The sequence below is a fragment of the Triticum aestivum genome, chromosome 5D (assembly GCF_018294505.1).
Source record: "Triticum aestivum cultivar Chinese Spring chromosome 5D, IWGSC CS RefSeq v2.1, whole genome shotgun sequence".
NCBI lineage: Eukaryota > Viridiplantae > Streptophyta > Magnoliopsida > Poales > Poaceae > Triticum > Triticum aestivum.
Window position 1 is genome coordinate 28,138,378 of NC_057808.1, and position 72,089 is coordinate 28,210,466.

The window sequence follows — 72,089 nt, forward strand, 5'->3', positions numbered from 1 at the left end:
ATAAAATCATAATTAGGCCATCCATGAAGTTAAATAGGCAAATAGAGTATATAGCAATAATCTTGGTAAAAGAAGTTACCTCTGAAACTTCTTAGCATCCGCAAGCTCATAGGCCAAACTGCACATCTGAAAAGGTACTTGCTTCAATAGCATAGTAGACATAGACAAAAGAACCACATAAACAAATACTCCCATCAAGTATTCATACTTTCCAATCATCATTTATTGGAGCTAAATTTCAGAAAAAAGAAATTACCTGAAATGCATAAAGCTGTCTTTCCTTGTTAGCCTGCTTATATTATCGTTGAAAACCCTGTAGGCATAGACAAAAGAACCACTTAAGCAAGCATGTGAATGCCTGGGGATTAAATTACGCAAACCACTATAGCCCAGAATAAGAAGAAATAAAAATACTATCCATCTCCTTGTCTGCCTCTACTTAATAACAAAAAAAGGTGGCATCAGATCCAAAGAAACTACACGGCATTCTTTGTTCTTTCCAAATCCATCTTCCTGTCCGCCTCATCTTCCTCCCCTCTCTCAGCGGCAGTGGCACACCACAGATGACCAGCGGCTAAGCACCACCAAGGGGGGCACCATGGGAAGGTGCGGGAAAGGGGTCTTACCTCGGCTCGACGCCCTCGCCGGTCGCTTTTGAATCGTCTTTCGGTGCTGCCTGCCACTCCTGCGGACGATGGAGATGGTGACGACGAGCTTCGCCGGGCAGAGCAGCTACGTGAGCGGCAGCCTCAACTCCTCCCGGGATGGTGACGCGTGAGCTCGCACGGGGAGCAGCGACATGAGCGGCAGCTGCAGCCCTCCGAGTGATGCAGGACAAGAAGGAAAGACAGGGGCGGCGTGAGAGATCTAACGGGGAGGAGCAGATGCGGCGGCGGCGGCGCGGGAGGGCGAGGGGCACGGCTGAGTGTGGCGGAGGAGATGTGGCGGCGGCGCGGGGGGCGAGGGGAGATGTAGCGGCGGCGCGGGATGGCGATGGGCACGGCGAGGAGTGGCGTCTAGGGTTCTAACCCAATCGGGCACCCTCCTCGCCCCTATGCGAAACGCAACCACCCACAGGACGTCATGCACGGACGCGCACGTGAATTATCACAAATGCCCTCGGCGGGATAAGGAAATTCCGGGCAGTGGCACGGCGTTTTGACCGTAGAAAGACTGCACCGGGCACACCCCCATTACATGTCAATGAATAAGCGGCCCACCCCGGCCAGGCCCCGCCTGTCATAGAGATTGAGGGTGGTAGAATAGGGGCAAAATTTCTGACACTATTCATTGCTACACTACCAGGAGAAGACCTACTAGTGGCGTACCAGTTTTGCCTTAATGGCGCACTACTGGTGCGCCACTAGTACCACGCCACTAGTATTAAATACTAATGGCGCACCACTGGTGCGCCATTAGTATCTGGTATATTAATGACGCATCACGCCGTGCGCCATTAGTATAGCCCATCGTGCGCCATTAGTATGCCTTCCTGGGGCCATATTTACCCATGTGCTTTGGCATACTAATGGCGCACTGCAGGGTGATGCGCCATTAGTATCCTTTGGCATACTAATAGCGCACGTTGGGGTGATGTGCCATTAGTATGTATATTAGGGATTATTTTTTTTTTCTTTTCTGATATTTGCACAGATTACAAAATATATTATTGGACAGAATATAGACAGCACCACACAGCAACAGCAGATTTATCGAATACAATAGAAGATTAGTCTCCGAATACAATTCATCATATTAGTCTCCGAATTTCAAATACCGAACAAAGTTATAACATTACAAGTCTCGCAACCGCGAGTAGCGAGTTTGTCGAAAGTAATACTAATCCTAACAAGTCCTACTAATCATCATCATACAACTTCTACTCGTTATTAATAACAAGTCATACGATCATCATCCTGATAGTCATCGAACCAACCCTACTTAATTGTTCTTAGCACATGATCATCAGTATTAGGCAGGACCTAAATACCCTATTTAAGGTAAAATAGCATAAAACAATATAGACCCTGACTCTCCATTATGGAGAATGGAGATCATCCTGTCTCCAATTCTTGCGCGCCGCTTCCTTTTGCTTCGAAGAACCTCCTTACGACTGTCCATACATTTTTTCCATTCTCTGATTAGCATGTCTCCACTTCTTCTAGAATTCTGGTATTGACAGTTGAGATTCGTAGGATGACCTGGATATATGTTCAAAACACGAAGGCTGCCATTCTGATACATCAAATGAGGCACACAATCCTCTAGGATTCTCTGTTGAAAAACATAGTAATAACTTCATAGTTAGCAATGATGTACTAGTTTTAGAAGTATGCAAAAGATGCACTGATGTCGTAATAGTAAAAAATCTTACCAGGGTATCTCCATGGTAGTTACCGTAGTTCAACACGTGCACTAGTGGCACGTATTGACCATAATGTTGAGGAGTTTGATTGTAGATATTGTAATTCTCAATATCAGTACAAAATCCGACCAGATGATTTTTCTCCTGATAAGTTAACTCGGAGCCATCGCTGTAGTGGGTTTTGTCTACCATGTTCCGCACATTTTTTGAACAATCAAAATAAGCTGTCAATGGAAATAAGTTGTCAACTATTTTAAAATAAGCAATATAAATTAGTTAATAATTAACTATGTTTGAGAAACTCACATAGCGGTAGAACTGGAGGCGTATCAACAAGGACCCAAATGTCCATATTGTCTTGGTCGATGTCAGGATCACCAAGATCCATGGTGACAAGCATACCCTCATCAAAACCATACATCTTGCAAAATGCTTCCCAATTTTTGCAACCAAAATGGGTTACGCTCTCAGCATTATACAGATTTACTTCAAAATCCACATCACGATGTGTCCTTAGGTGAATTTTCTTCGTTTCAAAATTTTCATGATCTTCAAAGTCCATCCTCTCCAAGACATAGCGTCTTGCATGGCATGGGATAAACTATACTCGAATTGTAAAAGATGAAATTACACGTTGAAATAGTTGAAGTCATGCTTAATTATGAGAAAAATACTTGTCGTCGTTGCGTACCGTTTCAACTTCGAAGGTCTCCTCGAGCTTAATGTTGAAGCGCCGATCATCGTCCAGGTGAGGCCTGTCGCACAGACCTCGACCGTCGTGGCACCAGTCGCACTCCCCCGGGAGACTTTCGTCGTCCGATGACGACATTTCCTATGTTCATTATCCAAAACTACATCATCTCTGTTGGGTCCAATAAGATAATCCACAGTGTGGTGAAAACACGCCCTTCGAACTGGTTTGAGCAATTGGTGAATGGAGATGATCTAAGATTTTCAGTAGTAAGAAGTGAAGTGGTAATTTTGAGAGCAAATGGTTAGGATGAGTGGTTCCTCTTTCCTGTTTAGCTTTACAATAGAATATTGTTAGTCATGCACACTTGTGCATTTTCAGCCAGGCCCAGTGGAGTTGGCCTAAAAACATTTCTTTCTTTAAGCCTGCTACATCCATCTCAAGTATTTATGGTCAAGGGTTAGCAGGGTCATTCAAATAGAATATGTGGTATGGGCTTTTTTAGTAGGTCATCCTACCAGATTAGGGTTTATCGATGACGAGCAACTGACATTAGTAATAACTATGAGTAGATATCACACTTCTATATGTATAACACAAGAGGCAGTTGATCCTACTTAATTAAGTACTAAGATACCCCGGCCCATGCATTAGTCGCAAGTGCCCCATATGTCCTATTTTTAGCAAAGTCATGCTAAAATTCACGGAAAATTTCAGCATGACATTTGCTGAAAATAGGACATATGGAGTACCCGAATTTGCCGGAACGGAAGTTAATCGACATTTCGGCAAACTCAAGGGCCTCTCGGGGTACAGCAGCAGCATCACAAGTTGACAAAATTCCCAAGTAGTACAGCAGCAGCATCACAAGTAGTACCAATGAACATATAGTCCACCACATTATGAATTTCGATAAATGACAGCAAGTTAACTCATTCTGAACATATAGTACCAATGAACATATAGTCCAGCAGCAGCATCTATTTACATTACTTCTGATATAACCTTACAGTATTCTTACACCTTTGTAAAATGTATAGCGGTGTCACCTACTGTCCATAATACTCCCTCCGACAAACTTGAGACAAGTTTTTTCGGGCGAAGGGAGTATCATATAAAGAAATAGACCCCTCTACCACATCATAATGATCTGCTAGAGCAGAACACTTGCAACACAGTCCACACTGCACGTGGTACATTTCTGCAAGTAGAAACACAAGCACCACTCATGGGCTAGTAGTAAAGCATTGATGTATATAGCAGCAGTAGTAAATTAGATTGTACCACTTATGGTACATTTCTGCAAGTAGAAACACAAGCACCACTCAGAGCAATGGAGAGGAAAATCTGACAATAACTTAACTGAAACCAAAGAAAGACCAAGCAAACTATTGCAAGTACAGTACACTAACTACTTCACTAAACACAACTGCATAATTAAACTTAGTAGCAGAGGTTCAGTACACTGAATTCGGTAAAGAGCACCAACTGTAGTTAACAGCAAGCTTACACAATAACTACAGCATGTACTTTTAGTACACACATGGATTAATTGACCAAACCCCCAGCAAGTAGGTACTTGCCATGTACTACATATGCAACACAACCAGTTAACATCAGTTAACTAACCATAGTAGTAGATGAACATCTACAGTAGTAGGAAACTCTAGAATTGGGGAATTCCCAATTTACACAACATAACACCACATGTACTAGAACATCAACTGCATAGAGCAAACACACAGAGGCCAACAACAGCATGAGATGCATAACACCAAGACCAAGAATACATGGCCAGTTCACAATAATATACTAACTCTTCAGTTACTATCACAGTTAAATCTTCGTGTAAATTACATCAATTTTAAAATCAGCACAACTACAAAACCTACACATTGACAACTACCAGTGAATCACATTGTAAATTCAATAAACTTGCAGTTGAAGAAACCATCAAAAAGCAAGATTCAGACTGGAAAAGAAAACAATCAGAGATGGGGGACAGGGGAGAGGGAGGGCGGACGCGGCAGCCGGAGGGGCGGGAAGGGGATGAGCATACCTGCGCTGGACGCCGGTGGGTAGGGCTGGAGCTCGCCCCGGTTCTGCTCGATGATGGAGTTCGTCCGATCCTGCAGAGAGAAGGGAAGGTGGAGGAGTCCGTCAAACGGAGCCATAAAGAGATGTGGGGCGGCGAGAATGGAGGGGAGGAGGGAGGTCGAGGTGGACGCCGGCGGGTCAGGAGAGATTTACCTGGCCGCCGCTCGATTTGGCGCGTGGAAGACGAGGTGGGGCGGCGGGTAGACGGGCACCTTGGCGTGCAGGCGCTCGTAGTCGAAGAGGAAGACGGCGACGGTCCTCCTGGGCGCCTCGGTTGGTCGTGGGGAGGCCGGTGGCCACGTGCTTCGCGGGTCGGCGCGGGGGCGGCGGCGCGGGGAAGTTGTAGTGGTGGGGGCGCGGGGGCGGCGGCGCGGGGGAGCTGCAGTGGTGGGGGGCGCGGGGGCGGCGGGGGTGGAGTCCGGCGGGGGTCGGGGCGGCGGCGTCGTGGGTCAGGTGAGCGCGCGGGTGGACTGGCGAGGGAGAGGGACGAAGGGGATCTGGCGAGGGAGAGGGAGGAATTAGCTAAGGGGGGAAACTTACTAATGGCGCACCCCGAAGCGGTGCGCCATTAGAATATTTTTTTTACATAGCAATGGCGCACCCACGATCGGTGCGCCATTAGTAATCTTTTTTTTATATAGCAATGGCGCACCAGCCAGAGGTGCGCCATTAGTAATCTTTTTTTTATATAGCAATGGCGCACCAGCCAGAGGTGCGCCATAAGTAATTTTATTATTATTATTTTTTGTTGCATCTAATAATTTTTGAGAAAATGAATATGAATATGAAACAATAATAATTTTTTTAAAAATATCATCAAATTTGTTATTTGAAAATATTTATGAATATGAAAAAATATCATCAAATTTATTATTTGAAAATATCATCAAATTTGTTATTTGAAAATATAATCAAATTTGTTTTTTTGCAATTTTAGTTGCATTCATTTGTGACAGTGGAGCGGGCCGGGGAGGGTGCGGGGGGTCGGCGGCGGCGATGGAGCGGGCCGGGGAGGGTGCGGTGGGTCGTCGGCGGCGGTGGAGCAGGGGAGGGTGCGGTGGGTCGTCGGCGGCGGTGGAGCGGGGGAGGGTGCGGGGGGTCGGCAGCGGCCGGTGGAGCGGGGTAGAGGGTGCGGGGGGTGCTCGGCGGCGAGGGGGACCGGATCTGGCGAGGTAGGATAGCGATCGAGATGGAGGGGGATCGAGATCGAGTGTCCATGAAATTTAAAAATATTCATGAGTTCAAAAAGTGCCCATGAAATACAATCGAGAAATGAAGGCTACAATTTAAATACAATCGATCTTAGCTAGCTATCTGTTCACAATCTTCTTGCCCTTATTTTTCGTAAATGTAGTTCTTCTCTTGAACGGATGTCCTTTAGGTAGGGTGGTCCTACTTCTTCTTGTGGTGTATGCTGATACTTCATCGTCGTCGTCATGTTCCATCTTCGGGTCGCCGTACTTGTCGAAGTCTTGCTCATTGGCGACTCCATCCATTCCGATGATCTTCCTTTTGCCTCTCCTCATGACAACACGACTGGGCTTTGACGGGTCGGTAATGAAGAAGTATTGGTCCACTTGGGAAGCCAGTACCCATGGCTCATTTTTCGCGGTGATGTTCGCGCCTGCGGTCTTGGATTTGGCTTCGGGTATAACCATGGTGGTAAAATACCGGTCTTCTTTTATGACGCTCTTGGCCCATCTGACACGGAACATCGGGACCTTCTCTCCAGCGTAGCTCAGCTCCCAGATCTCCTTGATCCTTCCGTAGTATCTGTCCTTGTCGTTACCGGTGTATGATTCCATCGTTACCCCAGAGTTCTGATAACCATCGCTCTTCATGTCCTTGTCCTCAGTGTAGAATGTGTAGCCGTTGATATCGTACGCCTCATACGTCATCAGGTTGTGCTCGGCGCCCTGTGACAAGGTGAATATGAGTTGTTCTTCGGCGGAAGAATCCTCATGTAAAGGGTACGACAGAAGCTTCTGCTTGAACCAACGCGTGAAACATGAGTTGTGCTCTTTGATTATATCTCCGTCCGTCCTCTGTTGGCCTCGGTCATTGTACGTCTTCTCAATAAAGGTTTTGTGCTCTACCACCCAAGGATCGACCACGTCTATGTGTTGTAGCGTGACTAGGTTTGCTCTTTCAAAGTCGGCGAGTCGACCCTCGAAGTCGACATGCATTTCGCGGCGACCCTAACGGTGACCCCATCCAGCGAGCCTGCCGAGGTGCCTGTTGACGGGCAGACCAACGGGGTTCTCGATGCCTACATAATTCGTGCAGTAGGAGATGCACTCTTCGGTCAGAAAGCCCCTGGCTATGCTTCCCTCTGGACGTGACATGTTGCGAACGTATCCTTTGATGACACCATTCATCCTTTTGAACGGCATCATGCTGTGCAGGAACGTCGGCCCGAGTTGGATGATATCCTCCACGATATGGACCAGCAGATGCACCATAACGTCGAAGAATGCGGGCGGGAAGTACAGCTCAAGCTCGCATAGTATCACCATGATCTCTTCCTGTAGCCTTCTGAGTTGCCTCACGCCAACCGACTTCCGAGAGATGACGTCGAAAAAGTTGCATAGGCCAAATAGCGTTTCACAGACGTGCGCGTCCATGATCCCACGGATTGCAACTAGAAGTATCTGCGTCATCAGCACGTGACAGTCGTGAGACTTCATCCCGCTGAACTTCTACTTCGCTGAGTCTAGGTATCTGCTTATCTTCCCCGCGTAACCGTAAGGAAGTTTTACTCCTACGAGGCAGGTGAAAAACTGATCGATCTTCTCCTGACTTAGAGTGAAGCACGCGGGAGGGAAGTCATTTCCGGTCTTTTTGGCCTTTTTGCCTTTGCGACGATTTTCCGTGTCCTGCTTCGCCTCATCATCATCATCATTAGCGTGAAGCTCCTCCCTGATGCCCATTGATTTCATGTCTGCCTTTGCTTTCAAGTCTGCCCTTGCTTTCGGCCCATCTTTCGGCTCATCTTTTTGGCAAATGAGGTGAGGAGGATGAGGCAGCCGAGACAAGCTTGGAGGAGGAGGTGGAGAGAATGAAGTGGAGAAAGTGAGTGGGTAGGTGTGGCTGTCCAAAATATCTAGCTGGTCCCAGGTTACTAATGGCGCACCACCTACAAATGCGCCATTAGTAGTTTTGCAAAAAAATAAAAAATATATATACACTAATGGCGCACCAGGGCACAGTGCGCCATTACTAGTTTAAACTAGTAATGACGCACTATACACTGGTGCGCCATTAGTAGTTTTTGCAAAGAAATAAATAGTAGTGGCGCACTCTGAGGCAGGTACGCCATTACTAGTTAGAACTAGTAATGGCGCACTGTGCCCTGGTGCGCCATTAGTATGTTTGGAAAAAATATTGTTACTAGTGGCGCACCGTGTGTCTGATGCGCCATCACACTAATGGCGCACCAGCACATGGTGCGCCACTGCTATATAGTAGTCGTGCACCACATGTCTGGTGCGTCATTAGTGGCCATTCCATCTATAGCCCTTTTCCTAGTAGTGCTAGGCACACCAGTTCGATCCAACGGCAAGGAGTGATCCATCAAGAAATCCAACGACCGACACTCGTTTGGACAGGGAATCCCACGGCTCAGAGGCCACATGCCCTGAATCATATGAGGCTAGAATGTAACAATGGGATTGTGTGCGAACACACACAACAAAAAATGGTTGGGCCACTATTGCTACATTAACTAGGGTATGGAAGTGATGTGTACGCAGGAATCGTAGAAACCGGTACCGCTAGGTTTTCATTTCGCATTTAGTTTTGCGTCTCTTTGCTGCTGGAGCACGAATGGGAGAGATGGGATCCAAACGCTCCTCCTCCGACTTGGTTTAATCTGGTATATCTCTTCCTCCTCCGACTCCTCTCATCTGTATACAGGTTTGCTGCCCTTTGTTTTGCCAATAGTTGGCCCCTCAATCTCAATTTATTGTTTCTCCCAAACGGGGTTGCCACGCACGCATCGCCTAGACACTTGATGGCACGCACGCATCGATCAATTCCATGCACGACTTGATCGAGTCCGTAAGAGCAACTTCAATGGGGCGACCCATTTTGTCCGTTTGGGTCATTCGGACACAAAACTTGGCCCAACGGGGCGACCCAAACGGACGTCCGTGTCCGCGTGATGTCCGCCCCCGACCCAAACTTAACCCAAATCTGGGAAGAAATGGGTACGAAGCGGATAGAAGCGGACGCTCTGCTCGATCGCTGTCATCCGCTCGTGTCCGCCCTTGGTCCCACTTAGCAGTGAGCGCGCACGAGCTGGCGTCCCCACCCAGTCCTCCTCCCCCGCCTTCTCCGCCGTCCCGCTCACAGGCGCAGGCCGCCGCCATCCCCACCCAGTCCTCCTTCCCACCTCCTCCGCTGTCCTCGAGGCCCGCCGCCGCGCTCAGTGGCGCAAGCTGCATCCCACGCCGTGGTCCAGAACGACGGGGAGATCTCCGCTGCCGCCTCCCGTTCTGAGCCGAGCCGACGGGGCCGGGGAACTGCACGTGGGCGGCGCGGCGCCGGGAAGAGCCGGGGAACTGCAGATCTCGTCGGCGGCGGCGCATGGTGGGACGAGCAGCCTGGGCTCCGCCGGCGAGTCGTGCGGGAGCTGCAGAGCTTCGTGCTGCAACAGATGCAGGAGGCGCTGCTCTGCGACGACCTGCAGGCCGTCCTGGTGCGCGTCCACGGCGAGAAGTAGGGCAGGGGAGGGGGAAGCCGGGGCGGAGCGGTGAGGCGGGCTGAGCAGCGAATGGCGGGAGTGCGTGCCGGCGCGGCAGAAGCCGGACGAGGCCAGAAGCGGCCGGCACTGAGCGGCGTGGGGGCGATGGGAGCGCAGTAGCGCAGCAATGCGAGGGGGAGCGGCGGGGCCCAATGGTGCGAGGGGTAATAGAATGGCACGGCGGCGGGAGGAGGTGCCGACCGGCATGGAGGAGGCGGGGCGCCTGGTGTAGCTGTCGTCCTCTTTTGCGTTTTAGCGTTGGATACTCGCCGTGTCCGCCCCATGTCCGCCAAGCGGACATGAGACCCAAACGGACAAAAAACGAACAAAATCCGTGTCCGTTTGGGTCCCTGCGTTGGAGTTGTTCTAAACCATACGTCCTGGGTTCGCGTCGCCTATACACTTGGAGGAGAGGACAAACCGATCTCGATCCCCAGCATCTATCAACGATGGAAACCAAACCCTCCAATGCGCCTGCGGCCACCGCCGCCGCCGATCCTTGTTGTCGCTGGGTGATCCTCGACCACCACGGCGAATCCAGGGACTCCATCCGCGCCCAGGCCAACACTGTCGCGTACGCCCGCACCTCCACGGGGAAGTGCATCCGAGCCTCTTTCCGGCTCGCAGCGCCACCGGGGAACTCCAACCTCTACGTCGACTATCCGGACTCGCCCGGTCAGCGGGTGTTCCGGCGCCCCGAGCTCATCGCGGCCCACCGAGACGCCATCCTCTTCAAGACCAGGGATGTGTGCGACTCGTACAAGGGTGGCCCGTTGGAGTACTTCATGTAATCCCAGCCGCCGTCGCTGTCGCTGCTCCCGCCTTGCTACCTTCCAACGCAATCCGAATCACTGGGAAGCGAGAGGATCATGAGAATAATGTGTTCCGAGGAGACGGTCGTCCTGCACCGTGGTGACGACGAGCTGGCCGTGGCCGAGCTCGACGCGTGGAGTGTGGAGCACAAGCTCTACGTGCTGCTTCCTGGCCCGGTCAACGCCCTCGAGTGGGAGATCAAGCGGGTGCCGACCGCCGGAGTGCCGCACTCCTGGGGCCAATAGCTCCGGTGCGACGTCTTTGATGTGAATTGGAAAGAGTGCGACGTTGTTGGAATGAATGGCTATGATGCGACACACTTGAGCGTGTAAATAGCCCAGGGCCACATGGGGTGTTAAATGGGGTTAAATTGGTCATCAACCAAGCCCGTTTATGTTAGGACATGTGGGTCCAACTTAATTGGTCCTCAAAACAGCTGACCGTGCCCTGCCGCCCGACCCGGGCCCGCCACTCTGCCCCCTCCCCCTTCTTCTCCGGCGGCAGCGGATCTTGCGTTCTCGGTGGCGGCGGCGGAGCCCTCGTTCTCAACGGCGGCGGAGCCTTCGTCCTCAGAAAATGGTGAGTGAATTTGAACCCTAGTCGCCCTCCCGTTCCTCTCTCGGGCCCGTAGATCTCAGCTCGTTTCCTCTGTTTTCGCTTGTTGAATCGATAGGTTGTGAGGGGACCCCGTGGGCATACTGAGATGGAGCCGCCAGATTCAACTTCGAATAGGTAATGCGCCTCTCTCCGATCCAATTTTGCATGCAATTAGGGCCTCGTCTTCTCTTTCTCACGGGCTCACACTGTCCGCCACTGACAAGGGGGATGCTGCCGCTCGGACCTTCGAATTGACGGTCAATTTCTTTCCATCAAAGGCAAAATTAGTTGATGGTAGCATACAGAACATTGAGAGAGACACAATTGTTAAATGGGAGGTTGAGTTTACAGAGATTGATTCACAAGTTCTACAGAACATGGGAGAGAAGGCAGTGAAGAAATGGGTGGAAAAAATTGGGGAGAATTTGTTTGGGGTCCAGAGCAAGAAGTATCACTGTTGCGGTTTGATAATTGGAAAGGAGAGTATGTGAGAATAGAAGATGGTGAACAGATTGTTGAAGAAATCGATCGGCAAAACGGCTGGACAAGCAAACGGGCTAATTTTTTACTGAGCTCGTTGATCTGAATATTTTTTTCGAAGGTTGGATATGTGTCATCACACTTGGCTGCGCAGATGGTAGATGATGATTGGGCTACATAGAGGCCATTGATTCCCATGTGTACTGAACTTACAGTAATAGCCGAAGAGGGACAGGTGACTGGAACTGAAACTGAAACTGCAGCAACTATTGATTGGAATGTAGTTGAATTAGATGAGCCTACTGATTTGGTCATTGCACCAATGCCTGACATTGAGATGGCCAAACTTTTTGGCATTCCAGTCGATGACAGAGATAAGCAGGAGAGGGGCGAGGCTAGTTTGCCTGCTAATGCTGATGAAGATGTAGATGGACAGTTGATGAAACAAGCTGCAGATGAAGTAGATGATGCACATGATGATGAGCTGGTGCATGTGTATAACAAAGAAAACCCTGTCATTGAAGTAGGCAAGTTGTTCCCAAGCTTTAGGATGTGCTTCAAGACTTATGCAGTGAAACATGAGTTTGATGCTAAGACTGTTTGGACTGATAGAAAGAAGTTTTATGCGAGGTGCAGAGGATTTGATGGTAGTGTCAAGCCTTGCAAGTGGTACATATCTTCTAGACTGCAACCTGATGGAAGTACTGTCAGGGTTAACCAAATCCCCAATCAACATACTTGTATTACAAGTTCACAGAGAGTATCAACCATGACATCACAACTTTGGGTTGCAGAAAAGATCACCCCAATTTTAGCCAAAACACCAAACACTACTGCCAAAAAACTCAAAGTAGACTTGGAAAAGATGTACCCCATTAAACTGAAATATACCACAGTGTGGAAGGCAAAACAAAGGGCAATGAAAAATTTATATGGTGATTGGGCAAATACATTTAGGATGCTTTACAACTTCAAAGCAGAGGTGGAAAAGAGGTCACCTGGCAGTGTTGTGGAGATAGATACTGAGGTATCAGCCGAAGGGTGAAGTAAAGTTCTCCAAGTTTTTTATGGCTTTGAAGCCTTGCATCGATGGCTTCAAAGCAGGGTGCCGTCCATATTTGAGCATAGACTCATCATTTTTGACAGGCAAGTGGAATGGTCAGTTGGCAGCATGCAATGCTCTAGATGGACACAACTGGATGTTTCCTATTGCTGTTGGCTTGTTTCAGTCAGAAACAGAGGCTTCATGGACGTGGTTCATGATCCAGTTGAAAAGATGCCTAGGGCCAGTGTCACCTTTGGCTATACATACAGATGCATGTAAGGGGCTGGAAAATTCAGTGAACAATGTTTTCCCACATGCTGAGCAGAGGGAATGCTTCGGTCATTTGTGGATGAATTTGATCAAAAAATTTAGAGGAGAAGAATTTGGGCGCATGTGGCCAGCAGCAAGATCTTACACTAGACAGACACACAAATATCATCTTGATAAGATAATGGCAGCATGCGATGAGTTTGGTCCATGGCTGATGTAACGCCCACGATGCGGCTATATCTCCCACGTGTCGAGGCACGACTTAGAGGCATAACCGCATTGTGGTATTGTCGCAAGAAGGGTCATCTTCACACAATCCCATGTAATGAACAAGAATGGGATAACGAGAGTTGGCTTACTATCGCCACTTCACACAATACATAAATTAATTCATACATCATCCAAAATCCACACATAGACCGACTACGGTCAAAATTCAAATGAAAATAAGATAACCCCAAATGCTAGATCCCCGATCGTCCCAACTGGGCTCCACTACTGATCATCAGGAAAAGAAACATAGTAACGACCACGTTCCTCATCGAACTCCCACTTGAGCTCGGTTGCGTCATCTGCACTGGCATCGTAGGCACCTGCAACTGTTTTGGTAGAATCTGTGAGTCACGAGGACTCAGCAATCTCACACCCGCGAGATCAAGACTATTTAAGCTTATAGGAAAGGATGGTGTAATGCGGAGGAACTGCAGCAGGCACTAAACATATATGGTGGCTAACATATGCAAATGAGAGCGAGAAGAGAAGCAATGCAACGGTCGCGAAGCTAGAAATGATCAAGAAGTGATCCTGAAACTACTTACGTTCATGCATAACTCAAACCGTGTTCACTTCCCGGACTCCGCCGAGAAGAGACCATCATGGCTACACACACGGTTGATGTATTTTAATTAAGTCAAGTGACAAGTTCTCTACAACCGGACATTAACAAATTCCCATCTGCCTCATAACCGCAGGCACGGTTTTCGAAAGATAATACCCTGCAGGGGTGTCCCAACTTAGCCCATTATAAGCTATCACGGTCAACGAAGGATAAACCTTCTCCCAGGAAGACCCGATCAGTCTCAGAATCCCGGTTTACAAGACATTTCGACAATGGTAAAACAAGACCAGCAAAGCCACCCGAATGTGCCGACAAATCCCGATAGGAGCTGCACATATCTCGTTCTCAGGGCAAACCGGATGGGCAAGACGTCGGGTTGGCATAGACCCTGGTTGCCCAGGGGGCGCCGGACATCGCCCAGTTTGGGCCAGCACTCGAAGGAGCACTGGTCCGGGGGTTTAAATAAAGATGACCCTCGGGCTTGCGAAAACCCAAGGGAAAAAAGGCTTAGGTGGCAAATGGTAAAACCAAGGTTGGGCCTTGCTGGGGGAGTTTTATTCAAGGCGAACTGTCAAGGGGGTCCCATAAATCACCCAACCGCGTAAGGAACGCAAACTCAAGGAACATAATACCGGTATGACGGAAACTAGGGCGGCAAGAGTGGAACAAAACACCAGGCATAAGGCCGAGCCTTCCACCCTTTACCAAATATATAGATGCATTAATTAAATAAGAGATATTGTGATATTCCAAAATATCCCTGTTCCAACATGGAACCAACTTCAACTTCACCTGCAACTAGCAACGCTATCAGAAGGGCTGAGCAAAAGCGGTAACTTAGCGAAACAACGGTTTGCTAGGAAAGGATGGTTAGAGGCTTGACATGGAAATATGGGAGGCATGATATAGCAAGTGATAGGTAGCGCAGCATAGCAATAGAACGAACAACTAGCAAAGCAAAGATAGAAGTGATTTCGAGGGTATGGTCATCTTGCCTGCAAGGTTCTCAGAGTAGACGAAAGCTTGATCCTCGTAAGCGTACTCAACAGGTTCCTCGTTCACGAACTCGTCTCCCGGCTCTACCCAAAACAAGAACACAAGCAACGGAACCACAATCAATCACGGGAAATGCACAAGCAACATGATGCAAAACATGTATGATATGCGAGATGTGGTATGCGATGCATATCCGTGCTCCGGAAGAAAAAGAATTAACAAGGCAGTAACTTGGCAACCAAGTATGCCACTGGAAAGGTGAGATGATTTCGGTTGAAATTGAGATAAAGATCACCGGAAACGGATGCACGGTTTGCAAATGGCAAGCAAAACAAGACTGACACGATTCTGCGATTAACAGCATGATAGCACTTAGAATACATCAAGAAACTATGCTACAGCACCCCAACATAGCAAAAAACATATGGCAGTAATCTACAGGAGATTCTTGACAAACGATGAGCACTGAGCTACGGCTAGATCACACCATAACAGGTTCAAACAAGCATGGCAAAAGTGCAAAAGATATCAGCTTCACAGACTTGGTGAAATTACTAGACATGGCAGAAACAGCATCAGGTAGCAATGTACAGAGCAAGCAAAACACATGCTACAGGAACTTAACATAGCAGAACAAGGCATGGCATGAATTTACTAAATGCATAGAACAAAAGTCCCTTACTGACCATGAGCCAAAAAGGATCAGAAGATATGATGTCAACCATGTAAACATAGCAAGTTTCGTTAACAGGTTCCAGACTTAGCAGAAAACAGAGCATGTCATTCCCAGCATTATGAAGGCATCTTTGTGAGCTTGATGCACTCATCACAAAGCAATGCATGACAAAACAAGCATACCTACAGTAAGATGGCATGCTTATAAAGCTAACCATGGCAAGAGCAAATACATAGCATGTATGGATCAAATACAATAACCTTGGCAACATTGAATATCGTGTTAACAATCTGCCAGGAATATTTTATAGCAAAAGTAGAGCAAGATTAAGACATGCTATGGCACTCCATAATTGCAAACAGGGGCATGGATGGATAGAGCACAACTATATAAACAAAACATCCTTACTGAACATGCCCAGAAGAAGCATGGATCTCTCTGTAGGCGCATGGATACATGACAACAAAATAACAGCAGTCACAGACTTTGCAAAATTCTAAGTCCCTGAAAACAGAAACATCACGAATCCTAGTTTGCATGCTTGTCTAGTCACCACATAGATCACAAAAATACATGGCATACACCCCTGTAAAGATGGCATGGCATAGATCAAAACACCTGTAGAGCTCATGCCCATAAGATGCACACATCAAATGCAACAAAAATAACAAAACATCAAGTTCTGATAAGTAACAGCAGTAAACATCATATAGCACTCTTGCACCAGAGATTTGGGCATCAAGATGGACTCAAACGAGAATGGCACAATGGACCAAAATGAAGAGCATCTCGAGGCGAACATTTCGATATATTGCACACACGAAACGGAGCAGTATGCAAGGAGATATGATGCGATGAACAGAGCAATATTATGCAAAAACTTCGGGACTTAGAGAATTTCGAGGGGGGGAACAAGTCAACCGCGTGCACACGAACCGAGGACCGCCGGGTTCGTCGCCGGAACTAGAGGGAGAGGAAGACGGCGGCGGCCGGAGCAGCTCGGGGGAGACGCGGGGACGCCGGATCCGGCCGGCCCCTCGCCGGATCTGGCGCCGGCAGGGACGGGGAGGCGGCGGCGATCGACGACGGGCGGCGAGGACGCGGGTACGGCGGCGGCGGGGGGGCGCGGGAACGGCGGCGGCGGCGAGGCGCCAGAACAGCGGCGGCGGCGATGCGTGTGGGGAAGGCGCGGGGAAGGAGGCGCGCGCGGGGCGGCGGCGGCTCGGGCCGCGGGGGCCGGATGCGGGCCTCGCGGGCCGGCGGCTTACGGGCGGCGGGGCGCCACGTGTCGGCTCGCGGTTGGTGTTGGCTGCGGCGGTGGGTTCGTCCGGCGCCGGGCGGACGTGTCCGGCGCGCGGAGGGAGCGTGGCTAGGGTTTGGACCCGGATTTCGGAGGGGGAGGTGTTTATATAGGCATAGGGAGCTAGGAGAGTCCAAATGAGGCACGGTTTTCGCCCACACGATCGTGATCGAACGACCGAGAGCATGGAGGGGACCTAGAGGGGTTATTGGACTGTTTGGAGGGGGTTTTGCTGCAACACACAAAAGACCTTTGCGGTTACGCGGTTAACCGTTGGAGCACCAAACGACCTCCAAATGGAACGAAACTTGACAGGTGGTCTACCGGTGGTATACCAAGGGCACTTGGCAAGCCTCGGTCCATTCCGAAAACGTTTAACACCCGCTCACGAAAAGAAACAAGAGGGGTGCGCCGGTGCATGTGGGAGTGTCGGATTGCAAAACGGACAACGGGGAAAATGCTCGGATGCATGAGACGAACACATATGCAAATGAGATGCACATGATGACATGATATGAGATGCATGACATGAACAAAATGCAAAACAAAAACAAAACCCAACCACTGAGGGAATATCATAACACATAGCCGAAAATGGCAAGAGTTGGAGTTACAAATATGGAAAGTTACATCTGGGGTGTTACAGCTGAACACCTACCATTCTTTGTTATGGTACAGGTTAGCATTCAACACTGCCATCAAGTGTGACCACATCAACAAAAATTTGGCAGAGAGTTTCAACAACAAGGTTAAGGAGTTAAAAGATTTGCCTGTGCATGACATGGTTGACCAAATCAGGATCATGCTCATGCGGTTGTCGGAATTGAGAAGAAGGATAGGTGATTGTCTGCAAGGTGATAAGCTTCCAGCAGTGGTACAACAGGTGGTCAATAGGAGCAGAAGTCTTTCACATTTGTTTGTTGAAAAATCTTCACCTTGGGGTGCTGAAGTTAGAGATAACAAAACTGGAAGGAGACATGCTGTTAACACTGAATTGCATGATTGCACTTGCCTCGAGTGGCAACACACTGGTAAACCATGTGAGCATGACATTCTTTTCTTAGCATCCCAACCAAAGATAAACATGCACCCATATTTGCATGAATATTATTCGGTAGCAAGATTCAAAGCTGCATATGCTACTCCAATTCCAGCACTTATAGATCAGTCTCAATGGCCTGAAGTGGAGATTGAATTTTTCATGTGTCCTCCCTTGACGAAAAGAAAGGCTGGCAGGCCTAAATAGAGTAGATTCAAGGCATGGTTCGAGAAAGGTGGGAGTAGTAAGAAGGGAAAGAAAGATGGAAAGCCAAAAAGGGCCCAAAAAGGTAACAAAAACATATGCAAGTTGTGCCAGAAACTTGGGCACAGAGTGGGATCTGTCAAATGCCGTTACACTCCTGATAAGCCAAAGTATGTTCTTGTTTATTTGTCTGTGTTTTGATTTGGTGTTTTTATCCAATTACTCTATCTATAACATTTTCCCAATGGCCAGGAGGAAGCGAGCAAGTCAACCCCTTGTTGTTGAACAATGTTGGCCAACAAAAAAAGCAAGAGTCAATGGATGTAGAAAGAAGAGAAGTGTGCCTGAGCCTGAGCAGACTGAAGAAAATCCTGCTGCAGTCAACATTCAGACTGAAGAAACTGATGTGGAGGTGCACACCGAAGAAACTGAAATTGCAGTCAACATTCAGACTGAAGAAACTGCTCTCGAGGTTGAAACTGAACCTGAGCGTGTCGAGGTTCAGACTGAAGAAACCCATGTTGAGGTACACACCGAAGAAACTGAAACTGCTGTCAACATTCAGACTGAAGACACTAATCTCGAGGGTGTTGGCGAGGTGTTGAAAAGACCAGTGAAGAAAACCAAGATGACCAGTGAACTTGTGTGTGTAGTAGAACCAAAAACAAGAAGTGCTAAGGCGAAGAAGGGCACACGACGTGGTAGGAAGAGGTAGAACAGAGAACAGTTTGAAAATTTGTGTCATGTAATAATACCTGTAACTTGGTGCGTACTGGTAGTCACTATGTATCCCCGTATTTCTATTCGAACTTGTTTGTTGGTACCTTGTCTAAACCAGCCAAATAAAATAATAGATAATATTTGTGTCATTGTTTTAAATTCAAATTTGGATTCAAATTTGGGCTCAAATTTGAATTAGGGATGGGGTATTGATGTTTTAATGCTATCTAAAGTACCTCAACTGAAATATGTTTGCTTGCTGGTCAATCCGAGCCCTTTTGCTAAGTTGAACTCATAGTCATGAAAAGTGTGTTTCAAATGACCTCCAAAGGTAGGGTAAACGACCTCATATTTAACCAATTTTTTTGGCACCTTGTCTAAACCAGCCAAATAATTTTTCTACACATCTATTCTACCTATATAGTGTAAATTTAAAGTCTCACTATTTATTGAATTAATTTTCTCTTATTTTCTTTTATTTTTGAAAAAACAAGGTTTAATAGAAAATTATATATAAAACAAGTTTAAAACATGAAAATGAGAAAAGTAAGTTTAGATCTTTCTTAGTCAATCCAAAATGAAGTTTTGGTGAGGTTTTCACACTTTTCATTTTCAAAACCCCACCTACTCTCGGGTGCCCACTACTCCCTCCCTTGAACTCCATACTACATTGTTCGAGGAATGACAATTCAGTGAAGGATTTTTCGTAAAAATGTATGTAAATCATATTTATATTTTTTTCTCGTTACTATACGACATAATAAGACTATGTGCACAAGTTATATATTTTTTTGATTTTTTTCGAATTAGTTATGCTCAACCCTAATCACTCAAAACCCCTCAAAACCTCTCAAAACCCCTCAAAACCCCGCACACTACCGGGTCGTCGATCGTTGTGCGTGGACGGTTGAGATCAGGCGCTAGGGTTAGCTACAGTGTCCTTCGATCAGCATGAGACGCGCTAATTGGTTGAATCAGTGGGGTTTGGATCAGCCTCTCTCGTTGGGGCATCAGAACCGTTCATTTGAATCCAACGGCATGAGTTGACGCGGTGCATGGACCAAGCCTACGCAGTGCCCTTTCCATCGTTGCATGCGTGCCCGTGCCTACCCGTAGCGCCGGCGCCCGTTGCAGCATGCATGCCCACCCGCAAAACTGCGCCCGTGCGTTGCATGCATGCCCTCGACGTAGCCCTGATCTGCCACCCCTCTCGACGCAGTAAGCTGTCGCATGCCTACCATTAGCGTCGATGCAGCGCCGCATCAAAGCATGCACCCGGCCACAATGCAGCAGCCAGACCCCGATGAAGACAACCAAAAAGCCAACGGTGCATGGCGTGCGGTGCATGGCGTGCTCCTCTTTGAACGACATAATACTGGCATGATGAGTATCGATGCAGTTCAAAAGGCGTGCTGCTCGTTACAAGATGGGCAAATTAAGGCGTCCATTATTGTCACGTCTCCCATCGACCGAACGTTGCCCTCTAGCCAGGCCCTAGCAAGCAGGCTACATTGCGGGCCCCTACATTGCCATGCATTCATGCACGGGCGGCACACGCAGAGAATCCGGGCAGGCGTGTCCCCTTGACCCACGACGGCACAGACGCGTGCGTGAGCCCGTCCCCCTTGACCCGCGACCGGTGAAACAGAAGCGTCGCAGCCCGTTTCCCACACTGGTGTACACACTTTGATGGGGCGCCACCAAACACCGCCCGCCCATTAATTCTACAGGATGAAACCACGTCGCACTTGGGCTATTTAAGCCGGGCACCATCGTCTTCCTCTCCCTCCTCATCCATACCCCATCCTCTGCCTCCTCTGCCCTCCTTCTTCCTTCTTCTCCATCAAACCCGATCGAGCCCTCGAGCCACCATGCAGTACAACGCCCCCACCTACCGCTTCCCCCCAACCGTGCCGGAAAGGCTCTACTCGGCCGGAGTGTATGTAGAGAGAACCCTTAGGGTGTGGGCAATCTCGAGGTGGAGGGGCGCAAGGGAGTTAACGGAGTTCTTCCTTGCGGCCGGCTTCCGCCACCTCCCCCGCGGCTCTCCTCGGATGTACCATCTTGAGGAGGTCAACCACAACTGCGTCGTGGTTGGGCTCCTCGCCACGTTCACTAACCCTTTCAATGCTTTCCACCTCCTCGGGCGAGCGTATTGGGTTGGTTGTGAGTTCATAGCTTTCACCACCTATAATATCTTCACCGACTTCAGTAGCATCTTCCCCAACAATGGCGTTATGCACACGCTCCCGTACCCCATCAACAACGGGGAGGAGTGAAGGGCGGCGCCCGGAGGAGCGAGGTGGCGTTGTTCACCCGGAGGAGAAGGAGAAGAAGAACCCGCGTTTGGTGCCCCCCGATCTATCTAGCTTGCTATATATCTATCGTATTAGTTTTTTTAATTTGTAATCGTTATGCTACTGTTATTAAATTGTATTAGTATTTTAAGTTGTAAGGCTATCGTGGAGTTGTAAGGCTATCGTGGAACTATGGGTTGCAATCGTTATGCTTCTATATAATCATTATGCTACTATATATATTGTGTGTTTCATGCTATTATTCGTAGATTGCTATGACTTGTTCTTGCTATTAGTTGTGTATTGCTATGGGTTGCTACGGGCCCGGGTTGCTACACTCCAATCACCACACACACCATCTTCAAAATATTGGCCAAACCATGGACATGCAACTAGAAAATGCAAACTAATTTACTTCATGCAAGCATGCAACTCATTTAGTTCATGGAACCGTAGACATGCATAAAAACAAGTAACATTTAGTTTTAGTGCATCAAAAAAATAATCCATCACAAAATTTAGTGCAAGAAAAAAGCCAAAGTAAAAACAAGTAACATTTTATTTGCCGAAGTTAGAGGTGGGCTGGTGCCCCTACGCGGGTGGGCTGGTCTCTATTTGGGCATGGTTATTTTCTTACGGCCCAACATCTATTCGGCAGCCCAGTTTTGTTGTTTTACTAGAAACTGAATTTGGGTGTGTACTCTGTTAACTGAAGAACAAAAACAGAAGAAACAGAGCATGAACACTGAATAGGGCCCCTGAGAATATCATTACAATAATTCAAGCAAGTTTTGCTTCACACAAATTCAAATTCATCTAACAAATGATCCCTGGCTAACTCAAACTACTGGGCACTACTAGCTATAGACACAATAACTGAAATTAAGGAACCCCTGAAACTAGCTGACACACTAACTGAAACTCTAACAAATTCTAGCGATTGATGAACATCAAGTAAAATAAACCCATAGCAATGACACAACAATAAAATGCTCCAGCCATCATATTTGCTTGCTGCTTCAAATTGATCAGATGCTTTAGTTGTTTGCCCATTTTCTTCAATTCACAGTTCAGTTCTGCACTCTGCATCATCGGATCGGCTCTGTCCGCCAAATTGGGGGCTTCTTACACGGCAAGCCGCCCCCCAAAATTGAGCTCTTGGGTTGGGGTTGATGCCTCCAATTTCAACCTTTCTACATAGTCATCGAGCCACTCAAAATGCCCACATTTCTTCAGAACCTGAAAAACAGGAGGGCGGCGGCGCATGAATCCTAAATCCACCACCCAGATCCACCGCCCTAATTCGAGGGAAAAAGAAAGAAATCGGAAGAAATTAGACCATACGATTGGTCAAGAACACAGATCTAACCTGCCCCGGCTGTGGCTTGCTCAAGCATTTCACAAACTCGCGCCCACGGTTGCCATTTTCTTCCCTCACACAAGTCAAATGCTTCAGAGGCTCCATGCGCGGGCAATCGGGGCATCTTGTCAACGGCAGTGGACCGCACTGCGTCAATGATTGGCGGGAGGCCGAAGTCGAGCTAGACATCACTCGCCCGCGGCGCGCTTCGTTGCCGGAGCAGAGGAAGAAGAAGGTGGGAAAGAAAAGGGGCAGGGCAAGCAATGGAGGGGGGGGGGGCTGGGTCGGGCTCATGGCTGGCTCGGGTCGGGGCACGCTGATGAGCACGGGCATGCTTGTGTGGATAAGTTGTGGGTCCCACCCGCATGCGAGTAACTGGTGGGTCCCGCGTGTCATAACTCAAATCGCTAACCCCTCGTGTTTTTCATTTCATGGTTAAACAGAGTCATGTCGCATTGGAGCTATTGTTGGCTTCAAAGACGTCGCATCACAACCATTCATTCGAACTACATCGCACTCCTTTCAATTCGCATGAAAAACGTCGCACAGGAGATATTGGCCCGCGCTCATGGGTCGCCGACGCGGTCGCTCCCATCGGCGACAGGTTCCTGTGCTGGGTGGACTACTACGTTGGCTTGGTGCTGTGCGACGTGTTCGACGCGAACCCCGTGCACCGGTACGTGCCGCTGCCCGCGGCAGCTGCCTCGGTGCGGCCGCGCGACTACCTCGATCGTATTTCCATCAAGCGAACCCGGACCCTCGGCATCACAGCCGGCGCGCGGTGAAGCTGGTCAGCATCGACCCACGCTGCTGCTGCGGCGACATCATCACACCCTGGAGCGAGTGCCATCGCTCCCGATTCTCGTTCAGCATCACCACCTGGACCCTCAACGTGGACGACGGCGTGCTCTACTCGGAGGAGCTGTGGGCGCTCCCGGGCTGCGAGCTCCTACCGCGCATCGCGGCGGAGTTCCCTGTCATCAGCATGGACGAGCCCGACTCCCTCTGCCTCATGCTGAGGAGTGATCAGCGGCGTTTCATTGGCGTAGACGACGGCGACAAGCGGATTTGGATGATAAAGGTGGACACGAGGAAGAAGGCATTGCAATCCGTCGTCCGATATGCCAGCCAGGGCAACGAGGACGGCGCTTCTATGACGCCTGACCGGCTTCGTCCCGAGTGAGGTCTCCAAGCAGCTCCACACCTGGTGAATTGGTGGGGCACCTGCTTCCTTCCTCGGGCGGGGCATGACGAAGCCACGCTGGATCCTGCTCGCTCGTTGGCGGCAGCTTATAGCGAATTCGCGCAGGAAGGAGGCCGTACTTACCACTACCAGATCGAACCAAGTGCAAGCTTAAACTGAAAAACAAAACAAGAAGAAGCGGACGAGTACATACACGGACACGCCCAAACCAAATGCCCACTCACATGGAAAAGCCATCGCCGTTGCCCAAGCCATGTCCAAGTCACACGCGTACCCCGCACGCGAACGACTCACCATCTTTTGTATATATAGAGAGATGACGGCAGGGTGGAGAGAAGAAGCTCTAGAGAGGTGCAGCTAGCTAGTTGTATTGTCCATGGCCATGGATCGATGACGTGGCGCAATCTGAACCCTCCCTCCCTCTCCCTGACTGATGCGCACCACCCATCCATAGGCGCATGCAGTGACCGCTATTAATCGCAAAATGGAAGAGGGAGCAGTCAATTTTGCATGGCCCGCCTCCTTAATTCTACTATTAATCACTGAATGGGAGAGGGAGCGTCACTTTTGCATGGCACGCCTACTTCATTACCAAGCATACATGTGACGGCCGGAATTAAAAGTGTGTACCCAACTAGATGTAAGAGTACTACTACTTGCTCGTCTCCATATCGCGTTTGACCAATTTCTTTGCCTCCAAACCCGACATCACTTCGTGCCGCCACCCTCATAATTCGGCGGAATAACGAAGGCCCCAATGAACCAAATCAAATCTCTTGCATTCCTTTCAGCAAAAAAAGGGTGTGGAATCTCTCAGAATCATTGTCATCAAGATACATGCATCTCCTCCTTTACTATGCTCCGTTCCTAAATATAAGTGTTTTTAGAGATTTCAAATGGACTATCGAATACGGATGTATATAGACATATTTTAATGTAGGTTCACTCATTTTGCTCCGTATATAATCACCTTTTGAAATTCCAAAACACATACACCCCTCCTATAAAAACCATGTCAACAAGACAACATCCCCTGGAACTCAAGAGGTCAACCAAAATAAGGCAAATACCACGAAGGATTTCTCAAAGATGACTTCTTTCTTTCTAACTGACAAGTGCAGTTTTACGAAAGATAAATCTTTAGGACTCGAGGCCCCTGCTTTATCATGAAAGCAAAATGCTCTAAACCAAAACAAATTTCACTCCCAGTATACAGGTGGTATCCAAACCCAACACTGAAGGATTAAAAAAAAGTGTAAAAGGGATGCTCCAGCCCTGGCTGCTGCGCCTTGGCGCAGACCAACAGAAACATGATGATCCTCCATTGCTTCCTGCAGTAGCAACATGACATGGCAGGGTACAGGGTCAGTCAGTAGGATGAGATGACTTCATTTCTCTCTGGTAGCCCACGACACAACCAAAATGCCGAACCTCATATTGCTCCCAGAGCACCATACTATTTCACAACAAAATCATGTACACCAACACCTATACAAAAACACTACTCTTTATGAGTTTTAGTTTCTCGGTCCCAGCACATACCACATGACTGATAGCTAACACTGGATTTACAATTTGCCCTTGCAACATGCACTTGATTGATTCGAAGAGAAGCTATCAAAATTCTAGCATGCTAAATCCTACAATACATGTGGCATCACCACACAATCTGCAGCATTTAGTTCTACAGGAATACGGTTCAATGGTCAACAAAAGGATATAATGTCAGCAAGTATGGTGTGAAAACTGAGCAAGACCGCAAGTATGGCTTCCACTCCATCAGGGTTCACACCCTTGTTTGGCTCCTTACCGTCGAAGTAGTCCTTGAGCTACTGGACCTTGGGAATCCTGGTGGTGCCACCAGCAAGAAACAACTCATGGATCTGTCTCTTCTCGAGACCAGTGTCATCCATGGCCTTCTTCATGGGTCCCATGTTCTTGCGGATAAATTCATTATCCAGCTCCGCGAACTTGCCAGGGGTTGGTAGCTTCGAGAAATCAGACCCGTCGAAGAGGGACTCAATCTCAACATGGACTTGGTGATGGTTACTGAGGGCTCTCTTACGGAAGAGGAAGAGGAAAACTGCATACATAAATCGAGTTTCAGCAAACGATTACCTAGTGTGTAGTTACAGAGTACTGCCAGGATTACCTTGTTCAACCAACATGAGACTCCTCGAAGAAACTTCGCTAGCGCGCTGCCGACTGCTGACACGACTGTTGCTTCCCGATCAATCTGCAAGAAGAGATGGATCTGCTTTTTAGCTTACTAGCTCACGGGGAACTCTGTCTAAAAACTTGATTTTGCGACACGAAAAAGGCAGAGCCAGGAGAGATATCCAAGGCAGCAAGATCACTGTTTACAAACTAATTAGCAATAAAGCTCGAATAAGCACTTAGTTTTGATAAAACAAATATGTGGGATTTCATTAACATGAATGAAGTATCTATAGTGTAGTGACCCAACACAACAACAGCTGCAATATAGCTCGAATAAAACAAAGATGTGGGATTTCATTAACATGAATGAAGTATCTATAGTATCTTAGTCACAGGAAACAAAGCTTCTGAAGAGCTTCACTTCATATGAAACAAGGAAATTAAGGAGAAAAGAAATTTTAAAATTCAGCAAGCAATCACAAAGTCCGCCCTACAGATGATAAGCCCACATTATAGGCCAAGAAAGAAACGTCATATGCAGAGGAAAACAGAGAACTTGACAATTTGAGAAGGGGAAAAAATAGAGAAAAAGAACAACAGCAAGAAAGGGAGAGTAAATACACTAAACTCAAAGAAGAGAAGATGCAACTATACAGAAAGAAAGGCAGTAGCTTTGGTGAAGGCCATGTCATCTAAAGTTAAAAAACTGGGCAATATCCCCCCCCCCCCCCCCCCCCCCCCCCCGAGTTTTGCGGAGCAAGGAGCAATCAAGATAACCAACAACTCCCACATGTTCTGGCCTCAATCATTTTTCAAACTATGCAATAAATTAGCCAAGAATTTCAAGAATACTTCGAAACAAACCATATATTGTGTATGATTTTTTTCCTCAAGGAATTCAGCGTGCTTCGAGTTAATTTTCCTTTACTGTCCAAATGACACAGTAAGCACCTGCTCACCCATCTAAGCATTTTCTCTATCATGCACATTTAGGATAAAATCATTATTTCTGGAAGAACATGCTATGTTAAGTATCTGACATTACTAATGTTCTCGTCATAACTCAGTGTTAGTGCATTGCACCCCTCAGACAAATTCACAAACCAGCACACATGCTAGTACCAAGGAAACATGCTAGCGATTAAAACGGCACTAAAAATCGGCTAACTGGCACTGTACCCTGGAGGAAGAGCAAACTATTTGTTAGTTATCATTGCAACATCCCACAAAAATGAAATCTAATTCCATCCAGAATATGTGCAATCAAATTGATTGAGCAGTTAGAATTGGAAATAAATCACCGCTGATTCTTCAGAACTTGGTCTTGAATCCAGCACACCAGCAGTAGGGTAAGTAGGATGCATCACACAAGCAGGAAAAGAGAAGATGCTGGTAAAAAGATCATCATACCTTTGATTTCGTCACCGCCCTCGCCGCTCAAAATGCTTCCCTACAATGCAGCACCAAAGGCAACAGCCTCACCAGGGTTTCACGCCCTTGTTTGAGTCCTTGCGTCGAAGTAGTCCTTGAGGAGCTGGCTGGACCTTGTGAATCCTGGTGCAGCCACCAACAAGAAACAGTTTGGTGGATCTGGCTCTTCTCGAGGCCAACGTCCTCGATGGCCTTCTTCACGGGACCTATGGCCTTGAGGAACAGATTGTGGTTCAGCTCCTCAAACATGGCACGGGTCGGTGGCTCTGAGAAATCAGACCCGTCGAAAAGGGACTCGATCTCAACACAAACCTGGTGCTGGTTATTGAGGGCACTCTTGGCACGCTCAGCTTCCGTCCTCAGCTTTCCAACAGCATGGTTGTCCTTGCCGATGTCTTCATTGTACTTCTTGACCAACATGGATAAAGTAATCCATGATTCTCTGGTCGAAGTCCTCACCTGGAGAGAATATATATATATAGCTCAGTTATATATGGGCCAAAAAAAGAGACTTTTTACGGTGCATCATACTACCCAATATAGTGGGTAGTATTTAGTTAATCCAATGGTCAATATGGATCGATCAAATTTTCGTTTTAGGATATATTGGTAATTCTATGTTAGGATTATATTAGTTCTTTCATAATCCCATCGTATCCATGCCGCTCGATTCGTCCGCCACTATCGATGCCACGCGAACCCAAAATCTCCTGGCAGTTCACCGGCATAAAGACATCGGTGCACTCTGCGAACCCCCTCGCGTGGAGGCACGAGCGGGTCTGCAGCCCACTTCACCGTGGTTCCCTCGGGCCGTGGGCCGCGGCGACGAGGTCGTGGCGGCGTGGTTCGAGTACCAGGCGTGGCCCCGGGCTCGCAGGCAAGAGCGTCAGGCTCCTCCTGTCGAAGGGGCTCGCAGGCAAGAGCGTCAGGCCCCTCCTATCGAAGGTGCTCGTCGTCCCAGAGGCGTCCGGTGCAGACTCGCCGGAGAATCAAAAGTGTGCAAGGAGACCGACGTGGAGGACCTACTGTACCGCATTCCCATCTTTGATCCCGTCCTCCCGGAGCTCTCCTCGCTGTTGTCTCTGGAGGAAGCGACGACGTCCGTCGCGTCGTGCCGCGATGAGGACGACGACATCATGGAGAACCCAACACCAAGCCAAGTGCAACGCCGTCTCCGGCGCCCGTTCAGCCTTGAAAGCTTTGGTCCGACAGATGATGAGCTCATGGAGTTCGCCGCCGACATGTAGGCCCTTCTTGGCCGGCCGGGCAAGGACGACGGCAACGAGGAGGAACCGTTTTGCATGGAGGCATTGGGCGTCATCGAGCCGATGGACGTAGAAGACGGCGGGCGAGTTAAGCTGGAGATCGATGCCATGCGAGCGTGCGGCCTCCAACAGAGCCCAAGGTTTCCGGCGATACATGCTCGAGATCGATTTCGACCTTAGGCAACACCGGACTACAACACGGCAAGCAGCCGTGCAAGTGCCGACGTTCAGTTCCTCCGAGGAGCCTCACGCTCAATCTAATAGGTGGCCATTAAGAGACCTGCCTGCGTGAACCTGGCTTTTTCCGATTGATAATTAAACTACCCAAAATACCCCTAACTACTCAATATACTACTGAAAATCTGTCGTAGTATTGGCTCATCTCAGCCATCCAACCACATAAAATGAACGGCTTAAATAAACCTGATGTACCGTAAAAGGTCTCAGACAACACAAAGCTAATGAATGATAAACTAATCATGACCATATCATTTGAGCTCCTTGTAAGTAAAGCAGTACACCCATGCAATGCATCAGCAGCAGAAGAAGAAAAGGCACAAAAGGCACCAACTCAATCAAGTCAAAAATTCATTCATGACCTTGCAATCAGGGATGATCCATCACTACAACGGATAAGGCTAACCCATTACCAAAATTATCCTACTAAGATGAAAATTCAGATAGAGGGATAAGTGAACCAAGGATAAACATGTGGGTGTTTCAAGCATTGCATAGACTCTACAGAATAATGCCATCTCCTTTTAATCGGGACGTCATATAAATTTATCTTAAAAGGGAAGAAATCAAGCAAATCCCCATATCAATGACGTAAGGGATTGAAAAAAATTCCATTTCTCAGTTTATACTCTGATCCTCTGCGGAACTTCACATTGTCAAGTCCATAAAAAGAAGACTTTCTAGGATTCATAGGCTATTATAAGGAGGACGACTGCTTGGTGCAGCTACTATAAGGAGGACGACTGCTTGGTGCTGGAACAAAAATATGGTGTAAGAACCTAGGATTGTGCGTGTAAATACAACACACCAACATGATTGTTGAAGTTCCCCTTGCCAGTTTGACTTCATATGAAACGAGGAAATTAAGGAGAAAAAAAGAACTTCTACAATTCGGCCAGCAATCACAACAAAGTTCTCCTCTATAGAAGATAGGTTCGGGTTATAGGCGAAGTAAGAAATGTTAGATGATATTGTATAGAGGTAGGAGAGGTGTTTTAAACTTGTATCTTTCTATCCCTTCTTCTGTTGTAACCTCCCTGATCTCCTGTAACGATCGATCACGATCTCTCTCGATCCCTTGTAAGCCACGACACACATGTGATATAAATAGAGATGCGGCCCGAGCAAAGGGTTCAACACTTCCACCAAAGTTTACATGGTAACGGAGCCTCTTCCTCGATAGATTGGATAGAGATCACATCTAGCTACCCAGGCGACCGCAACCATGTCCACCACCACCGCCGCCATGACGGCTAGCACCATGGGTGCGCTCACCACCGACACCTCCTCCACTTTTGCGTCATCGTCCACCTCCACCTCCACCAACTCCTTCCTCGGATCGCCGCCGCAAGAGAAGCTGACGAGGGGCAACTTCCTGCTCTGATAGGCCATCGTCCTACCCCAGATCAAGGGCGCGCAGATGGAACACCATCTCGACGCGAAGAGTCCGGCACCGCCAGCCACCCTCACCATTACCAAGGACGGCAAAGAAGAACAGGTACTGAACTTTGCGCGATCCCTTTGCTTTGCACAGCAGCAACAGCTCCAAGGCTACCTGATGGGCTCCCTCTCCCGCGACATCCTTGCTCAAGTCGCCACGCTCCAGACGCCGGCTGAAGTCTGGCGCGCCATCCACGACATGTTCGCCGCCCAGAGCCAAGCCCAAGCTATCAATACACGCATCGAGCTCACGAATCTCCAAAAAGGTAACATGACTATGGCCAAATACCTTGGAAAGATTAAGAGCCTTACCGATGAAGTTGCCTACACTGCTACCGCGCTCTCCGATCCGGAGATCATGTCCAAAATCTTGGCCGGACTGGACATGGATTACAATCCAGTCGTCTCGGCCCTTGCTGCCCGGGTTCAGCCCATCACCGTTCAGGAGTTGTACAACCAACTCCTCAGCTTTGACGCCCGCCTCAGTCTCCTTCATGGCGCCAGCTTTCGCCAGTCCGCTGCCAACACCGTCTCGCGTGGACGCGGACGTGGGCGCGGTCACCACGCGCAACGCGGCGGTGGGCGCGGGCGCGGCAACGCTCAGGGCGACAGCGGCTACAACAACAACTACAACAACGCCGGCGGCAACAGCTACAACAACACCGGCAATCGATCAGGGGGTGGTGGCTTCAACAACAACAACAACAGCCGCCCCCCTCCTCCTCCCGTGGTCGCCCTCGCTGTCAACTCTGCAAGAAGGCCGGCCATGAGGTGATGGACTGCTGGCACCGCTTCGATGAGAACTATGTGCCCGATGCTCGCCATGTTGCTGCAGCCATGCGTGAGCAAGGAGGAGATGGCATCTGTTATGTTGACTCCGGTGCCACAGATCATGTCACAAGTGAGCTGGAGCAACTTGCCCTCCGTGAGCAGTACCACGGCCATGATCAGATTCACACCGCAAGCGGTGGACGTATGGATATTCAACACATTGGTCAAGCTTATATTAATTCCCCTATGCTTAAACGTGATCTAGTCCTAAAAGATGTCCTTCATGTTCCTCAAGCTGATAAAAACTTTGCCTCTATGTCTCGTTTAGCCACTGATAATAAAATCTTCTTTGAAACTCACCCTGGTTACTTTTTTTATCAAGGATAGGGCAATGAGGGAACTTCTACACCACGGTAGATGCATTGGAGGCCTCTACCCCATCACATCCGGAGCACTTAGTCGCAAGCGTCGTCAGGTCTACTCTGTCATCAAGCCCTCTTTGGCAAGGTGGCATCAACGATTAGGACATCCTTCTTCAGTCATAGTTAAGCAAGTAGTCAATAAAGGCAATCTTTCTTTGTCACATAGCCATGTTAGTGATTCGGTTTGTGAAGCTTGTCAATGTGCCAAGAGTCACCAACTTCCCTATCCTAGGTCAGATAGTATATCTCATGCTCCTTTAGAGCTTATTTTCAATGATGTATGGGGCCATGCCCGAGACTCCTTTGGAAGAAAAAAATACTATGTCAGTTTTATTGATGATTACAGTAAATTCACTTGGATTTATTTACTCAAGCATAAATCTGAAGTTTTCTCTATATTTCAAGAGTTTCAAAAACTTGTCGAACGTCACTTTGACAGAAAATTTTGACAGTCCAAAGTGACTGGGGAGGGGAGTATGAGAAGCTCAACTCCTTTCGTAGCATAGGCATTGCACACCATGTGTCATGTCCTCATGCCCATCAACAGAATGGCTCCGCCGAGCGTAAACATCGCCACATTGTTGAAGTTGGTCTCTCTTTGCTTGCCCATGCTTCCATGCCTCTCAAATATTGGGACGAAGCCTTCATCACTGCCACATATCTTATTAACCGTTTGCCCAGCAAAGTCATTGGCAACTCTACTCCTTTGGAACATCTCTATCATCAAAAACCTGATTACAACTCTCTGAAATTTTTTGGGTGTGCATGCTATCCCAATCTTCGTCCATACAATCGTCATAAACTTGAGGTTCGTTCTACTCAATGTGCTTTTCTTGGCTATAGTAATCTTCACAAAGGCTATAAGTGCCTGGAAATTGCTACTGGACGTATCTATATTTCAAGGGATGTTGTTTTTGACGAAACTTTGTTTCGTTTTGCCAAACTTAATCCCAATGCAGGAGCCCTTCTTCGTGCTGAAATAGCCTTGCTTCAAGATCACGGGGGTGAATTAAATAAAGTTGATCATGTGGAAAATTCCAAAGAAAACTGTAATTCTGCAGATTGTGGTCATCATTTTATGTGTGTAGATCCGGACGAAACAGGCGCGAGATCCCATGCTGATTCGGTTGGCAGCGGCGCTAGATCCCATGCAGATCCTCGCGTCAGCTCGTCTGTCTTTGGTGGCGCGCGATCCCAGGAGGATCTCCCTCCCCTGCATGCGTCCACTGGCGCACGGGTGGCCGACCAGGCGGACCCCGCCTGTCTTGCCTCGCGATTGGGTGAGACCGTCCGCCCAGGGGCGGGCGCAGGTGCGCGCGTGGCCGACAGCCGCCACTAGGTGGAGCCCACCAGCCCAGGTGTGGGCCAAGGCGCGGGCGCCGGTACGCATGTGCCCGACAGCCGCTCCCGGGTGGAGCCCGCCAGCCCAGGCGGGGACGATGCGGCGATTGGCGCGACTAGCGACAGGGGGACACCCGCGTCTGCAACGTCAGGATCAGCTACAGGGGCATAATCTGCCTTGGATCCGGTGCCTGGATTCTCTGTGGAGGTGTCTACTGCTTCTGGATCTCCTGTGGCTACGTCAGCAGCACTACCTCAGCCTCCTCGTCGACACACTCGGTCACAGTTAGGTATTATCAAAGAAAAGGAGTATACTGATGGTACGGTACGGTATGACAGAGTCAAACGTGCTTTTCTTAGTAGTGTTGGAGAACCAAATAATTTGCATGACGCTCTAGCTCATAAAGAATGGAAGGAGGTTATGGATAATGAATATGATGCTCTCATGAAAAATAGAACTTGGCACTTAGTACCTCCAAATAAAGGTAGCAATGTTATAGATTGCAAATGGGTATATAAAATAAAAAGAAAACCTGATGGAAGCATAGACAGATACAAGGCTAGATTAGTTGCCAAAGGTTTTAAGCAGAGATTTGGTATTGATTATGAAGATACATTTAGTCCCGTTGTTAAGGCAGCCACTATTTGACCTGTATTGTCTATTGCTATTTCCAGAGGTTGGAGTTTACGTCAGCTAGATGTTCAGAACGCGTTTCTTCATGGTGTTCTTGAGGAAGAAGTGTTCATGCGGCAGCCACCTGGATATGAAAACCAAAGCACACCTCATCATGTCTGTAAGTTGGATAAAGCCTTATATGGTTTGAAACAGGCCCCTAGAGCCTGGTACTCAAGGTTGAGCATGCAGTTACAACAACTTAGGTTCACATCATCCAAAGCAGATACCTCATTGTTCTTTTATCATAAAGACAATATTACTATATTTGTGCTTGTTTATGTTGATGATATAATTGTTGCAAGCTCAAGTTCAGATGCTACCACTTGTTTGCTTAAAGATTTAAAGTTAGAGTTTGCTCTCAAGGACTTGGGAGATCTTCACTATTTTCTTGGCATAGAAGTGAAGCAGATCAAGGATGGTATACTTCTTACACAGGAAAAATATACAACTGATATACTCAGGAGAGTAGGTTTGTACAATTGTAAACCTGTGAGTACACCAATTTCAACTTCTGAAAAACTTACAATTGAGAGTGGAGAAGCACTTGGACCAGAGGATGCAACTAATTACAGAAGTGTTGTGGGTGCTTTGCAGTATCTGACTCTTACACGTCCTGATATTTCTTATTCTGTGAATAAGGTATGTCAGTATTTACATGCACCTAGAACAACTCACTGGACTGCAGTCAAGAGGATTTTAAGGTATCTAAAATTTCCTGAAGGACTTGGGCTTCAGATTACCAAGTCTCCTTCTCTACTTGTTACTGCCTACTCTGATGCAGACCGGGCAGGGTGTGCTGATGATAGAAGATCTACAGGTGGTTTTGCTATGTTTCTGGGAACTAATCTTGTGTCGTGGAGTGCAAGAAAATAGGCTACTGTCTCAAGGTCAAGTAAGGAGGCTGAATATAAAGCTTTGGCTAATGCTATAGCAGAAGCAATGTGGATACAAACATTGCTCTATGAACTTGGAATCAAGGCTCCACAAGCTGCTAGATTATGGTGTGATAATATTGGTGCAACTTATCTTTCAGCTAATCTTGTTTTTCATGCACGTATCAAGCATATTGAGGTTGATTTCCACTTTGTTAGAGAAAGGGTAGCTCGAAGGCTACTTGACATTCGGTTTATACCTACTGGAGATCAACTTGTTGATGGCTTCAGAAAACCCCTTACTATGAGGAGGTTGGATGAGTTCAAGTACAATCTTAACCTCGCGAAAGTTTCTGGAGGTTTAGATTGAGGGGGGGTGTTAGATGATATTGTATAGAGGTAGGAGAGGTGTTTTAAACTTGTATCTTTCTATCCCTTCTTCTTTTGTAACCTCGCTGATCTCCTGTAACGTTCGATCACGATCTCTCTCGATCCCTTGTAAGTCACGGCACACATGTGATATAAATAGAGATGCGGCCCGAGCAAAGGGTTCAACGCTTCCACCAAAGTTTACAAGAAACATACTACAGAGGAAAAGAAAGAGCTTGGCAATTCAAGAAGGGGCAAAAATGGAGAAAAAGAACAGCAAGACGGGCAGAGTAAATACACCAAACTCATAGAAGGGAAGATGCACCTATACTGATACAGAAAGAAAGGCAGTAGCTTTGGTGAGGCCATGTCACCTAAAGGTAAAAAACAGGGCTATATTTTTCCCGTGAGCTTTCAATTCCCCTGAGTTTTGCAGAGTAAGGAGCAATCAAGATAATCAACCATAAATCATGTATGGTTTTTTCTCTCAAGGAATTCATCGTGCCTCGGATTATTTCCCATTACTGTCCGAATGACACTGTAAGCACCTGCTCAGCTATCCATCTACGCATGTTATCTCTCATATATTTTTGGGATAAAAACATTATTTCTGGAAGAACATGCTATGTTGAGTATCTGACCTTTCTAATCTTCTCATCATAACTCTGTGTTGGTGCATTGCACCCCTCAGACAAATTCACAAATCAGCAGACATACTAGTGCTAAAGAAACATGCTAGTGATTAAAAGGGCACTAAAAATCGGTTAACTGGCACTGTAACTTTGAAGAAGAGCAAACTATTTGTTAGTTATCATTCCTTCTAGTATATGTGCACACAATTTGATTAAGCAATAAGAATTCCAAAGAAATCGCCACTGATTCTTCAAAACTTGGTCTGAAATCCAGCACACCAGCAGTAGGGTCAGTAGGATGTGTCATGCCAACAGGAAACAAAGAGGAGGCTAGTAAAAAGATTCATCATACCATTGGTTTCGTCACCGCCCTCCTCACCACTCAAGGTGCTTCCCTGCGCTGCAGCACCAAAGGCAACAGCCTCATAAGGGTTCAAACCCTTGTTTGGCTCCTTGCCGTCGAAGTAGTCCATGAGGAGCTGCTGGACCTTGGGAATTCTGGTGGGGCCACCAACAAGAAACAATTTTGTGGATTCTTGAGGCTAGAGTCATCCATGGCCTTCTTCACGGGTTCCATGGTCTTGCAGAACAGATCGTTGTTCAGCTCCTCGAACCTGGCACGGGTCGGTAGCTCGGAGAAATAAGACCCGTCGAAGAGGGACTCGATCTCAACACAGACCTAGTGCTGGTTACTGAGGGCTCTATTGGCACGCTCAGCTTCTCTCTTAAGCTTTCCAAAAGCATGGTTGTCCTTGCTGATGTCCTCGTTTTACTTCTTCTTGATCAACATGGATAAAGTAACCCATATGAGGTTACCTGCTGAAGAATAAATCATGCCGTACAAATTATACGAATACAGCAGAATAAGATAGCATATTAAGAGGTTCCTCAAAAAGACAAACATCTTTTAAATTCACCGGGTGCTTGCTAATAAGACCGAAGAAGGGAACAACTTAATACAGTAGGGCAATAGCTGTACAAGAGTATAGGGGACAATTCGACAATATAATAACTTAACAGGAGGTTCATAACTTCGGATACTACTTTAAAAAAAGCAAGACATTGTTTTGGTCTGCCGGAAATCTGGATCGGGCTCTCAGCACAAGCAATCTTGAAGCAGCAGGAACAATAGAAATGAAATGTAATTACACTTTGATTTATAATTTAAGCCAAGGAAAAGAAGACAAGCATGCGACAGTAAAAAGCGAGGCAATACGATAAGAAACACAAACCAAGTTATACAGTTTGCTCCATACTTGACAAAGGCAACATTTGATTGGTTGGATGACCAATATAGTTTTTAAATTTTGAATCTATATAGTTTTTACATTTTGAATCCAATTATGCCCATTGCTGTCCAAAATAACTGGCACTCGGAAATAATGCAGCCGGCCATAAGGACAAAAAAATGCATCTTTTTTAAGACATCGACATCAAATCAGTGCTAGAAGGGAGATAAAGTCCATCCACATCGGCATGTTCAAAACTAATGTCGGAACAAACACAACAAGAAATAGCTAGAGTTAAACCTAAGGTTCATACAGGGACTCCAGCACGGGCTGTGGAAGAGCTTTACATAAGATACAAGAGCCCTAGGAATAAAGCAATCATGCATTTGCGTTCAGATGATTGTTTTACCTTAGAGCATCTCCAGCCGTTGGCCCCCCGGGGCGCCTAAAATCGCCGCCTGAGGGCGAGCCGGCGCAAAAAAAGGGCCTGGGGCGAGTTGGTCCCCAGTCGCGGTCCCAGGGCCGCCCGCAGATGCGTCTAATTTAAAAAAAAAACGTTCCGCGAAGTTCTGTTAAACACGGCTAAATTTCGGCAAACTTTGGCATATATTGACATGTTCGCGACGCGGTACATAGCAAATATAACTAAAAAAAGAAATCGCTGAACGCTGAGTAGTCGCTGCCATCCTCGCCGCCGTCGTCGCCGTCGGCCTTCTCCTCCTTGACGCGGTCGTCCCTGGTGGACCCCTGACCGGCGTCGCCAACGCGGACTGGTGGCCGCGGCGCGTCGTCGTCGTCGCTGTCTTCGATGACGACTCCTCCTCCTTCATCGCGGCCCCGGCGGCGCTGCTCGAACCGCCGCAGGGCAGCGCACTGGCGCTCCCTCGCCATCTTCAGGGAGTCCTTGCGCGCCCATTCCAGGGCCGCGTCGTCGTCGAGATCCACGTCGCCGTGCTCCGTCTTCACCGGCGCGAGCCCCGGCTCTGTCTTTGGCTTGACGAAGCGCGGAGGAGCCGACGAGGAGGCACGCCGGCCGCCCTCGTTGATGACGATGCCGGCGTTGCGAGTGCGCTGGCCGAGCGGCGTCTCCGCCGCGGGCTCGGCCTTGACGCCGAGCAGCGCCGGAGAGCCGGAGGAGTGGGACGAAGAGTGCGAGGAGGAGGACGAGGAGGAGCCTAATCTCCTGGGCATCCATTGCCCAGCGCGTCGGCGGTGGGCCAGGGCGGCCGCCCTCACCGGGGGAGGGTACGCCAGCGGTGGGTTGTTGCCGCCCTCAAGGTGCGTCAGCACGCCCTTGAGCGTGCGGCCGGGGACGCCCCACCACAGGTGGCGCCCCTCGTTGTTCTTCGTGCCGCCCACCACCGGCGCCCCGTTGGTGGACGCCAGCCTCTGCTGCTGACGGCGCTCGAAGTACGCCGTCCACGCCGCGTGGTTGTCGACGGCGTACTGAGGCAGGGCGAGCTGCTCGTCGGTGAGGGAGGAGCGCACGATCTCTACCTCGGCGGCGAAGTAGGGTGCGCGCGCCATGGCGTCGGGCAACGGGGGAATGGGCACTCCCCCGTTGCTGAGCCTCCACCCCGTCGGCCCGGCGCGCATGTCCGGCGGCGCCGGGATGTTGGCCCTTGAACAGGAGCCACGACTCCTGTTCGCGGAGAGAGCGGCGGCCGAAGCCGTTGGCCGCCGCCTCATCGCCGGGGAAACGTTCAGCCATCGGGAGAGGGAGAGGGAGGGCTCGGCGGCAGCACACGGGAGAGGGAGAGGGAGGGCTCGACGGCGGCGCAGGGGAGAGGTAGAGCTTGGCGGCTAGGGCTGGTGTGGCCAGAGGCGAGGGAGGCCACCGGCTTATCTAGTCGCGCCCGTGTGTACGCGTGCGTGGGAGGGGATGCGTCGGCGCGCTGTCCGGCGACGCGCCGCCCGTGAGGAATCAATGGCAAGGCTGACCGGCGGCGGCAGCGCGGCAGCCTTGGCATTGATTACCGCGAGAACCGAGGCGATGAGGGCGACGAAGCGCCCGTCTCACTGACTCGATGGGCCCGCGGCTGCTTCGCGCCCAAACAACTCGCCTCGGCACCCCCGGGCGCCCCAGCGCGCCGGGTTCGGCCTGGGTCCGCCGGCGCTGATTTCGCCGCAGGCCGGCGAAAATCGGGCTCCTGGGCCGTTTTTTCGGCGCCGGCGCGAAAATATCGCCTGAAGAGGCCTTTCTGGGGCGCGGCTGGAGATGCTGCTAGTACTGCGAGAGATGGTATCCTCCCACTTCGCTTGTTGTATCCTCCCACTTCGCTTGTTGTACGCTACTTCGGCGACAGCGTTCGCACCGGCAGGCTGCTCGGCGAGGAGGGGCGCGCCGCCGAGAACGTCTACATACAGGTAACCGCGGACTCAGCTACTAACCTTCTTCAGTATTGTCCATACTCCGATGAAACAGAGGCCGTTGGGACTAAATGAACTAGAGTATGTTCATTATGCAGAAGATGGAGAGGGAGAAACTGGAGAAGCTGAGGAGGAAAGCGGACCAGGAAAAGGCCGACGCCGCAAAGCAGGAGGCTGCTGGCAAAGGCAACCAGGTAACCCAACGATCTTTACCAGTCTAATTACTAGCTCTCCTTTTAGGATGATGATCTGTTCTGATTCTGCTTACGCTCGGCTAACTGCATGCAGAAGCAGAAGTGTGAGGGAGCTCATCCAAGCTGATTACTTCGATCAGTCAATCAGGCCATTCATTACCAAAAAGGGTTTCCCTCCGTTTTGTATTTCAAAGCAAATCACCATTATACACATCGTAATGCTGGGCGAGCAGCACATCAAGCCCAAAGAAATAAATGCTAACAACGGCAGCTCGACAAAGCGTGGCAGACCCGCAACCGCTGCGCCCTCCGGATACAAACCGCCACAGCCCGAGGCTCCGATCTACCACGAACTAAGCAGCACCTCCAAGAAGGGATGCGACGCCGACGACGCTGCTGCCCGGACAAGACCTAGGGTTTCCCCTAGTACGCGGAGGGAGGTGGGAGATAGCTACTCCCGACACCCTCCAAGAAGGGATAGTGGCACCCGCCGGTGTCACCGCATCGGAGCCGGACGAACCGGCAAGGATTTCTCCCACACGCCAAACCCCACCGGCCAGTCGGAGCCGACCAGCCAAACCACCGCCCAACCATGCGCCATCACGGTTGCACCGCCACCAACGACGTCTTGCTGCGAGCACCACCACGAGGCCAAGAAGACCGGAGAGAAGATCCAAGCGACGGGAGCAGCAGCACCGAGGCCGAGCGGGAGGGAACCACCTCCACCGCCGTCGTGCGGGAGGCTCGCGCCTCCGGCACCGTCGCGGTAGCCGTCTGGACACGGCAGCGGGGCATACCAGGCCACCCCTGGCCCGGCCAGGCCCGAAATGGGCCCGCTAAGCCCCGCCGGCCACGCTACAGCAGGCTGGCGTCGACGCCACCAGCCCCCGCCGGTCATCGCCGCTCACCACCGCCTCCTGATGGCCACGCCAACGCAACGCCTGTCGCCGGCCCGCCTAGGCCCAGATGGGGCCCAAAGGGCCCAGATCTGGGTCGGGCGCGCGCCGCCAGCCCGCGCCGCCGCGCAGCCCCGCCACCAACGGCGCCGCCGCTGCCCAGAACTCGCCCCCGCCGCCGCACAGGAAACCCCGCCGCTGCACAGAACTGCCGCCGCCTGAAGACACCGCCCGGATCGCTTCGTCCCGCGCCGGAGAAACCCTAGGCGGGTAAGGGCCGGGGGCCGCCGCCGCCAACGTCGCCCGGGCCAGGCCCGCGGCGGGCGCCGGCGACGGCGGCAGGGAGGAGGAGGAGAGAGGGGGAGGGCTTGCGGGGAAGGAGGGGAGGCGCGGCCGGCAGCCCGCGGTTATTCACCTTGGAAGTGTCTTCTGCAATCATAAATATTGTACCAGTAGTTCTATGATGACTATGATTTAAAAATTCTTTCTTTTTGAACATATATATCCAGAGTACCGCCCTTTGTCTGAAATAGTAATAATTCTGGCTGCCGCACGTGTACGTCCATTGCGACATGGGCCCACAGCATAAACAGCTGCTCCGGTTGTCACTAATACAAGCCGTCGTGTCCTAATTGTCTGATCCCTGAAAGAGGTCATGACCAACTGCAAGTTTGGAACGCGTTGTGCCTGAGCACCAGCATCAGCATCAACATCATCCTTCTAGCTGATGACATGGAAAATGCATCAAAATTAACGGCCAAAAAGTATGTGGGGTCATCAGAAGGAGGAAGCAGTAGAATGATCAGATAAGTTCAGACCAGCATGATCAAGGTTCTACTTGACCAACCATTCATTCAGCTTCAAAAGAGAAAAGGGGAGCTGCCGAGCTGCCATGTGCCCAACTCCACACGAACTTAATCTGCAAAGACAAGAACAAACTTGATCACAGTAACCAATTATTAACCTCCGTGGGTCCTAGTCAAAGACCAATGCTGAAAAAGACATAACAATTGGATGTTCAACCCCGGGTCCTCTAGTTCCATCTCACTCGTCCAGCTCATGACATAAAAATATATATAATGTTTTACTCAGGAGAAAGCAGATGGCAAAAATAGTAAAATTGCACCAGCCGGGAATCGAACCCGGGTATGGCAGGGTACTATTCTACCACTAGACCACTGGTGCGCCACATTTGGTAATTACATAATACTGTATTGCTTCCCATTTTTGGAAATAAATACATAAGTGTTGGTTGTCCGTTTTTGTAAATTTTATACACTAAGGGCATCTTCAACGCCGAACCTCAAACCTTCCGTATCCGTCTGAACCGAGGAAGACATCCAACGCCGAGTTGTATCCATCGCAGCGCGGTTCGGACGCGTTTTCCCCCGCAAACCAGACAAACGTGGGGAGGTTTGTAGGAGTCTGGATCGTTGTAACGCCCGCTTCTGATCGTCCTGGCCCACAAAAACCCCTCCCCCTCTCGCGCACGCTTCTCTCCCAGCGTCAGCTGCCCGCATTCATGCAGATGTAGAGCGCACCGCTCCACATTGAAGGTGGCTCAGGGCGGACGCGACCTCTCATTGCCTTCGTCATTGAAGCGTCGCGCTGGCCGAGGGCGCCGCCCGCTACACGTACGGCTGAACATGCTCCTCGCCGCATTCAAACGCCTTCATTAAACCCGCGTGGAAGCCGAGAAACCTACTCTGGCCACACGTCCGTTCACGAGCGGGGCAACATTAAACTCAACGCCAGGCAGGCTCCTCCCGTCCGCCCTTTATATAAATCAGGCCAGACGCTGGGCAAGAATCGCACCACTCCGCCTAGGGATGGCACCCATAGGGTTTGGGTACGGGTGGAGCCACCCCATACCCTTACCCGTCTCATTTGAGCTTACCCATCACCCATACCTATACCCGTTAGTGGGTACAATTTTTTCTCATACCCGTCACCCGACAGGGTACATGGGTACCCGTGGGTAAAAATACCCATGTTTGAATAACATTAATTTGAGCAACACATAATTATAAATAACAACATACAATCATATTTCATAAACAACAACACATAATGGCATGAATACATAATTAGAAGCAACAACACATCCAAAACAACAACACTTTATTGTAAACAATGACACATCATAACATCAACACATAGTCATAAATAGTAGCACATAGTCATAAATTTTAAGCTGACAAACTCACGACAAAGTGTAGATGTAATTTGTCCGTATTTGTTAGATTTTATAAGGATACATGGGTACGTGGGTATGGGTTATGTGATCCCATACCCGTACCCGCTCTACCCAATGGGTTTGAGATTTTCCTATTTATATACCCATGGGTAACATTTTGTCCCATACCCATACCCTAAGAGGGTTTTTACCCGCAGGGTACGTGGGTAATGGGTACCCATTGCCATCCCTAACTCCGCCGCTTCCCATCTCCTCCTTCCGCCATTTTCTCCAATATTTCGATGGCATCCGACGAGCCGGAAGAGCATTCTCCGGCATAAAAGCCGGCTGGGTGGCTCGCCGAGCCCAGCGTGTACGAGCGAGGCACCTCGCTGCTCCACTTCCCACACCTAGCCCGACGAAGCAAGTTGCCGCCCCAAGCCGGTGCATGGTACAACAACTCGCCGCTCCAAGCCAGCTCATGGAGGAGTGGCGAGCCGGCACGGCGGGGAGAATGGCGGCACAGGCAATGTCGCCTCCAGTGCCTGCGACTGCGCCATCTGTCGTCAACGCGCGCGTAGCCGCGCCATGCAGGCAGAGAAAGAAGCTGGCGACGCGGATGTCGACGAGGTAGCGGCCAGCATGTCCGCGCTCGCCGCCATCATCGGGGAGAAGTAGAACACGGGAGGCCTCCACCGCTTGGGTCCCAGGAAGGCCACCGCCGGTGACCTGGATGGTTCTTCTTTATCTCAGACCATCCTGGCCACCCTGCCTGAGCTTCTTGGAAGCGCCCTTCCCCTCCAGCTTAAGCACCCTCTTTGTCGCTCCGATGAGCGGTGCAGCCAGACATAGGAAAGATACGAGGGAACAATATGCCTCCGGGGCTCCCGGCAGTCCGATTAGCGGGCTGCCGAACATGGGGAAGACAAGCCGCGGCCGGCCGTAGACTAGTGTAGTGTATCCGTGTCGTGGGAGTGGAGCTCCGCGCGACCGTACGTGGACATAGTTTTAGCTTTTTAGTTGAAAATATGTCCAAAATGTAATCGTTTTCGTCTGGTTTGTATCAAATCTGTCATGTTTTTATGAAATCCGGCCTTGTGCGCACGATTTTCATCCGGTTTGTTGAAAAAAGAGTTTAAAATATATGTGGCTACGATTGGATGGCGTCCTACCGCATCCATATTGCGGACTGGTCCCTCCCTGTCCGCGGACGGATGCGGGAGAAAATTTGCGGGTTGCCGCTAGAGATGCCCTAAGAGCATATATATCACACTTGCTTGATGTGACCCCTTATATGTTAGCGAAAGCGTCCGTGGACAGAGGTCAGTGATCCCTATTTGTCCGCCCGGGCAACCACACGCTCATTTTTAAAACCGGATTTCCATGCAAACACATGCACATGGATCATTGGACGATACAAATACACAACAATGAATATAACACGCAACAATACAAAAAAAATAGTTCAGGTTAGAAGGAAAAAATAAATAGCTCAGACATAAGTATTATTCATAAGAGCATCTACAAACCATCATCCTCAAATCCTCTTCAAACGTCCGTGGACGCCCCAGTCAGTGACCGGACAGAAGAGAGAAGGAAAAGACCTAGCTGGACCCCTCATATCATCCTTATACGACAGGGACTGTCCATGACCCCTCATATTGAGGACAAATGTAGGGAGGATATGAGGGCTCGTGCACGCGTCCGGTCAGTCCGCCACGTAGGACGGGACCCACCTCGGACCATATTTTCTCTGTCTTTATTCATTCTTTTCTTTCTCTCTCTTCATCCCCATCAATCACGTGCAAGTGATCGGACTTATGAGGGAGAAAATGAGGAGTGTGGCTGCATTGATGAACAAATAGGGTTTCAAAATGGACACGCCCGGTCTGCGGGTGTTTAGGGGGTCATATTTGGTAAGTCTGGCTGTATATGCTCTAAGGGCATAGTTCATAAAACTTAATGATTTTCGATGTGGATACATATATATGCTCCACAAGATCATTGAGTAGTTGCACGCGCACCTGTTGATCTTGAAGTTTTCAACGCATCTTTTGTAAGTGCGCTGCATCTTGTTCTCGGAGGAGGACTTGTACTCCGGACTTCACAAAATCATGTGTACTAGTACCATCACCCTCATCCACCACAATCTTGTTGTGCAAGATTACATGACAAGTCATCACTAGATCTCACATATTTGCAGTTGCACGAACAATACCCAACGATCTTCGAGCACTACAAATGCCCGCTTCACATATTACTTAGCACCTTCTTACACTTGTGCAAAGAGACACCTTTGTTACTATTGGGGCCAGAGACAGCCTTCCCAAATGTCATCCACGGAGGATACATACCATCAACGAGGTAGTACTCCATGGTGTTCACATACCCGTTGACTGTTTAGTTGCACGCTTGAGCATCCCCATTACAAACTATCTTGAACAACGAATATCACTGATGCATGTTGATTCCCTTGTGATACTATGGCATGCCAAATAAAGTATGTCAAATCCATAAGTCTTTTGATCCCACTGTTTCAAGTGTGATGGTGACCTTTTTGGTGTAACCTTGGTATTTCTCGTGCAAACCTATTGGGCAGTTCTTTCATTGCCAATGAATGCAGTCAACTGAACCGAGCATATCTGGAAAACCTCTTGGTGCTCCAATTGCCAATAACTTTCATGTCCTTGTCATTTGGTTCTCTCAAGTACTCCGGTCCAAACACCTGCACCACAATATATGCAATTTCACTATTGCCTCAGAGCATCTACGCTCACCCATCCAATTGACCTCATCAGCGACATCCCTGGTTTGTCTCACATACAAGGATCTTCAGAGCAGTCATGCATTTCTGCATAGAAGAGAACGACAGTTATCCACAACATTTCTTCCTCGGCATGAAGTAAGTATCATATGCCTTCACACCCTCCACTACACACAAAGAACAAATGTTTGCTCATCCGGAAGTGATGCAAAAAAAATACATTGAATACATATTTGTTGTAGAGATCCTATTTTCCCTTTATCCTATCCCGGGCCACAACTATCCTGCCTGGCATCGAACCCTTGAAGTTGAGAACATGCTCCTCTTGCTTCTCGATGTCTTCAAGGATGCTCATCATCACCATCAAGTCTTCATCTTCGTGGTCATCGATGACCGAATCTAACGAATTGGTGAACTCCATGAAAATGAACTCATCAAGTTATGGGTAAGCAAACTCATCCTCCAGTAAATCCATTGTTTGCCTACAAATGCGCATAATAACCTAAAAATCCTCTGACATTTCGTCAAACACTTGACATGCGAGGTATATGTCAGGTGGAGTAGGACGCGCCAGGGTGGCGGTCGTATTTGGTGCAAGAAGGACGCTTGGACGGATGAGGGGTGGTTCTATGGGTTAGGGCCATATGGATGGCGACAAAGCTATGGTGGGGGAGCAGAACGGGCAAAGGGCAGAGCGGACGAGGTCAGAACAGGGAGGAAGATGGTAGGTTGGGCGAGGATGGAGGTCGATTTAGGGGATTTGATGTGGGTCCGGCATGGTGGACATGTCCAGGAGGTCCCAAATCTGCGCGCATATGGGCTAGGTTTGAGGGATACCAGATAACGCAGGCATAAGGACTGGGTATGGGGGACCAGGTCGGATGGCGGATATATGGGAGGTTAGGGCATCCGATTAGTAGCAACCACACGTGTACTGAGAAAAATTCTATGATTATGGTATTTTGTAAATTATAACTATTGTCTTTAAGAATTTAAGATAAATAGAAATAAAAGGCACACATAAACACATATGTATGTACAAATTGTCAAATTGTACATGTACATGCCGAAGAGGTTCATAACCTTTTTGGAAAACAATGATAAAACAAGATAATGTATGGTATGTAATCTAAAGAATTTTTTTGACGTCATGTTACTATAACTTATCATGGATTAATTGTTAGTTCTCAATGACTTGATATTTTCTCAAGTCTTGGCCAACGACGTCCGCATGTTGTTCCGATTAAGTAAAGAGGTTTTGTGGAGGCCTGGGAGTTGGTTCTACCAAGTTCTCGGTCCACTGAGTCCTAAACAGGTGGTAATTCATCCTAGATGGCTGGGTTGGAAATGATCATATACTAGAAGCACTTTTGTGCGCTTTGCTGTGCTGCTTTCATAGATTGACTGCAGCATCCTTGTATGTATACGCTAGGACAACCTATCGCACTCAACACACAGACATACATCAACTTTGGCTTGCTAAGTTGAACATCAACAACATGTAAAAATGGTTTGGCAAACCCCTACTATGATAGTATCGATGGCGATAATACTTCATCATATAACCACGGAGAAACTACAGATGATCATTACAAAACAAAAGCACAACAAAATACTACACAACAACCCAAAATCAGAGATAAAAACAAGGGTTTCTCTTCCATGCCATGGCAAAACAACCAAGAAAACACCATTGACAACCAATCCATGCAGACAAGCAAAGGTTGCCCACTAGCGGACGACCGTCATAAGAGAAAGCATCAACGGTTCACGATAAAAGAAACACGCGACAAAAAATTAAGAAAACATCAAACATCAGTCCAGACCAAACTCATGAAGCCTGTGAACAACAAGCCACTCTAATGTACTAACACACTCTAAAACAACAATTGATAAGAGCCATACAATCAAATGCAGGAGGAGGCAACACGAAAAAATCTAGATACTCAAAGGAAAGTGAGAAGACCGACACCCCTGGAAAAACAAAGAACAAAGAAAGGAAAAAATACTAGTCCTGGCCGATGAGGTCTCAACCACCTAATACCCAGCCAAAAAATATAGGTCCCAGCAAGCAAGGTTGCAGCCGCCGAATGACCGGCTGGGAAAGACGCTGCTCCTAGCAACGTGCTCACAGCCGTCAAACGCCCAACCGGGAAAAACGTTAAACTTCCCTCAAGCCGCCTACTCCTAGCAACCAAGATCTCGTCAAGCCCCTTCTGCGCCCAAGCACCTCTAATTTTTCCCTCTTCACCTCCGCGCGGTCTTTTCTGTATCCACACAACGAGCGCAACAGTAAAAGAATCTCGTGTCCCTATAGATGCAACACGACAGGAACACATGTCCGATTGACGGCCCTTGGGCCGAGGCATGCGATACGTGGTCAACACCGACTAACAAGTGGAGAAAGAAGCAAAACAAATTCCAGAGTGTTATGCGCTCTTGAAATTGTTGCCCCTGAATCGACTCATATCGCTCCACCATACAACCACCTACCAACAATCCCACCCATCAGCAGATAACTCCATACAACACAACGCGTTGATCAAGTCAAAATCTTGGGCCAAGTCTCAAATTAGACACCTCAGTTGATTGAGAGAGCTTCCACCCCTACGGAGTTTAGTGAATTAAAGAATTTACTCATATGTACCTATACTTTACATGCCAATTAACAATTATAGACAAGTACATCATCCCCTTTTTCCTACTATATCATACTTAATTTACAACCGATAACACATAATGACTTTTTTTTTCTGGCTTTACATATCCACATGCATGCATGCACATGCATTGCCCTCTCACAACTGAAGTGATCATGAGTGTTTGTAATATCTCAATACTACCCTAGCGCTACCGAACGTTAAGCGTCCGACCCTACGGGTTTGGGAATATGCAGACATGACCGAGACTCCTCTCCGGTCAATAACCAATAGCCGGACATGGATGCCCATATTGGTTTCTACATATTCAACGAAGATCTTTATCGGTTGAACCACGATGTCAAGGATTCAGCTAATCTCGTATGTTGTTCCCTTTGTCCATCGGTATGTTACTTGCCCGAGATTCGGTCATCGGTATCTCCATACCTAGTTCAATCTCGTTACCGGCAAGTCTCTTTACTCGTTCCATAATACAAGATCTGGTGGCTAACTCCTTAGTCACATTGCTTGCAAGCTCATTGTGATGATGTATTACCGAGTGGGCCCCGAAATACCTCTCCGTCATACAGAGTGACAAATCCCAGTCTCGATCCATGGCAACTCAACAGACACCCTCGGATATACCTGTAGAGCATCTTTATAGTCACTCAGTTACGTTGCGACCTTTGATACACACAAGGTACTCCTCCGATGTGAGTGAGTTGCATGATCTCATGGTCATAGGAACAGATACTTGACATGCAGAAAAGGGTAGCAATAAACTTGATACGATCATATGCTACGTTCATAGTTTGGGTCTTGTCCATCACATCATTTTCCTAATGATGTGATCCCGTTATCAAATGACAACTCATGTCTATGGCCAGAAAACTATAGCCATCTTTGATCAACGAGCTAATCCGGTAGAGGCTTACTAGGGACATGTTGTTGTCTATGTATCCACACATGTAATTGAGTTTCAATACAATTACAACATGAATAATAAACGATTATCACGAACAAGAAAATATAATAATAACCACTTTATTATTGCCTCTAGAGCATATTTCCAACACCCATGCCATGGCAAAACAACAAAGAAAACACCATGGACCACAAATCCACGCAGACAAGCAAAGGTTGCCCACAAGCGGACGACCGCCGAGAGCAAGCATCGGCGGTTCACGATAAAAGAAACACGCGGCAACCAATTAAAAACATGAAGCTTGTGAACAACAAGCCACTCTAATGTACTAACACACTCTAAAACAACAATTGATAAGAGCCATACAATCAAATGCAGGAAGAAGGCAACACGAAAAAATCTAGATACTCAAAGGAAAGTGAGAAGACCGACACCCCTGAAAAAACAAAGAACACAGAAAGGAAAAAACACTAGTCCCAGCCGATGAGGTCTCAACCACCTAATACACAGCCGAAAAAGACAGGTCCCAACAAGCGAGGTTGCAACCGTCGAACGTCCAGTCGCCGAATGACCAGCTGGGAAAGACGCTGCTCCTAGCAGTGTGCTCGCAGCCGTCGATCGCCCAACCGGGAAAAACGCCAAACTTCCCTCAAGCCGACTACTCCTAGCAACTGAGATCTCGTGAAGCCACTTCTGCGTCCAAGCACCTCCAATTTTTCCCTCTTCACCTCCGCACAGTTTTTTCTGTATCCACACATCCAGCACAACAGTAAAAGAATCTCGTGCCCCTAGAGACACAACACGACAGGAAACATGGCCGATTGATGGCCCCTAGGCCGAGGCGTGCGATACGTGGTCAACACGGACTGACCAGTGGAGAAAGAAGCAAAACAAACTCCAGAGTGATATGCGCTCTTGAAATTGTTGCCCTGAATCAACTCATATCCCTTCACCATACAACCACCTACCAACAAGCCCACCCGTCAGCAGATAATTCCACAGAACATAGCGCGTTGATCAAGTCAAAATCATGGATCAAGTCTCAAATTAGTGACCTCAATTGATTGAGAGAGTTTCCGTGAATTAAAGCATTTACTCATATGTACTTGTACATTACATACCAAATAACAATTATAGAGAAGTACTTCATCGAAAATACAAAGGTGAACATGATGCGCGCGCACCCACGTGAATAGTAAATACATAAAAAATAGTAGAAAAAAAATAAGAAAAATTCTGAAATTTCGCGGTAAGAACTTAGTTGTTCATTCTACTCACGTGTGAAGTTTCATGATACATTGACACCCATGGTATTCTTAGTGAAGAAAATACAAATGCGACCATACTATTCATTCAACAGTGTTTTTTAATACAGTTTCGATTTTGTCATTTTTGCCCAAATTATCACGGATGTGATTACTTCATGAAACTTCATATGCCAGTATACATGTTGACTATATTATTTAAATAAATTCATTTTTTTATTTTTTCTAGCATTTTTTATATTTAATATTCATAAAGGGTGCACGCGCACCCATGTTCACCAAATACGCGTCTAAGTACTTCATCCCTTTTTTCTATATCGTGCTCCTACTTAATTTACAACAGATAACACAGAATGACTTTGTTTTCTGGCTTTACATATTCACATGCATGCATGCACATGCATTTCCCTCTCACAACTGAAGTGATTCACGAGTGTGTGTAAGAAGCAGCCAAGCGCCAGCATCAATCACTTCCGCACCAACCTACGTAGTACCACCGGTTTCAATTTGTTCGTGTTTGTTGTCCTATAGCCTCAGGATCTTGTTCGATCTTCCGCTGCACCATCAAATCAGATCCAACACTCCTCAATCACTGTCTTGGTAGGAGAGAATCTAGGCTGAGGACGCCGACGGCGTCGGCGACCCGGACGGCGATGAAGCAGAGGTACACGGCGAGCAGCCCGGCACCGAGTGTGGCGTCCAGCCTCATCCCCCTCGCCGGCAGCACCACCAACGCCCACGCTAGCCCGGCCACCAGGAACGCGAACGCCACCGTCACGTACGTCGCCGCATCCACCGGGATCTTGTACGGCTCCGGGTACCGCGCCCCCGCCGCCAGTGCCATCGACAGCCCCAGGCCCACCACCGTGTTGAACGCCGGCCCGGCGTAGCACCCCGCCACGGCCGTCTGGGCGCCCGCCGCGCCGTCCTGCGTCGCCATCGCCACGTCGGCGACCAGGTCGCCCAGGGAGTTGCCCCATGCGAGCACGGTGACCCCGAGCACGCTCGCGGGGACGCCGATGATAATGCCGGTGGAGACGAGGAGGGCCACGAGCTCTCGGGCCAGGAGGTAGGACTAGGACCAGAGGATGGACATGAGGAACCCGCCGGTGAGCCACAGGAGGCGGGCGTACCGGCCGTGTGGGGGTGCCGCTGCGTCCGTGGTCGCGGCCGCGGCGATGGCGAAGAGCGTGCCGGTGAGGGCGCCGGCGAGTAGCACGGTGGGGCTGGTCGGGGAGGTGACGGCGGCGAGGAGGAGAGGGCCGAGGAGCGTTGAGGTGATGGCATACGCATTGGGCCTGGACCAGCGGTGCCCGGCGATGTCCGGGATGGTTAGGCGGCGCGGGAGGTAGAGCGGCGCGTGGAGCGCGGCCAAGAGGCCGCAGGCGAAGGTTCTTGGTGGCTGCTTCGAGGAGACGACGACCGGGAGGAGGAGCGGGGCGGCGAGGTCATCGGAAGGCTTTTTACTTGTGTTGGTGCTGCCGTCATCGGCGGCGACGGAGCAGCAGTGCGATGTCGAGACGAGGAGGACGTACGTAGGCGGCGTAGAGGGAGAGGAAGCACGCAGCCGCCCAGACGGTGACCGTGCCGGCGACCAGCGCGGCGAGGAGGTAGCAGAGCGCGACGAGAAGAAAGCACACGTCGCGCACGAACCCGCGCCGCTCAATGACGGCGCCACTGCTGCGAGCGGCGACGATGGCGACCACGCCGGCGACGACGGTGGACACGAACAGCGCGCCGCCGAGCGCGCCGCTGAGCCCCACGTCCCCCGCCTCGCCGCCGTCGGACGCGAACGCCACGACGCTGGAGAGCACGTCGGGCGCGCCGTTGCCGAGCGAGAGCAGCGTGACCCCAGCCACGGCGGGCGGCTGGCGGAGCGCCGCGGAGAGGCCCTCGAGCGAGGCGCAGAAGTACTCGGACGCGGTGTCGCCGAGGAGGTAGAAGAGCAGGAGCAGCCAGAGCGCGATCGCGGCGACCACCAGAGCCCCTCCTCCTCCCCGCACGCGCAGTAGAAGAGCGCGAGGTAGTCGACGTACCCGGTCGGCGCGCACGGCGGGTGGGACGACGACCGGAGGTACCGGCACCGCGCGGCGCGGCCATCCAGCGCCTGCAGCTCCGCCTCGCAGCTGCCCCGCTCCCGCGCTCCGCCGGCCGAGCCGAAGACGAAGGCCCCGCCGTGCCGCGTGCGCAGGGAGAGGCATACGACGACGAGCAGGAGCAGCAGGAAGGATGTCACGGCGGCGGCATTGCGCCTGCTCCTGTACATCCTCTGCAAGAAAGCCATGGCGTTGATGTCCGGAGCTCAGCCCTCAGCTCAGCTACTATAATCGAATGTGGCCGCGGTCTTGTAGCACTGCAGTGGTCGGTCGGTCCGTGATCAAACAGAGCTGCTATACGTACGATCAAAATCTGTACAATCTATGTACGACAAAGACTCATCTGATGTGGTGGGCCCAAACCTAGGGAAACGGGCTGGAATGATCGTACGCATCGTATGATAAAATTGATCGTATGTGAGGCAGTTTCCGTGATCAAATCAAATTTGCTTTTGTCGCTGCAGACGAGTAAGTTTGTGACTTTGTGTGCACTTTGCTATTGGTAGGAAGGGACACATGGCAGCTTAGCAGGCCCCCTTTGGAAGCTGCATCATTCTTCTTTCTCGTGACGCGGCAGCCATGTCATAGGTGCTTTTGGAGCGATGGAATGTTCCATCTGCCATTCCATGAGCTTACAAGTCATCTAGAACAATGATGATCTCAACCAACTTGCAGAGCAAACTTGCAACTGCAAGCCGAAAACTCATCATCTTGGTTTGTTGGTAACCAAAAAGAATAGAACTGATCTGTGTGGTCTCTTGCTACCGGAAAGGAACTGAGCTGATCTGTGGTCCAAAAAGAATAGATTGCTAGTACCTTGGAGAGCTTCGTTGCCTTCTCTTTCAGATACACTGGTGATTAGCCTGCTGCTTAGATTAGGACACGATCGACGGCATGTCAGCATGTGTGCGACCGACAACCCGTTGCCGCTGTGCTGGGTCGATGTGGACCATTCTTTCCTAACACAAGAAATAAGTCGACCATTCAATTGCACAATTATTTCAGATAAGATACGTATAGTACAATTATTCTTGCATCTGTCCAACCTGGTCCATTGATGATATTGATATTCATAAATTAGCAGCAACACAAAAGCAGCAACAACAACAACAAAAACATTTTTAATTGTACAATTCCGACAGAGATCTCAACCAACTTCCGGTTTTCAATGTTCAGTCATCAGTCATGGTAGGAATATTATCTTCTATAGACGAGGTGGCAGTTGTACGTATTCTCCACGAATCAGGAGAAGATTGACACCACGAGGACACCACAAAATCATCTGCAGACAAAGCTGATGATTCCAAGCCAACCTGCAGCAATTCTCCATGCTGATCTGATCTGCATGCATGCACACAGAATTAAGCGACTTGACTCCAACTACCACCAATTTATTAATCTTGTCTGGAGAGTTGTTCCACCGACGAGCTTAGGCCCTGTTTGTCTGCCTATTTAGAAGCTTTTATGACTTTTTATTAAAAGTGAAAAAGCTGTAAAAGCAGAAGCAAAAGCCCAAACAAACAGAGCCGTAGTCATGTAAAACAATGATGATGCTACTTAGGCAGAAATCATCGACACGCATTGTAGTGAGTGTTTGACAAAAAAAACTACCAGTTTAGGGGTTCGCGTCCCACAGAACTACCACTTTTTTAAAAGTGGCCGAAAACTACCAAAAAAATGTAATCACGTGACTAAAAATACCAGGTTGACTGAATGGTGGTTTTGACCGTTTTAACCGTGATTCTGACGTGAGTGGCCCACGTGCCAGGCTGGCGGCCCGCCTAACGGCTAACGGCGCGCGCGGGGCCGTTAGAGCTCGCACATGGTCGGACCAGGTCATAACCTGGCCGACCGGGCCGCTCGTCCCCACCAGCTCTCTCACTCTCCCCCGAGCTCACTCCACTCCTCTCTGCTCTCCTCTGCTTCTGTTTCTTCTTCTCGCACTCCGACAACGTCGCGACCATGTCGTCGTGGCCGAACAACAACGAGACGTCGGACGACGATGATGAGTCCATGAGCGAGTTCAGCAGCATGCAGATGGAGTACTTTGTAAGTCAGCTCAGTCTATCCTCTCCCTCTCCTGTCTGTTCTGTTCTAGGGTTAGGGTTTGAAGATATTTGAGATTTTTCCATTTAAGTTGATATATGTGAGTTGTTGTTGATATAGATATGCTTTTGCTGTTGCAGCAAACTCCTGACACTGTGATAGACCCTAGTTTCTGTGGGCTTGTGACTGAATCTGACAGAAGGTGCATCCTGCACAGGCAGAGGCCGGGCAAGTTTGAGGCATTTGAAGGCACTGACACTGGCAGGAGATTCATAGGATGTGCTACTGAGGTAATGGACCAAGTTGGTGTGGATTTGATTAGCTTGAATTTCTACTATGTAGTGGAAACAGAGTGTTTAGTTGTTGTTTTTCTGAATTTTCCTTAAGTATGAAAACATTGGTATGTTTGAATATTGTACTTGTAGTAAAGAGCACTGGAAACATATGAAACATATTGATGTATTGTATTTTTAGTATAGAACTAACTAGCTAGTGCAGCTATTTATATCATTATTGTTTATGATTTGTTATTCTGAATTTGCTTGTTAACTGTGGTGTTCACTGTAAATTTAAATTGATTTTCAGGTAGATGCCCCTGGCCTGCAATTCTGCAAAGGTGCTTAAGCAAGCTCTGGGATATGTATCATGAGCAGAACCTTGGTAGAGCCCGGGATAATGAGGCTCATGGGATAGAGGTTGCAAAACTGCAGAAGGAGCTTGATTCTCTGGCCAATCAGTATAGCCAGCTGGTGGATGATGTGTCCAAGTTGTTTGATTATCAGGATGGAATCAAATCTCATGACATGGATTGCACAAGCCAGGCAATCAATGAACTGAAGGAGAAGAAGAAGAAACTTGAGGAGCAGGCAAAGATTGAGCTTCAAATGGAGAAGCTTAAGCTCAAGAAAGAACAAAGGTGCATCCTTCAGAGTCAAGCTGATATAATCCAAAACACAAGGAAGGCCATGAAGGAGCTACAGGTGGAGAAAGACCTCCTTAAAGAAGAGAAGAAGAAGCTGGAGAATGTCATTGCTGAGCTCCTGAAGGTTGGTCATGGGTGCAAGGAAAAGCTGGACAAGATAAAGGAAGTTGTGATGGAGGAGTGAAGTGGCAGCTCTGGATGGTAAGTATATATGAGGCCTATATATATATATATATATATATATATATATATATATATATATATATATATATATATATATAATTGTCCTAGGAATGATCAGTCTGATGCAAATATGCCCTGATCTACCTACGAACTACCTTTGAACTACCTAAGAACTGTAATGGGTTCAGATCATTTTGGTTGGTGTGGGGGGTGCTGTTTGCCCTGATCTGTACTGCCCAAATATTATCCTGATGCTGAGAACTGGTGCTAAGTTAAGTTAAGAACTAAATTATCTAAGTCTGATGCAGTTTATTTCTGTGTGTTGTATCATAAGTTCTTGCTGAGATCTGTTTACTTCAGAAATTGCTTCATCACAGGTTCAGACAAATTCAGAGAAGTTTGGAAGACATTTAGTCTCCCATAGATAGCATTTAGTCTTACATAGATAGCACATGGACACTGAAATTGTTCAAAGACACTTAAACTGACAGAACTGAATCTCACTGAGTCTGCAAACACCCTGATAAATTGACAGAACTAAACTGACAGAAATGAATCTCACATAGATCTGGCGATAACTGCTGTAACCGAATCTGAAACTTACAGTTTCAGATTGTTAGGCCCCTGCCCTGCTATGCGACCTGACCGTCGCACCTCTTGCTTGACTTGAGTGGTAGGTGGCAGCTTTGGCACCTCCTCTTCATCTCCATCGATGACGATGATGGGAGGAGGACGTCGGCGAGCCAGCAGTGCTGGTGGGGCGATGATCTGCAGGTCCTCGTCGTCGTTGCCCATAGTAGTTGGAGCTGTAGCTTGTGCTGGAGGGATATAGCGGTGGGCTGCCCACCGTTCCCTCTGCCCAGCATCGCTGGAGTCTGCCTCCTTCATTGCCCACAGCAACATGTCGATGGGCATGATACCCTTACCTGGGGTTGCATAGCGCTGGTCCATGCGCTGCTTCTCCTCAGTCGTCGCCTTCTTCCTCACCTCTTCTAATGCATCCACGAGCCCTTCTGCGCTGCTATATCTCATGGCAATCTTCATGTAGTCGAGGAAGAGGTCTTCATCGCCGCGAGCCGACCCAAAAAGCATGGCAACCCAGCCCTTGCCGGTGGGGAAGGGGTTCAGCCATGGGTCTGGAGTAGAGGAAGAACCAACCATGGATGTAGGTAGAGTGAGGTTTTCGAGAGAGAGATAGAGTGAGCAGAGATAGAGTGAGTTGTTGGGCTACTTAAATGTTGGAGTGGAGGAAGTATGGTGGAGTGTGACAGTGGGGAAGTGGTAGATTGAGTGATGAGAAATGGTGGTAGTTGTGCTGCAATTAAAGTCTTTGTTGAAACCCAACAGATTGGAACTTGTGCTAAAACAGTGGAGTAGTTGTTGGTCAAAGTATTTCAAAAATTAGAGTGACCAAAAAATCACATTTTAGCAAAGCCCAAGTATAGAAACATTCAGATAAATGCAGATAGATGGATTCAGGCATAAGTTCAGACTTAAAAATATTGTGCCATGGATACATTTCTTACAAAATAAGCATAGTCTTTATCATAGATTTTTCAACAACCCAAACATAGATAGTTCAGAAATAAGCATAGTCTTTAACATATATTTTTCAACAACCCAAACATAGATAGTTCAGAAATAAGCACAGTCTTTAACGTAGATTCGGGCAGCCACATTGCATCATCTTCATCACGGTTGGTGCATCTCCTGAACTGCATCCTTCACTGCAATCATAAAGTTCAGAAAGTTCAGAACAAGACAAGATTCAAAACAAGACTAAGAACAAGATTCAGGGCAATATTCAGCACAAGACAAGTAGATTCAGAACACCACAATTTAGTCAGAAACTACCGCGTTGAACTAATCCCAATCCTATCTTCCTTCTGCTGCAACCAGGATCTGAGTCCATCTCTTCCTTGTTGCTTGGAATCGAGGGAAAGATGCCCTGTCTCTGGCCCACCAGATGATTAGTTCATCTGTGATGTTGGTTCCTTCTGGGAACACCTCCTTGAACTGCTTCATTTCATTCTGGTTGCGTTCCGCCATAATCATGGCAGCAATCCTCTAGCGTCACTCCTGTGCCTGTGCTCGACGGTTGGCCCTCCTTTCAGCCCTCCTTTCAGCCCTAGCAACCTCGTCTTGTTCATTGATGACCCACAAGTGTAGGGGATCTATCGTAGCCTTTTCGATAAGTAAGAGTGTCGAACCCAACGAGGAGCAGAAGGAAATGACAAGCGGTTTTCAGTAAGGTATTCTCTGCAAGCACTGAAATTATAGGTAACAGATAGTTTTGTGATAAGATAAATTGTAACGGGTAGCAAGTAACAAGTGTAAATAAAGTGCAGCAAGATGGCCCAATCCTTTTTGTAGCAAAGGACAAGCCTGGACAAACTCTTATATAGAGAAAAGCGCTCCCGGGGACACATGGGAATTATCGTCAAGCTAGTTTTTATCACGTTCATATGATTCACATTCGGTACTTTGATAATTTGATATGTGGGTGGACCGGTGCTTGGGTGTTGTCCTTACTTGGACAAACATCCCACTTATGATTAACTCTTATTGCAAGCATCTGCAACAACAAAAGAAGTATTAAGGTAAACCTAACCATAGCATGAAACATATGGATCCAAATCAGCCCCTTACGAAGCAACACATAAACTAGGGTTTAAGCTTCTGTCACTCTAGCAACCCATCATCTACTCATTACTTCCCAATGCCTTCCTCTAGGCCCAAACAATGGTGAAGTGTCATGTAGTCGACGTTCACATGACACCACTAGAGGAGAGACAACATACATCTCATCAAAATATCGAACGAATACCAAATTCACATGACTACTTATAGCAAGACTTCTCCCATGTCCTCAGGAACAAACGTAACTACTCACAAAGCATATTCATGTTGAAAATCAGAGGGGTATTAATATGCATAATGGATCTGAACATATGATGTTCCACCAAATAAACCTGCTAGCATCAACTACAAGGAGTAATCAACACCACTAGCAACCTACAGGCACCAATCTCAAACTATGAGACAAAGATTGGATACAAGAGATGAACTAGGGTTTGAGAGGAGATGGTGCTGGTGAAGATGTTAATGAAGATGGACCCCCTCCCGATGAGAGGATCGTTGGTGATGACGATGGCGATGATTTCCCCTCCCGGGGGGAAGTTTCCCCGGCAGAACATGGTTCCGCCTCGTGGCGGCGGAGTCTCGTCCCAAAAGCTTGCTTATGATTTTTTCCAGGGTAAAAGACTTCATATAGCAGAAGATGGACACCGGAGGCCTGCCAGGGGGCCCACGAGGCAGGGGGCGCGCCCAGGGGGGTAGGGCACTCCCCCCACCCTCGTGGCCAGGGTGTGGGGCCCCTCTGGTATTTTCTTCGCTCAGTATTTTTTATAAATCCCAAAAATGACTTCCGTGGAGTTTTAGGACTTTTGGAGTTGTGCAGAATAGGTCTCTAATATTTGCTCCTTTTCCAGCCCAGAATTCCAGCAGCCGGCATTCTCCCTCTTCATGTAAACCTTGTAAAATAAGAGAGAATAGGCATAAGTATTATGACATAATGTGTAATAACAGCCCATAATGCAATAAATATCGATATAAAAGCATGATGCAAAATGGACGTATCAACTCCCCCAAACTTAGACCTCGCTTGTCCTCAAGCGGAAGCCGATAACGATAAATATGTCCACATGTTTAGAGATAGAGGTGTCGATAAAATAAAATACGGACACGAGGGCATCATGATCATTCTTACAACAACAATATATATATGGATATTTTCATATGATTTCTTATGCTCAAGTAATAATCCATTCACAATGTCAAGTATGAATCAGAAACTTCATTGAGAACCAACAAACTATAATCGCAGTCATTGAAGCAATTGCAATTTATCATAACATCGGAAAGAGTCTATGTAAGAGCTTTTCAGCAAGTCCACATACTCAACTATCATTTAGTCTTTCACAATTGCTAACACTCACGCAATACTTGTGGTTATGGAGTTTTAATCAGACTCAGAGAAAGATAGGGGCTTATAGTTTCGCCTCCCAACCTTTTACCTCAAGGGTAATGTCAACAATAATAGTCCATGCTAACTTACATCCAATTGGATATATATGTCAGGATCTTTCCAACACAATGTGCTTACCAAAGGATAAAATGTAAAAAGGAAAGGTGAAGATCACCATGACTCTTGCATAAAGTAGAAGGTAAAAGTAAAAGATAGGCCCTTCGCAGAGGGAAGCAGAGGTTGTCATGCGCTTTCAGGGTTGGATGCACAAAATCTTAATGCGAAAGAACGTCACTTTATATTGCCACTTGTGATATGGACCTTTATTATGCAGTCCGTCGCTTTTATTTCTTCCACATCACAAGATCATATAAAGCTTATTTTCTCCCACACTAATAAGTAATACATATTTAGAGAGCAATTTTTATTGATTGCAAAAGATGACAACTTACTTGAAGGATCTTACTCAATCCATAGGTAGATATGGTGGACTCTCATGGCAAAACTGGTTTTAAGGGTATTTGGAAGCACAAGTAGTATCTCTACTTGGTGGAAGGAATTGGCTAGCATGAGGGAGAAAGGCAAGCTCAACATGTTGGATGATCCATGACAATATACTTTATCTCGGATATAAGAAAACATAACCCATTACGTTGTCTTCCTTGTCCAACATCAACTCTTTAGCATGTCATATTTTAATGAGTGCTCACAATCATAAGATGTCCAAGATAGTATATTTATATGTGAAACCTCTCTTTCCTTATTACTTCCTATTAATTGCAACGATGACCAAAACTATGTTTATCAACTCTCAACAACTTTTAATCATCATACTCTTTATATGTGAAGTCATTACTCTCCATAAGATCAATATGATCTCTTTATTTCTTTTTATTCTTTCTTTTTATTTTATTCACTCAAGATCATAGCAAGATAATCAAACCCTTGACTCAACACTAATATTTATTATATATATAGCTCATGGACTTGATTACATAGAAGGATCATAAAGCAAAACTCAAAACTAAATCATACTAAAACTTTATTCTACTAGATCGAGATAATACCGAATTAAGAAAAACGGTAAAGATAGGAGTGTGATGGTGATACAATACCGGGGCACCTCCCCCAAGCTTGGCAGTTGCCAAGGGGAGTGCCCATACCCATGTGATTATATCTATTTCTTCGGAGGCGAGGAAGATGGTGGTGATGATGGCAATTGTGCTTTAAGCTTCTTCATGTTGTAATTGAGAAGGGCAATTTCCTCCTTTAAATCATCGACCTCCGATTCCAGCTTCAAGATCTTGTCGCATAAATCTCCTTTGCTTTTCTGCCGAAAACGAGAGGGAATAGATCAGTTGTTAGACAGTTTAGCCCTCTTAGGGAGACTAGACTTCTTAAACTTCACGTGCATATCCCAAGGTTGAAGTAGAGGGACATCTTCCTCCTCCGAACTTGAATATTTGATCTTCATCAAATGAGCATCCTCCTCCTCATCCGTAGTTCGACCACAAGGAGATAGATCTCCATAGGTCTTGGGGTCAACAGTGAGGTGTGAGACATAGCTCTCTCCGTCAGAATCCTGAGATGACAACTTGCTCTGATCTGCGGAAGAAATAGCTCGAAACAAGAACACAGGATATTTAGGTGATACAGAGGTCAAAACCTTCGGGAGATTATATAATGAATTTTTACCGACCAAAATACGTATCGTGCAAGAAAATGGAGTCCGGAGAGCACACGAGGTGCCCACGAGGCAGGGGGCACGCCTCCCACCCTCGTGGAAGCCTCGTGTCCTTCCCGGACTGCTTCTTATTTTCTATTTTTCTAAATATTCCAAAACGGAGAAAAATTGCCATTAGAACTGTTTTGGAGTCGGCTTACTTACCGTACCACGTATATATTCCTTTTCGGAGTCTGAGACGTTCTGGAAAGTGTCCCTTATGTATTCCTCCGGGGTTACGGTTTCAATAATATTAGTTTCAACATTTATAGGATTACCTGAGATATAATGTTTAATTCTTTGACCGTTCACCACCTTCGGATTTGTGCCTTCGAAATTGTTGATTTTTATGGCACCGGAACGATAGACCTCCTCGATAACATAAGGGCCTTCCCAGTTTTCCTGCAAAAAATCTTAAACGAGAGTTGAATAGCAACACATAATCACGTACATTAAACTTACGCTTTTGTATCCTTTTGTCATGCCATCTTTTACTTTCTCCTTAAACAGTTTGGCATTCTCATAGGCTCGGGTTCTCCATTCATCAAGTGAGCTAATGTCAAATAACCTCTTCTCACCGGCAATTTTAAATCATAATTGAGCTCTTTAATAGCCCAATATGCCTTATGTTCTAGTTCGAGAGGTAAGTGACATGCTTTTCCATAAACCATTTTATACGGAGACATACCCATAGGTTTTTTATATGCAGTTCTATAGGCCCAATGCATCATCAAGTTTCTTGGACCAATTCTTTCTAGACCTATTAACAGTCTTTTGCAAAATTAATTTAAGCTCTCTATTGCTCAATTCTACTTGACCACTAGACTGCGGGTGATAAAGAGATGCAATTCTATGATTAACATCATACTTAGCAAGCATTTTACCAAAAGCACCATGAATGAAATGTGAACCACCATCAGTCATTAAATATCTAGGGACTCAAAACCTCGGAAAAATAACTTCTTTAAGCATCTTAATAGAGGTGTTATGATCAGCACTACTAGTTGGAATAGCTTCTACCCACTTAGTAACTTAATCAACAACAACTAAAATATGTGTATACCCATTAGAGGCAGGAAACGGTCCCATATAATCAAAGCCCCAAACATCAAATGGTTCAATAACAAGTGAATAATTCATAGGCATTTCTTGACGTCTACTAATATTACCAATTCTTTGACATTCATCACAAGATAAGACAAACTTATGGGCATCTTTGAAGAGAGTAGGCCAATAAAAACCAGATTGCAATACCTTATGTGCAATTCTATCTCCAGCGTGGTGCCCTCCATAAGCTTCGGAGTGACACTTGCGTAGGATCTGTTCCTGTTCATGCTCAGGTACACAACGCCTAATAACACCATCTACTCATTCTTTATAAAGATGTGGGTCATCCCAGAAGTAATGTCTTAAATCATAGAAAAACTTTTTCTTTTGCTGGTATGTGCAACTAGGTGGTATAAATTTAGCAACATTGTAATTAGCATAATCAGCATACCATGGAGCAGTACTAGAAGCATTTATGACATTCAGTTGTTCATCAGGAAAGCTATCATCAATAGGTAGTGGGTCATCAAGAATATTTTCTAACCTAGACAAGTTGTCTACAACGGGGTTCTCAGCTCCCTTTCTATCAATAATATGCAAATCAAATTCTTGTAGCAAGAGAACCCATCTAATAAGTCTAGGTTTAGCATCTTTCTTTTCCATAAGATATTTAATAGCAGCATGATCAGTGTGAATAGTTACTTTAGAATCAACAATATAAGGTCTGAACTTATCACAAGCAAATACAACTGCTAAGAATTCTTTTTCAGTAGTGGCATAATTTCTCTGGGCATTGTCTAGAGTCTTACTAGCATATTGAATGACATTTAATTTCTTATCAACTCTTTGCCCTAGAACAGCACCTACAGCATAATCACTAGCATCACACATGATTTCAAAGGGTAAATTCCAATCAGGTGGCTGAACGATAGGTGCAGAAATTAATGCTTTCTTAAGTATTTCAAATGCTTCTACACAATCATCATCAAAGACAAAAGGTATATCTTTTTGTAAGATATTAGTCAGAGGCCGAGAAATTTTTGAGAAGTCCTTAATGAACCTCCTATAAACCGGCATGACCAAGGAAACTTCTTATACCTTTGATGTCCTTAGGACACGACATCTTTTCAATAGCATCAACTTTAGCTTTATCAACTTCAACACCTCTTTCAGAAATTTATTGCCCCAAGACAATACCTTCATTAACCATAAAGTGGCACTTCTCCCAATTCAAGACAAGATTAGTTTCTTCACATCTCTGCAAAACTCGATCAAGGCTGCTCAAGAAATCATCAAAAGAGGATCCATAAACGGAGAAATCATCCATGAAGACCTCACAAATCTTTTCACAAAAGTCAGAGAATATAGCCATCATGCATCTTTGAAAGGTAGCGGGTGCATTACATAAACCAAAAGGCATACGTCTATAAGCAAAAGTACCGAAAGGGCAAGTAAAAGTGGTCTTTGCTTGATCATCAGCTGACACAGGTATTTGAGAGAAACCAGAGTAACCATCTAGAAAGCAAAAATGTGTATCTTTGGACAATCTTGCTAGCATTTGATCAATAAAAGGTAAGGGGTAATGTTCTTTTTTAGTAGCCTTATTTAATTTGCGGAAATCAATTACCATCCTATAACCTGTAATAATTCTTTGAGGGATCAATTCATCTTTATCAATAGGAACGATAGTAATACCTCCTTTCTTAGGGACACAATGGATAGGATTTACCCACTGACTATCAGCAACGGGATAAATAATACCTGCCTCAAGGAGATTTAGTATTTCCTTTCTTACCACTTCCTTCATCTTCGGATTTAGCCGTCGTTGGTGATCAATAACTGGTTTGGCATCTTTCTCCAAATTTATTTTGTGTTGACATAGAGTGGGACTAATGCCCTTAAGATCATCAAGAGTATATCCAATAGCAGCACGGTAATTCTTCAGAGTTTTCAATAATTTCTCTTCCTCCTTCTCTGAAAGGTTAGCACTGATAATAACAGGATATATCTTCTTTTCATCAAGATAAGCATATTTAAGAGTATCAGGTAAAGGTTTAAGCTCAAACATGGGATCACCCTTGGGTGGAGGAGGATCCCCTAGGATTTCAACAGGCAAGTTGTGTTTCAGAATTGGTCCCTGTTTAAAGAATACTTCATCTATTTCCCTTCTTTCATTCATAAACATATCATTTTCATGGTCTAGCAAATATTTTTCTAAAGGATCATTAGGGGGTACGGCAATAGAAGCAAGGCCAATAATTTCATCTTTACTAGGCAATTCCTCATCACGAGGTTGTCTACGAAATTTGGAAAAATTAAACTCATGAGACATATCATCCAAACCAATAGTAACAACATCCTTCTTGCAGTCTATCTTAGCATTAACAGCATTCAAGAAGGGTCTACCAAATATAATGGGACAAAAGCTATCTTGAGGGGAACCAAGAACAAGAAAATCAGCAGGATATTTAGCTTTCCCACACAAGACCTCAACATCTCTAACAATCCCAATTGGTGAAATAGTATCTCTATTGGCAAGCTTAATGGTAACATCAATATCTTCCATCTCAGCAGGTGCAATATCTTGCATAATTTCTTGATATAAAGAAATAGGTATTGCACTAGCACTAGCACCCATATCACACAAGCCATGATAACAATGATCTCCTATTTTAACAGAGATAACAGGCATGCCCACAACAGGTCTATGTTTATCTTTGACACCAGGTTTAGCAATTCTAGCAGCCTCGTCACAGAAGTAAATAACATGCCCATCAATATTATCAGCCAAGAGATCTTTAACCATAGCAATATTAGGTTCAACTTTAACTTGCTCAGGAGGTTTGTGTGTCCTAATATTACTTTTGTTGACTGAAAGAACATGCGGTGCCCCCATGTTTGGTTTTGGTAATTGATGACAATATCTATGGACTAATGGTTGCCTTGAGTTATAATTGAAGGATTTGTCCATAGGCATTTCTTGAAGTTCATGTGTTGGTTTCAAGGAGTTTATGTGGTGACCAAGGTGTTATTAAGGAATTATCCAAAGATTGGTCATGTGAGAGTTGAGCTTATTGCAAGCATGTCTTGAAGAAGAAGATTGTGTGATCATTCATGTTTACCTTCAAGACATCATCCAAATGAAGAGAGTTGGAAAGTGTCAAGGTTGATCAAGACTAAGTCAAGAGTGAATCAAGCTGATCAACACACAAAGCGCACAAGATGTACCGAGGGATCAAGCGATCCCATGGTATGGTAAGCATTGTCAATTACGCCTTGTGTACTAACCCATGGTCTTCGTGAGTGTTCTATGTGGGGTTAGGTACGTGTTCATGGGCTTGCGTCAAGAGGAAGATATCACTCAACCCATGGAGAGGATGACATCAAGTGGTGATCGTCATCAACATTGCCGTGTGCAAGTTCAAGTGGAGCATCACGAAGAGATCAAGTGCTTGAAGCTTGCCGTCCATTGTGGTGACAATGGACTTGTGAAGATGTGCGGAAGGGTGGCTCACCCATAGTGGAGTATGGGGGAGCAATCAACTAGTCTTCATCGAGCCAACGCAATCAAGAAAGGTGGTCCATCTTGAGGGAGTCAAGATCGTCATCATCTAGCTCAAGTGGACCATGTGCAAGGCAAAGGTTTGCTCTTGATAGGTTTTCTATTTTACCGGTCTCATGATGGTAGTTGGGAGACCGGGTTATAGGATCGATTGCCGTACTATCAAGGGGGGCTCTCGATGAGTAGCTTGATCGTATCGTTCATAGAGAGCTCAAACCATTGCATCCTTGCATCATCTTTATTGGTTCTTGTTTGGTTCTTCTCTTTGTGAGTTTTGGAGCTTATGGTCATCTTGATGACAAGCTCGAGTTCATCGAAAACGGAGTTCACTTGCATCTTCTATGATGTTTTCGATGTTGGAGGTTATGCCGGTTCTTCTCGGTTGGAGGTTTCACTCCTCTATTTGTTGGCATACCTCCCCTGCCTCTTCTTACTATAACCAACAAGCTTGAGTTTGCTCAATTCGGAGCTCATATGCAGAAGTTATGGCAGTTTTGGTTTCCTAGCGGTAGTACCGCGGGCCGGAGTGGTAGTACCGCTTGGGTGCTACAAGCGGTAGTACCGCTCTAGAGAGGTAGTACCGCTCCAGAGCGGTAGTACCGCTGGTAGCCCCCAGCCGTAGTACCACTGCGGTCTCGTGCTAGTACCGCCTCGATTCGAGGGGTCTTTTTTCGTGTCGGGTTTTACGGTACTAGCCGCGGTAGTGGGGGCCGTAGTACCGCTCGTATGCGGTAGTACCGCCCTGACCACCGCGGTAGTACCGCTCTGGGCCCAGCGGCAGTACCGCGAGGGGGAGCGGTAGTACCGCTCTCTGCGGGGCTGGTGTGGGGGGTAACGGTTGGATTGTTCCCCCCACTATATAAGGAGGTCTTCTTCCCCAATGAACCTTATCCTTTGAGCTCGTGTTCTTCCCCCATTGTTGACCTTCTTCGAGCTTGCTAACTCTCAATCCCTCCATGGATTCTTGCTAGTTTTTGAGGGAAAAGAGAGAGGAGATCTAGATCCACGTTTCCACCAATCACTTTCTCCTCTATGTGAGGGGAACCCATTGGATCTAGATCTTGGAGTTCTTGGTGTTCTCCTTCTTGTTCTTCCTCTCATTTTCCTCCCTAGCATTAGTTGCTTCGGTGGGATTTGAGAGAGAAGGACTTGGGCACTCCGTGTGCCCTTGCCATTGCATTTGGTGCATCGGTTTGAGTTCTCCACGGTGATACGTGGAAGTTACAAGTTGAGAAGCTTATTACTCTTGGGTGCTTGGTACCCTTGAGCTTGTTCCTCTTGGGTGCTTGGGCGCCCTAGACGGTTGGTGGTGTTCGGAGCTCAATCATTGTGGTGTAAAGCTCTGAGCAAGCGTCGGGGTCTCCAATTAGGTTGTGGAGATCGCCCCGAGCAATTTGACGGGTTCCGGTGACCGCCCCAAGGGTTGCCAAAGTGTACGGGTTCAGTGACCGCCCCCAAGGGTTCCCATTTGTACGGGTTCGGTGACCGCCCTCAAGGGTCCCTTAGTGGAATCACGACATCTTGCATTGTGCGAGGGCGTGAGGAGATTACGGTGGCCCTAGTGGCTTCTTGGGGAGCATTGTGCCTCCACACCACTCCAAACGGAGATTAGCATCCGCAAGGGTGTGAACTTCGGGATACATCATCGTCTCCGCGTGCCTCGGTTATCTCTTACCCGAGCCCTTTACTTATGCACTTTACTTTGTGATAGCCATATTGTTTCTTGTTATGTATCTTGCTATCACCTAGTTGTTTATCTTGCTTAGCATAAGTTGTTGGTGCACATAGGTGAGCCTAGTTGTTGTAGGTTTTGTGCTTGACAAATTAACCGTTAGGTTTATTCCGCATTTGTTCAAGCCTAAACCATAATTATTTTAAAGCGCCTATTCACCCCCCCCCCCCTCTAGGCGACATCCACGATCTTTCATTGACTACAGTTGAAGCTCTAGCATGATCCTTTAATCTAACAGGGAAAGGTGGTTTCTCAACATAAGCAGTAGGAACAATAGGATCATTATAAGTGATAGTCTTTTCTTCAACTTTAGTAGGTGCAACTACTTTTACTTCAACGGGAGGATTATATTTAAACCACTTCTCCTTAGGGAGATCAACATGAGTAGCAAAGTATTCACAGAAAGAAGCTACTATCTCAGAGTCAAGTCCATATTTAGTGCTAAATTTACGGAGAACATCAGTATCCATAAAAGATTTAACACAATCAAACTTAGGTGTTATACCTGACTCCTTACCTTCGTCGAGATCCCAATCTTCAGAGTTGCGTTTAATTCTTTCCAATAAATCCCATTTGAATTCAATAGTCTTTATCATAAAAGAACCAGTACAAGAAGTATCGAGCATGGAGCGATTGTTGTCAGAAAGTCAAGCATAAAAATTTTAAATAATCATTTCTCTTGAGAGCTCATGATTGGGGCATGAATATAACATTGACTTAAGTCTCCCCCAAGCTTGAGCGATACTTTCTCCTTCGCGAGGCCAAAAATTATATATATAATTATGATCACGATGAACAAGATGCATAGGATAAAACTTCTGATGGAATTCCAATTTCAACCGTTTGTAGTCCCATGATCCCATATCATCACATAGCCTATACCATGTCAATGCATCTCCCTTCAAAGATAAAGGGAAGACCTTCTTCTTGATAACATCATCGGGCATACCTGCAAGCTTAAATAATCCACAAACTTCATCCACATAGATTAAGTGTAAGTCGGGATGCAATGTTCCATCTCCTACAAAAGGATTAGCTAGCAGTTACTCTATCATACCCGAAGGAATTTCAAAGTAGACATTTTCAGTAGGTTTAGTAGGTTGAGGAACAACTATTTGCTCAACTGGTCGGGGTGAAGATACCCCGAACAAGCCCCTTAGTAAGGTATTCTCTACAAGCACTGAAATTATAGGTAACAGATAGTTTTGTGATAAGACAAATTGTAACGGGTAGCAAGTAACAAGTGTAAATAAAGTGCAGCAAGATGGCACAATCCTTTTTGTAGCAAAGGACAAGCCTGGACAAACTCTTATATAGAGAAAAGCGCTCCCGAGGACACATGGGAATTATCGTCAAGCTAGTTTTCATCACGTTCATATGATTCGCATTCGGTACTTTGATAATTTGATATGTGGGTGGACCGATGCTTGGGTGCTGTCCTTACTTGGACAAACATCCCACTTATGATTAACTCCTATTACAAGCATCCGCAACTACAAAAGAAGTATTAAGGTAAACCTAACCATAGCATGAAACATATGGATCCAAATCAGCCCCTTACGAAGCAACGCATAAACTAGGCTTTAAGCTTCTGTCACTCTAGCAACCCATCATCTACTCATTACTTCCCAATGCCTTCCTCTAGGCCCAAACAATGGTGAAGTGTCATGTAATCGATGTTCACATGACACCACTAGAGGAGAGACAATATATATCTCATCAAAATATCGAACGAATACCAAATTCACATGACTACTTATAGCAAGACTTCTCCCATGTCCTCAGGAACAAACATAACTACTCACAAAGCATATTCATGCTCAAAATCAGAGGGGTATTAATATGCATAATGGATCTGAACATATGATCTTCCACCAAATAAACCAACTAGCATCAACTACAAGGAGTAATCAACACCACTAGCAACCTACACGCACCAATCTCAGACTATGAGACAAAGATTGGATACAAGAGATGAACTAGGGTTTGAGAGGAGATGGTGCTGGTGAAGATGTTGATGAAGATGAACCCCCTCCCGATGAGAGGATCGTTGGTGATGACGATGGCGATGATTTTCCCCTCCCGGAGGGAAGTTTCCCCGGCAGAACAGCTCCGCCGGAGCCCTAGATTGGTTCCGCCAAGGTTCCGTCTCGTGGCGGCGGAGTCTCGTCCCGAAAGCTTGCTTATGATTTTTTTCCAGGGTAAAAGACTTCATATAGCAGAAGATGGACACCAGAGGCCTGCCAGGGGGCCCACGAGGCAGGGGGCGCGCCCCCACCCTCGTGGCCAGGGTGTGGGCCCCCTCTGGTATTTTCTTCGCTCAGTATTTTTTATAAATCCCAAAAATGACTTTCGTGGAGTTTCAGGACTTTTGGAGTTGTGCAGAATAGGTCTCTAATATTTGCTCCTTTTCCAGCCCAGAATTCGAGCTGCTGGCATTCTCCCTCTTCATGTAAACCTTGTAAAATAAGAGAGAATAGGCATAAGTATTGTGACATAAAAGCATGATGCAAAATGGGCGTATCATTCATCAACTACCTCTCCTAACTGTGGATCCATCAGTGGCAGCTAGGTTTTGGTCAAGGGGAATGAGGCGCAGGGATCCAGTGGTTTCTGGTGGCCTCTCTTATGTAGACAGTGTGGCAGGCTTGGTGGGTTAGTTAGGTCCAACACGGAAGCCCACCATCAGGCCCACGTTACACGTCAAATTGGATAGAAGTACAGTCAGGTTCACACAAATTCAGACAGACTCATGCAGAAAAGTACAGACAGGTTCAAAACAAAGTGAAACAGGTTCTAAACTAATTCAAACAGGTTCAAAGAGAGAAGTTCTACCTTTTTATAGTGTTAGTTACCACTTGCATAGAAATAACCCTTTAATTTGCTGCTTGCAAACCTCTTCCTTTTGGTACCAGCCAAAACATCTAAAGTTGCAGCAATAGATCTTGGTGCACTAAATCCCTTGCCTCTCCCTCCACCTGCAGGCCTACCTCTTTTAGCTGTTGTAGTAGGAGCTGGTGCAGATGCAGCAGGAGCTGGTGCTCTTGCATGTGGTGCTGGTGCTGATGCAGCAGGACCTGGTGCTCTTGAAGTAGGGGCTGGTGCTCTTGGTGTTTGTACTGGAGCAGATGAAGCAGGTGCATAGACTGCCCTGTTTTCCTACATTAAAGGTCCAACTTCACTTAGATTAGACTATGTAAAAGAAAACATTGCTCCGGTGCTTGATGATTACCTGGTGTTTGTTTTTCCTCATTTGAAGTTTAGGCCTAAGAGTCTTATTGCAACTTGTATACTTGTGTCCTTCCAACCCACAATTTCCACAGGTAATTGTTCCCATCCTACTAGTGTCTCTTGGGGCAGGAACTTCAAACTCTCCTTTCCTCCTTGCAGTATATTTTCTGGCTGCCTTTTCTTTGAACACAGGAGGTTCAATGTCTGGAGTGTTTGTGTGAGGCCAGAAATCTGGACCAGGAACAGGGTATATAATTTCTTTGTATGTCTCCAAATAAAGTGGCTTCTTGAAAAAGTCATTGACATAGTCCTCAGGATGCAGCTTTTGCTTTGTCATTACAGATATGCCATGACTGCAAGGTACACCAGTCATGTTCCATATCTTGCAGTCACATGTATACCCTTCCATGTCCACACAATACTGTTTTTCTTTGCTAGTAACTTGCCAAATTGTTGGACCAGCTCTGTCAGCCTGGCAATACTTGGCATACTGCTTGTTCTCTTCTAAAATCTCTGAGTAGGTTGGTGTGATTGTCCACCTGCTAATCTGTAACTTCTCCCTAATTTGTTGCCTCTTGATCATTTGCTTGGTCCTAATCCCTTCAACATTGTCCTTATTGGTTTTGCCCTAACATCCAGTATCATCTTATTGAGGACTTCACTTAGATTGTTCACAACTAAATCTGTTTTGCAAGTATGATCCATAGGAAACCTAGCCCAAGTAGAGACCTCAATTTTTTTGAGCCATTTCCAAGCATCCTCAGACTGTGCTTTCAGCTCTGCCATCCTAGTTCATGCCCATGTTTAGTGTAGGAGTAGCTAGCCTTGTCAATACACTTCTTTAGTTCCCGGCCTCTAAATCCAGCAGATTGAAAATTTGCATATATGTGCCTAAGACAATACCTTTGAGGTGAATCAGGGAATACCTCATTTATTGCCTTAAGCAAGCCCTGTACATTCGCAAATTATTACTACAATTGAAAAGAATGAAATAATTAAAAAAAGTAATAACACTAAATTGCTCAATGAAATTCTTCCCAACCTGTTGCCTGTCAGATATGATAGTGTATGTTCCAAATTTGTTGCCACTGCCAATGCAACATCTCAATTGAGTTAAAAACCAATTCCAACTTTCACCATCTTCCTTGTCAACCACACCAAAAGCTATAGGATAAATATTGTTGTTTCCATCCCTTCTTGTGGCTGCAAGAATTTGATGTCCAGTGGTTAACTTGATGAAACATCCATCAAGACCTATAAATGGTCTGCAACCATTAAGGAAACCTTCCTTTGAAGCTGCTAAACAGTAGAACATATACTTGAAACTAGGAGTAGGTGCTGGGTTCTCTGGATCTTCAAATGTTGTTACTATACACCTGCTACCTGGGTTTGTGTCAAGAACTGCTTGAAGATAATCCCTGAGCCTCAAGTACTGCTGCTTGTGGTCACCTTGAACTACATCAACAGCCTTCCTCCTTGCCCTATATGCCACACTTCTTGATACATCCACTGAAAACTTAGTCTTGGCCTTCTTAATTAATGCATCCACAGGAGATCTAATGTCTTCTCTCAATGCTGCCTCTACTGACCTTGATATCCACTTAGTAGTAACCTTTGTGGACTCTGCACATGCTCCACAAGTGTGCAACATATCACACTTCTTGATGTAGAATGTTTTTTCATGGGCTAACTTAGAGGCACATATATAAA

The 72,089-nt window shown here is 47.2% G+C and overlaps 1 protein-coding gene and 1 pseudogene across 2 annotated transcripts; both read right to left on the bottom strand.

The window, feature by feature from the left end:
• Positions 1–24,922: 24,922 nt before the first annotated feature.
• LOC123124171 (heat shock 70 kDa protein BIP1-like) lies at positions 24,923–27,747 on the bottom strand. 2 transcript variants are annotated; one of them, XM_044544839.1, is made up of 3 exons: positions 27,379–27,747; positions 27,307–27,346; positions 24,923–25,819 (listed from the first exon to the last, which is right to left on the bottom strand). In XM_044544839.1, the coding sequence occupies exons 1-3, from the start codon at positions 27,745–27,747 to the stop codon at positions 25,566–25,568; spliced, it is 663 nt and encodes a 220-aa protein (XP_044400774.1). In that variant the 3' UTR covers positions 24,923–25,565. The 2 variants fall into 2 exon arrangements, 1 of the variants encoding a protein (XP_044400774.1); XR_006461003.1 differs by adding an exon at positions 25,889–25,972 and having other exon boundaries at positions 25,577–25,819; positions 27,307–27,572.
• A 22,234-nt stretch (positions 27,748–49,981) lies between these two features.
• Positions 49,982–52,345, bottom strand: LOC123124172 (cation/calcium exchanger 1-like; annotated as a pseudogene).
• Between the last annotated feature and the right edge of the window lie 19,744 nt (positions 52,346–72,089).

Bases quoted from the DNA above. Each gene is read 5' to 3' on its own strand.
- LOC123124171 (XM_044544839.1), bottom strand. From the start codon at position 27,747: ATGTTGGTCAAGAAGTACAATGAAGACATCGGCAAGGACAACCATGCT. The intron at 27,347-27,378 runs GTGAGGCTGTTG...GCTGCATTGTAG, and splicing joins AACAAGGGCGTGAAACCCTG to GGAAGCATTTTGAGCGGCGA. The intron at 25,820-27,306 runs GTATGATGATCT...TTATGTATGCAG, and splicing joins GGGCGGTGACGAAATCAAAG to TTTTCCTCTTCCTCTTCCGT.